The 71,102-nt window shown below is 43.6% G+C and overlaps 5 protein-coding genes across 6 annotated transcripts in view; 2 read left to right on the top strand and 3 right to left on the bottom strand.

Annotated features, from left to right (window-relative positions):
- Positions 1-1,306, bottom strand: part of LOC109424820 (zinc finger protein 62 homolog) — a 7,994-nt gene extending 6,688 nt beyond the window's left edge. The window contains exons 1-3 of the mRNA XM_062847330.1: positions 1,022-1,306; positions 574-947; positions 1-34 (exon numbers count right to left, since the gene is read on the bottom strand). The exon at positions 1-34 is cut by the window's left edge and continues 266 nt beyond it. Of these exons, the coding sequence (XP_062703314.1) occupies positions 1-34; positions 574-947; positions 1,022-1,174 (561 nt within the window). The 5' untranslated portion in view covers positions 1,175-1,306. The remainder of the gene's footprint in view (positions 35-573; positions 948-1,021) is intronic.
- Positions 1,307-1,418: 112 nt separating this feature from the next.
- On the bottom strand, positions 1,419-4,370 carry LOC134285784 (uncharacterized). The gene is made up of 2 exons (XM_062847331.1): positions 4,023-4,370; positions 1,419-3,883 (listed from the first exon to the last, which is right to left on the bottom strand). The coding sequence occupies exon 2, from the start codon at positions 3,880-3,882 to the stop codon at positions 2,512-2,514; it is 1,371 nt and encodes a 456-aa protein (XP_062703315.1). The 5' UTR covers position 3,883; positions 4,023-4,370; the 3' UTR covers positions 1,419-2,511.
- Positions 4,371-10,564: 6,194 nt separating this feature from the next.
- Positions 10,565-19,308, bottom strand: LOC109414624 (TELO2-interacting protein 1 homolog). Its single transcript, XM_019688456.3, has 3 exons — positions 18,204-19,308; positions 11,406-12,652; positions 10,565-11,342 (listed from the first exon to the last, which is right to left on the bottom strand). The coding sequence occupies exons 1-3, from the start codon at positions 19,238-19,240 to the stop codon at positions 10,582-10,584; spliced, it is 3,045 nt and encodes a 1,014-aa protein (XP_019544001.3). The 5' UTR covers positions 19,241-19,308; the 3' UTR covers positions 10,565-10,581.
- A 3,159-nt stretch (positions 19,309-22,467) lies between these two features.
- LOC109414622 (serine/threonine-protein phosphatase 5) lies at positions 22,468-45,424 on the top strand. The gene is made up of 7 exons (XM_019688454.3): positions 22,468-22,865; positions 42,656-43,048; positions 43,113-43,234; positions 43,293-43,563; positions 43,628-44,078; positions 44,143-44,224; positions 44,305-45,424. The coding sequence occupies exons 1-7, from the start codon at positions 22,715-22,717 to the stop codon at positions 44,359-44,361; spliced, it is 1,527 nt and encodes a 508-aa protein (XP_019543999.3). The 5' UTR covers positions 22,468-22,714; the 3' UTR covers positions 44,362-45,424.
- Positions 45,425-64,457: 19,033 nt separating this feature from the next.
- Positions 64,458-71,102, top strand: part of LOC109414621 (uncharacterized protein C14orf119) — a 14,896-nt gene continuing 8,251 nt past the window's right edge. Inside the window, exons 1-2 of one of the 2 annotated variants that reach the window (XM_019688453.3) lie at positions 64,458-64,817; positions 65,038-65,555. In XM_019688453.3, the coding sequence (XP_019543998.3) occupies positions 65,316-65,555 (240 nt within the window). In that variant the 5' untranslated portion in view covers positions 64,458-64,817; positions 65,038-65,315. Of the gene's footprint in view, positions 65,556-71,102 lie in introns of both variants that reach the window. The other variant, XM_019688452.3, reaches the window with a different exon arrangement.

Genomic DNA, 71,102 nt, shown 5'->3' with positions numbered 1-71,102 from the left:
GCTGTGACACTTCATGTGAACAACCAAATAGCGACTGAAAATATTGAGAATTTAAAATCAATTTTCACTACAAATCAAATTTGACTCGTGTCGTTACAATCTTCATTTTGCAACAAACCTTGCACACCTACCTACACACAAGGATGGGAACACTCACTTTCAGAGAGTTACACTCACTTGATGTTTTCTCAGCTCGGAAGCGTGCAATTAAGAAATGATGTATGGACGACTTTTGCCTTGTGGTTTTGTTTAAAAGTTTGCCCAATAGAGTAGGGGTCTCACACGCATACCGAAGTCGTGAAGGAGCTACGAAGGCAACTCTCCACGAGGTGAATGTAAATTACACTCACCTCGTGGAGAGTTGCTTTCACAGCTCAGTCACGACTTTGATATACGTGTGCGACACCTACTATGTTCGGCAAACTTTTAGACAAAACCACGAGGCAAAAGTCGTCCATACATCATTTCTTAATTGCACGCTTCTGAGCTGATAAAACATCAAGTGAGTGTAACTCTCTGCAAGTGAGTGTTCCCATCCCTGCCTACACATACCACAGTATTTGTATTACTCACCGCAACGGATAGGCTTTGCCGCAGTGCTCACATGCGTACTTCTTCGGGCCATGGGTCCGCATGTGATCCTTTATTTTTCGCCGTTCGTCGAACACCTTCCAGCAGGTCCCACAATGGTATTGGTCGCCCATTTCTAGCACCCCTTTGATTGGATCGCCTCGGCGTCTACTTACGATACAGTGCGGAGGGGACACCACTTTTGGAGTCTCCGCCATCTCCTCTTCTTCTTCTTCACCTTCGCCTTCTTCAGTCGAACCCATGGACAGCAATGTGGCTTGCACTTCCTCGCAACGCATCCGAAACTGGTGGAATTCGGCCAGCTGTATCCGGCAAATGGTGCAGATTGTATGGCTCAGTTTATCCGCTGAGGAAATCTGAAATTGAAGAAGTTAATTCAGTAAATAAAACAATGTTTAAAGAATAGCATATCCGATGGGTCACAACATACCAGAATTGATAAATAATCCGAAATCCATTGTCGGAGGCCTTCCACCTCGAACACATCTTCCAGAGATTCTGTGCTCATACAAAGGCGGCATATTTCGTGAGAACTTTCTATTTCTTTTCGTTTCCTTTTGTGTTTGGCCGTTTCTGAAGCCATGATTAATTACACAATAAGAACTTACTAAACAATTCGTACACCACTGAATAATTTATAAGTTTCTGAGTTGAAAGATTTAAAATCTATTTAAATATTTTGTAAGATATAAACTACAACAAATCATTTGTTTGTTTAATTATGTATACATTTGGATGACGTTTATTTGTTTATTTAGGATACACACTAAAGCCAGCTTACCCGAATATGGGTAATAAAATTTCCCATTGCTAACCTTGTTTACCCATAATCGCCAGGGATACGATCCCTGGGTGCTTGACGACCGGCGGTTCTTTTTCTTCTTTATGGCTCGACGTCCCCACTGGGACTTGGCCTGCCTCGCTTCAACTTAGTGTTCTTTGAGCACTCGACGACCGGCGGTTGTTTACCCCCGAAAGCCGGCGCGGCAGTAAAGTTGGTAAGTTGAACCCAGCTAGGCGTTCCGGAAAGACGGGAAGGGTTAGTCTGAAATGTCCGGCCCGTCCCGGATCGAAGGGAACAAAGGGTTGCGACTGAACAATCTAGTAAAGTGGGAGGACAAAGACTTCTGTTCTTACAGACTTTGAATAAAATACGTCTTGTTCGGTTGGTTGTCACAAAACTTCTGATCGTAGTATATTTCTCCTACTCGGTACAATTCTGAATATCTCCTAAATTCCCCTTTCTCTCTTTCTACTATCTCGCTTCTCTGAGCGAGTTCTCAAGCGTTCGCATAGGGTTACCACAACTCCTCCATCCTTTAGTAAAAAACTAATTCATTAAATTTCAAAATATTTACAACACAATTCATTTATCTAAAACTTCAATACTCGAATGCACAATATTTATGCTTAACTATATACAACAGAACTATACATTTATACAATTTGAAAATTCACTAATTAGTTCGATTCTACGAATAGTAGACAAAATCACTTTTCCTTCTTTTCTTATTTCTTCTTTTAGAACGCCTAATCGGAACCACTGGGAGTGGATCTTGTTCTTCTTCATGCTGTAAATCTTCTTGAGTTTCTAAGCTTGAGAAAATGAAAGAATCGGCTGGGTAGCCATAAAATTCGAAATCTTGAGTAGATTGCTCGTCGGATTCGGGATCTTCTTCTTCCCGTCTCCTCTTACTTCTTCTTTGTAATTCACTACTATTTCTTCTTAAAGTCGGTGACAAAACATTCGATGACGTCGACAAAAATGGTGCTTCTATAGATGACGAAACTGGTGCTGCTTCTGGATTTCTTTCTGGTGACAAAATGGGTGCTGGATCAGGCATAAGGATTGCCTCACTCTCATGTGGGAAAATTAGGGTTCCCTTACGACGAGAGTTAAAAGATAGTTTAAGCTGACGCTTATGCGCCAACACTATCCTTCCCCCAAGAGAAATTCTTTACTTCATCAATAACTGTTTGCTCGTCAGCCACGTCAATGTTCCCGACTGTCAAAGGAGGGTTGGTAAAAGTGTTTCGCCATCCGGAATAGAATTCGTCCAACCATTTTCGGCCTACCAGCGGGATGAAATCGTTATTGCAGCGTAAAACAACCATGGTCAGTTGTTTCCGGTTTCCAGCGAGCTGTACATCAACGCAAATTTTTCCAACAACCTTCAGTTTGTTACCGTCAATTACAACAAGTTTCTTGTTGCAACGCTGCAGTTCACAGCTCGCAAAATTTCTCAAATACAGCTCCTCTGAAATTACGCTCTCCGCTGACCCACAATCGATCTCCATGGTTAAACGCTTTCTGTTGATTAAAACCTCCACATAGCAGGGATCACTGATTTTGTTGACTGACGAGATCATGAGGCAAGGCATGCCATCAGAATAGTCTGAATCATTGTCTAAATCTTTCTTCAGTCGCTTAAATAGTCCTGAGTTTTTGGAACTGGAAGATGGTTTTGGAGAATCTATGAATTTTACACTGGCTTTACTCTTACTCGGGCTTTTTCCATGCAAACGATAACAAAATTTCCTCGTATGTCCGGTTTTTCTACAAAAGGAACAAAGGTAAACAGGTTTACCTGATCTTGCGCCTCTTTTGCTTTGGTATCTACTGTCTTGTCTACCGTTGCTTCTACTCCTAGACGAAAAAGATCGGTTTCTATCAAAACTGCGGCTGCGGCCCCGGAATCGGTTTCTGGACCGCGAAACGTCAGATCGGTAACCCAATCTGGCCACTACGCTAACGCGCCTGTCATCGTCGTGGTTTAATTGTTTCGTCCTACTGGCTGATATCTCTGAATTAAGAATCAACCGCTCTGCTTTAGCTGCAGACAAATCCTCTTCATCGCACAACCGTTTCTGTAACTGAGTGTCGTTCACTCCAATGACAAGCATGTCACGAATCGCCCTATCCTTAAACTCTCCAAAATCGCATCTTTCAGCCAAATTCTTGACTGTAATCACAAAATCCTCCAGCGACTCATTCCTACCTTGCCTTTTAGTCCAAAATTTATAACTATGCACAACAGCTGAATCGTTCTTATCGTAACGCTTTTTCAGTTCATCAGTCATTTGTTTGTACGTTAGATCATTAAAATTCTTTCCTGGAAACAGTCTTTTCAGTTCTGTGAAAATTTCCTTTCCACAGACTGCCAGGAATGACGTTTTATAACGCTCTTCCGGAAATTCGTTGTGCTTGAAAATCCATTCCAGCTGTTCTTGGTACTGGCTGAATGGCATAGAGTAAGGGACGAAAGGATCAGCAATCGATGTCAAAGTCATCCTTTCCAAAGAAACGCACAAAATTTTAACACAAAATCAAAATTAAAATTGGACCCAAACAAAACACAAAATCAATAAAAATCAAAAATATAAAACAAATCCTCGCAAAAAAAAATCAAAACAAAAACAAAACCACGTACCTGTTTCAACAAAGCACCAGACGATCCAAAAAATGCACACCAAATGCGGTTGCACACCAAAAAATCCAAAATCGGCACCAAAGCAGCACACAGCAACAAAATCCGTTTGAAATTTTCTCCACCGATGCACTTTTCTTAAAAAATCCTCTCAGCAGCAGCCACTCGTTGTAAATAAACAGGTTTCCTCCGATGCACTCGATGCAATGCGGCAGCAGCAGCAACTCCACAACCCCGATGCACAAAATCACTCGTTCTCCACCGGCACACAACACAATCAGCTAACCGACGGCCGCACACTCGTTCGATACGGTTCGTTGACCTCCTCAGATGCACTTTTCGATGCACTTTTCCTCGACTTCACGGTAAACAATCGCCGACCGACTGGCTCCGATACTCGGGTTGTCGGTAGTGGTGATATCGATGGTCGAGCTCGTTGATCGCCGTACGCACACTCGCGTTGTCGAACTGTCAAATCCGTCACTTTTTCCCTTTTTGCGTTCCCGGTCACTGATGTACTTTCGGCAAACGGTTCACACTGAGAAATTTTATGCTGGTATTCTGCCGTGAATCGCAAGTCAGTCCCATCTGCATTTTGGGCAAAAATGAGTTAATGGCCGTTTTCGAGCTTTCTTAGGATGTTCTTTCAGCTGCGTGCAAAAAAATATATAGTTTGTTCAGTAAAATTGAAAAACAACACCAAGTCAGATTGTCCCATAATGAAATGTAATCGCAAGTCAGTCCCATTACGAACTTGTGCACCCTCCAGTACAAAACCTAACACTATTTTAGCCAGTTTTATATTTTTCACTGTTGCGTTTCCACGTTTGAAACAATATGTGAAAGTTTCATGGTGATCGCAGAAGTTTTCAATTTATGGCGATTTTTTAGAGTTTCGCATAGAAATCGAATTTGAAAACTTCAGAGGCCATTTTCTCAATGCCTACTTTTTACATATGGGACTGACTTGCGATTCACGGCAGTATTGGTTGTGGAATCCTCGCAAAAACGCTGTGAAATGTGGAAAACCAAAAATGTGTGTATGAAAGAAAATGATCGTCGATAAAATTCCAATAATGTTTCTCAAGTTTTCTTCAAAATGGCGTTTCACACAATGGTTCTCAAAAGCTTTCTCTATATGCTTTACAAATCGTAAAAATGTCACCTTCTTAGACTTTCTTCACCACAAAAGAAACAAAGCGGTTATTGTTCTGGCGCAAAAGATGTCACATAAAATAAAATCTCAGAACAATGCCTGACCGCGCGAAAAATGGGTGAGAAGAAAATTCTTTTGTCACTTCACAAGGGATAAAAATGGTTACTTACGCTGAGTCTCCTTGGAAAAAAATGTGAATTTGGTGGTCCTACCAAATCACCAAGAAAATCACAAAATTGCACGCATTCACTCGCGAAACTTAAAACTTTTAGAAAATTTTACTTTACTTTAAAAAAATCTATCCTCGTACGCCACTGAACAATCTAGTAAAGTGGGAGGACAAAGACTTCTGTTCTTACAGACTTTGAATAAAATACGTCTTGTTCGGTTGGTTGTCACAAAACTTCTGATCGTAGTATATTTCTCCTACTCGGTACAATTCTGAATATCTCCTAAATTCCCCTTTCTCTCTTTCTACTATCTCGCTACTCTGAGCGAGTTCTCAAGCGTTCGCATAGGGTTACCACAGCGACCATTGATAGGTCCTCAGCAACTACAAGTTTGGCGAGTCAGGGCGTCCCTCTGCTGTAATCCCTCTGCTGGGTCATAGTTGAGCGGAAGAAGAAGGAACCGCTGGATGTGCAGGAGCGTAGTTACACCAGAATAGTAAGTGTGGCGCGCTCGGCAACAACACTGAAAAGCCTAAGTATTCAGAAGTCTTGAAGGCGATGAGGAGCAACACCAAGGTCGTGGATCTAGGTGCCAACGTATGCAGTATTAGACATATTGTTCGTGCCGTTGAAAATCGGAATTTTTGACACGCGAAAATTGATTTTTCTCTTAAACCGTGCGTCGGACGTACGTCGGGCGAAGTGCGCTGGATAGAGGGCCAGATCCGCTGCCCAGCGCACTACGTCCGACGTTAGGGTTCCTGTATGGATTTGGCGAAAAATCGATTGTCGCGTGTGGGGAAACTTCGGGTTTCGACCGCGACGACAATACTGAAGGAAAACACGTGTGGTTGCAACGGAATGACTAACTGATCAACAATCCCCCTTAACCCAGAATTTGAGAAACCCCAAGTGATTTTCTTGCTTCTCGGAGTTTCGGATACGGAACTGGCTTCGTCAGGACATCCGCCTGTTGACCTTCGGATGGAACGTGTTGAAGGGCAATAGCTTTCTGCTCTAACTGCACTTCTGTTGTCGCAACGCATTTCAGCTGTGCTAGCGAGGCCGCAGAGCTCTGCTCGGAATGAGCGCCACCATAGCTTCCTGGCCCGCGGCTGCGATCGCCATGTACTCTGCCTCTGTCGTGGAGGGAGCAACGGCCGGTTGTCTCCTGCAGCTCCATGCAACTGCACCGCCAGAGTGCTTGAAAACGTAGCCTGTAACATACCGTGTCGTTTCCCCAGTCAGCATCCGGATACCCGTGGAACGATTCGTCATTCTCGCTACTGTAGACTAACTTCATATCCTTCGTTCCTTTTAGGTACCGCAGAATGCGTTTGGCTGCCATCCAGTGAGCTTCTCCCGGATTGCTGTTGAAACTGCTGACTGCATTGACCGTAAATGCTATATCCGGTCTGGTGCACTGAGCCACGAACTGCAATCCACCGACGAGTTCGCGAAAAGGTACATTATTGCCATCCTCTCGACTTCATCGGGCGATTTCGGGCTCATTTCCTTGTTCAGTTTCTGGCTTAAATCGAACGGCGTAGAAACGGAATTGCAGTCATTCATTCCAACCCGTTCGAGCAGTACTTCTCCTGGTCCAATGTGATCCTCACGTCAGCTTGTGTGACCCGCAGGATCTGCTCCGCGTAGCCAAGATCTTTCATCTACAACCTGACCATTAGCCATTGTTTCAACGCGTCGACTATTTCATCACCGTTGGTAAACACCAACATATCGTCTACATATACGGCTACGATGAGTCTTGTCGCCGTCAATTAGGAAATACACGCACGAGCCCATCTTCGATTGCTGCAGACCGATTTCCTTGAGTACATTATTGAGCTTCGTGTTCCATACGCGACTCGCTTGCTTGAGTCCGTAGATCGCTTTCTTCAAACGACACACCTGGCCGCCAAGGATTGTGAAGCCTTCTGGTTGCTTCACGTGGATCTCCTCATTCGTCAAGTCGCCTGAAGAAAGGCCGTCACTGCGTCGAGTTGAAGGATCTTCAATCCTAACCTCACTGCTACTGCCATTAGATACCGGGCCGTAGAGTATCGGACCATTGGTGAACAGGTTTCTCCACAGTCGACTTCTTTGATTTGCGAGTAGCTCTTCGTCACAAATCGCGCTTTGCACCGCTCGATCGAGCCATCCGCTTTCGTCTTCAGTTGAACACCCATTTCAATTTCAGGGCCTTCTGCCTCGCCGGCAGGCCGCACAGCTTCCACGTCCTATTATCGCTGTGGGATTCCATCTCCGCCTTCATTGCTTCATACCATCGGCTACTATCATCACTTTGCATCGCTCCTCTAAACGACTGCGGTTCATCCTGAAGTACCTGAGATGGGGAAATGCTTTAAGGGACGGCACTAAAACTCAACTGAAAATCATCATACTTGCCTGGGATACGGCGCTCCCTGCCACTGCGCCTTACCACACATTGGGGGTCCTCTGATTGTGGAGGGAGCGCAATTTGTGGTGGGGCCGACAGCACTTCGCCACCAGTTTCATTCGCTGGTAAAGGTTCTGCTACGGTAGCTTCTCCGCCTTGCTCGGATTCCGGGTCGGTGTCCACTGATGCCATCCGAAACTGTAGCATCTCTGGTTCGGGAGCTTCCAGTCGTTCATCGCTGCTGCCTTCGTTCAGGAACACAACGTCCCGACTCACATACACCTTTCTGGATTTCGGATTGTAGACTCGATAACCGTTCAATCCCGCTGCGTATCCGACAAAGATGCCTTGCTCCGATTTCGGATCCCATTTCTTCCTTCGTACCTTCGGTATGCGCGTTATCACTCTCGTACCGTAAACGTGCAGATTGAATAGGTCCGGCTTCTTTCCGCTGAACTTTTCTTCCGGAGTCACTTGAAGACCTTTTGTTTTACGGAAGTCGTTTCAATAGGACCACACAGATCACTGTGGACGAGTCCCAACACCTCTGCCTCTCTGGCCCCTTTGAATTTGAACGGTTGTCGTTGATGCTTCCCTTCCAAGCGGAATGCACGTCGGCATATCGGATTCGTCGAATTGCACACCACAGGTCATACCGTCATACTGCGAAGTTGCTTCAAACTGTGTGCATTCAAGTGTGCCATGCGGCGATGCCATAATCCGATGTCCTCCTTGGGCGTCGCGATGCGCGATACATTTCTTCCGGTTTGGCGGAGACGATATAGTCCGCCTTGCTGATCACCAATAGCCACAATCCGACCGGTCTGGTCGAAAACTTCACATACGTCCTTGGAAAACATCACCTGAAGACCACGACTGCAGATCTTGTGCACGGATAAAAGATTCATCGCCAGTTCCGGAATGCACAGCACTTACAAAAACATCGAGCACTTCGGTAGCATCACCCAAGTCGGCTTTGATTACCACGTTGCCATTAAGCAACGACTGATGTCGCCATGTTGTTTGCAACTATGGCACTATCACTCACCTCTTTTGCTTCTTTCAGGATTGCTTATTCGCGACACATGTGGGGCGACGTGCCGGAATCGAAAATCCACTCACCCGGACTTCACGACGATGTTGGACAATGAACGCCGAGTGTCTGTCGAACTTCTTCGGTGCTTGTTGCTCGCCTCTGCGGTGTCTTCGTGGTTCCATTTTGCCTTCTCGTTGGTACTCTGAAGCGTAATGACCCGGCTGGTTACACCGAAAACACTTCACGTTGCTCTTGTTCGGTTTCGCTGATTTTGGCTTCGTTCCGGGTTGGCCATAGAATGCCCGTTCCAGAGTCGTCAGGCCACTACACATCCTGCAGAATCTTCGCACGTGTCGTATCGGCTTGCATATGGATCCCGGACGCTTCCAGGCCCATGATCATGGGCTCATCCACCGATCGTTCACTTCGAAGACCAAACTCCCGAATGTATCCTGTCCTGGAAATCCGCCTACAGACTGTCCCATGCTTTTTTGGCTGTAGCTGCGTTCTGGACGAGACTGTAGTTCGTCGGGTCGATGCTCAGACAAATTGTTGCGAGCGCCCGCTCCGATAGCTCTTCCGACGGATTTGGAGTCTTGATTGCTGCCCATGTTCCTTCCCGGATCATAGCCATCTCTCTCTCTTTCTCCCTCTCTTCTTGGCGTAACGTCCTCATTGGGACAAAGCCTGCTTCTCAGCTTAGTGTTCTATGAGCACTTCCACAGTTATTAACTGAAGATACTCTATGCCCAAGGAAGTCAAGGAAATTTCCTTTACGAAAAGATCCTGGACCGACCGGGAATAGAACCCGTCACCCTCAGCATGGTAATGCTGAATACCCGTGCGTTTACCGCCTCGGCTATATGGGCCCTTACCATAACCATCTTGATGGCGAAGGGCCAGGAGCTGTAGTTTTCCTGCCCTCAAATCGCTCCGCCAATGGTAACGATAGGCATTCTCCCGCTGGTAGGATTCTTGAATTTGTCGCCACCGGTGCTGCTCCAACGGAATCCGCTTGCTGGCTTCCTGCTGTTCCGGCCGGACCTCCGGCGCCTGGAAGTGCTTCTGAGCTGCTACCGTTCATGCTTCGTGTTGGAGTTCTCTGGTGCTACATCAATTTTCTTCTTGTATAAAAATCTTGACATTTTCAGTTCTTCACATCGGCGAAAATGTTTTCTTCAATTGTTTGTCCGTTGTTATGGTGCCACAGGCCCATAACCTGAAGGAAAACACGTTTGGTTGAAACGGAATGGCAAACTAGAATGATTTATTCAAACTTAAATAATTCAAGGGTTACTATGACCAACACTGCCCACGATCGCATAATTGTCCCATATGAATAGGAAACCCAGCAAATATGGGACTGATATGCGATCATGGGCAGAACAGGTGAAATGATCTTCGAACTCAAGCGTGACAAGAAGTCTACTTTACGGCACAGAGGTGGATCGAAAGAGATTTCATTTTACCTCAGAAGTCCCGCATGGTTCCATCCTGGGTCCGGTGTTATTAAATGCCCTGTACGATGAGGTATAATACCTCAATAATTGAGGCTAGGAGGCAAGGAAACCAAACCCTAAGACCCGGAGCCAACTATACTATACTATAGGAAAAAGGAATCCTTTGAGAAAGAATGTTAAATCCGCCAGCAAGCGGAACGACGCGCTTGTCTTCAAGGCTGAGAAGGACACATACACCGAGGTGTTAAGAGCCATCTCGAAATCACCGGGAGGGGCGGACCTGGCGCACAGGATTTTCTCTTGATCAACGTCCGCCGTTACAATCTTTCAACAATAACTTTATTTCCCCGATCCACACCCGAGAAGCTTCACAAACACGGCACCGGGATCATACCGCGCAAGCTGATCGAAAAATTCCCTCGCCAGCTGCTGAAGCTCTCGTCGAGGCGATTTCACAAGATAAAGCTTACCTACGTTCAGCACCTCGTCCAGCTGGCGTTCATTCAGCTTCATCGAACTGACCAGCGACGGGCCATGCGTCAGAATCTTCCGCTGGAGTTTGTACGTCTGCAGGGCGCTGAAATCCGCTTCCACATTGGACACCATAAATGCATTCAGTCGGGGCAGAACGTCATCCAGTGTCCTCTTCCGGATGAAATCCTTCGCCAGTTGACCCAAACTGACGAGCAAGTCGAACGCACAGCTAATGACCACCGGACTGGCATCAGCGAACCGTTCCGCAAAGTTGAACCAAATCTGATGCACCAACGGAAGCAGCTGGTTTTCGTGAGCACCCAGCAGGAAGATGCCTTCGTTCAGCGTCCCGAGGGCGACGACCCGTTCCTCAACCACACTCGACGACAGGTACTTGAAGTTCACCGTCAGGATCTTGACCGTAATGCGGATGTGCGGCGGTAGCTTGTCCTCTTCGCTTTGGTAGGGCCCGTCTGGTTCCATGGGTTCGTCTTCCTGAGGATCCGGTTCGGCAGAACCATCGTCTTCGTTGTCGTTGGGAACTTCTTCGATCGTGGCACCCGAATCTGGTAACTTCTGGTCCATTTCCTTCTTGAGCTGCTCGATTTTTTCGGCCAGTTTGGATTCTGATCAGGAAGAGAGCGAGAAGGTTAACAAATTTACTAACTTTGGCATGATCCAACACTTACCATCAAGTTCCGCGTCATTCTCCATCTTTGTCGATTCATCATCCACCCGATACCGATAACGGATGGCTCGAACGAAAATCTGCAGCACCCTCAAGCAGAGGATCCGTGCCGTCGCCATGCGCTGGTCGTGTCCCTCCAGGATGGCCATCACTATGGGACTTATGGTGGATTCCAGCACATCGGAGGATTCGTACGGAACGAATCGCAGAACCGATTCCAGTATGTGGACCCCCTCCGGGAAGGTGCCCGGTCGCTTCAAACAGCGCGTGATGTACTGCGAAATGTAGTCCAGGTTCTGGTGGATGAGCTCCTGGATGGACGCGAATCCGAGGGTGGTGGCCATCGCGTCCAGGGTCATTTCCGCAGCCTCGTTGACGCAGTTCAGATTGCTTCCGGAGAGAGGGAGAGTGTGCCGCAGAACGTCGTACAGTTGCCACCGGAAATCGTCCCGGAAAAGCCGGCAGAAGCGGGACACCAGTCGAAGGGATAAGCAGATGTGAAGGATGTTGAACTTGAGGTCGGATATCTGGGTGGATTCTTCCAGGTCGACCTGCCAGTGATAGTTCTGGAGGATTTCGGAGAAAGCGTTACGGAAAAGAGATTGAAGCGAAGGGTGGCTGACTTCCGGAGGAATTAACTCCGATAACAGGAAAAGGTAACCGTTGATGTTCACTTTGGTGGTGAAAAGATCCTCGAGGATGTAGCTCAGGATGGTAGATAATGTATCCGGTCGAGTCTGCAAGCTTCGTAGGACTTCTAAGAAGCAGACGCGGCTTCGATCCTGACCGTGGAAGTTCCTCAGGACAATCCAGCGCGATTCGCGCTTCTCCTTATCCAGCCTGGCTTCCACTGGTACATACTCGAAACGATAGGAGACGTACTCCCGCCGAACGAGTTCCTCCGGTTGATCCAACTCGGCACCGGCTGCCAGAATCATGACCAGCTGGTTGAGAATTTCCTGATTAGACATGATGGTGGTGAGCTGGGTATCCGTCAGGAAGCTTAGGTACCCATTCATCAACCGGAAGCAAGCGACCTGTTCCGATTCTTCGCCTCTGTAGATACTTCTAGGGATGGTCTTGAGGGATTCGTAGAAAAGTTCATCGAGACGGGTGTCTCCGAAACAGATACCGGAGCGTAGCGTAGACGAGAGAGCTCCCTGGCAGATGGCGCGAACTTTTTCGGATTCATCCTGGCACAGTGCCAGAAGGGATTGCAGGAAGAATACCGAGCATGTTGGCATATTCCTGGAAAGTGATAGATATTTTGTAAACCAAAGCTTAAATCCTGTATCATTAGGTATACCTAATCAGTCAGTCAGTCAGTCAGTAAGCTTCTCCAAAGAAGCTTAGAATGCTTCTTCAAAGAAGCTTAGAAAGCTTCTAAAGATAAGCTTAGAGAGCTTATAGAAATAAGCTTAGAAAGCTTCTGCTTATCCAAAGAAGCTTATAAAGCTTCCCTAGAGAAGCTTAGCATGCTTCTCCAAAGAAGCTTATAAAGCTTCTCTAAAGAAAAGCATAAGAAGCTTCTTAAAAAAAGTCCAGAAAACTTCTCAAAAGAAACTAAGAAAGTTTCTCCAAAGTAGCCTAGAAAGCTTCTTCAAAGAAGCTTAGAAAGCTTCTAAAGATAAGCTTAGAGAGCTTATAGAAATAAGCTTAGAAAGCTTCTGCTTATCCAAAGAAGCTTATAAAGCTTCTCTAAAGAAGCTTAGCATGCTTCTCCAAAGAAGCTTATAAAGCTTCTCTAAAGAAGCTTAGCATGCTTCTCCAAAGAAGCTATGATACTTTCTTCTAAAATGAAATCCAGAAAGCTTCTGCAAAGAAGCTTAGAAAGCTTCTGCAAAGAAGCTTAGAAAGCTTCTGCAAAGAAGCTTAGAAAGCTTCTAGCAATAAGCATAGAAAGTTTCTAGAAAGAAGCTTTGAAAGCTTCTCCAAAGAAGCTTAGGAAGCTTCTCCAAAGAAGTTCAAAAAGTTCTCCAAAGAAATTCTAAAAGTTCTCCAAAGAAGTTCAGAAAGTTTCTCCAAAGAAGCTTGGAAATCTCTTCTTCTGAGAGGGATTTCTTCGAAATCCTGAGAGGATTTCCTTGGAAATCCTGAGGGGATTTCCTTCGAAATTATGAGAGAATTTCCTTCGAAATCCTGAGAGAATTTCCTTCGAAATCCTAAGAAGATTTCCCTCGCAATCCTGAGAGGATTTCCCACGCAATCCTGAGAGGATTTTCCTCGAAATCCTAAAAGGATTTCCCTCTAAATCCTGAAAGGATTTCCCTCTAAATCCTGAAAGGATTTCCCTCGAAATCCTGAGAGGATTTCCCTCGAAATCCTGAGAGGATTTCCCTCGAAATCCTGAAAGGATTTCCCTCGAAATCCTGAGAGGATTTCCCTCGAAATCCTGAGAGGATTTCCCTCGAAATCCTGAGAGGATTTCCCTCGAAATCCTGAGAGGATTTCCCTCGAAATCTTGAGAGGATTTCCCTCGAAATCCTGAGAGGATTTCCCTCGAAATCCTGAAAGGATTTCCCTCGAAACCCTGAGAGGATTTCTCTCGAAACCCTGAGAGGATTTCCCTCGAAATCCTGGAAGGATTTCCCTCGAAATCCTGGAAGGATTTCCCTCGAAATCCTGTAAGGATTTCCCTCGAAATCCTGTAAGGATTTCCCTCGAAATCCTGTAAGGATTTCCCTCGAAATCCTGTAAGGATTTCCCTCGAAATCCTGTAAGGATTTCCCTCGAAATCTTGTAAGGATTTCCCTCGAAATCCTGTAAGGATTTCCCTCGAAATCCTGTAAGGATTTCCCACGAAATCCTGAGAGGGTTTTCCTCGAAATCCAGAGAGGACTTCCGCCGAAATCCCGAGAGGATTTCCCTCAAAATCCCGAGAGGATTTCCCTCGAAATCCCGAGAGGATTTCCCTCGAAATCCCGAAAGGATTTCCCTCAAAATCCCGAGAGGACTTCCCTCGAAATCCAGAGAGGATTTCCCTCGAAATCTCGAGAGGATTTCCCTCGAAATCCTGGAAGGGTTTCCCTCGAAATCCTGGAAGGGTTTTGTTGCCAACAGTAGCTGCAACTAAATGTTTTGCTCGGGTATCTTGGCGCGGCGACGTCGTCCACGGTTACCATGCCAACGTGCGACTCGCGATCAAAGCATGCGAGCAGAAATTCAAATACATATGTGAAAATTTTCAACCGAACCAGACGCGTGCTTTCTGCTAGTGCTAATTGTAAAAAACTAAATTATAAAGTTAAATTGTTAGATTAAATAAATTAATATTAGAAATTATTATAGAAAAAGTGTTTAATTGGTAGTTTTACTACTGAAAATCTTGGGGTATCGGTTTTGGAGCAGTTCAGGTGAGTGCTGACCGAGGCCCTCCTAAGTGGCCTTTCGGACTGCCGACTGAAATTTATATTGGCCCTTCTTCCCCGGCAGGTGAGTGCTGACCGAGGCCCTCATAAGTGGCCTTTCGGACTGCCGACTGAAATTTATAGGTTTCCCTCGAAATCCTGGAAGGATTTTTCTCGAAATCCTGGAAGGATTTCCCTCGAAATCCTGGAAGGATTTCCCTCGAAATCCTGGAAGGATTTCCCTTGAAATCCTGGAAGGATTTCCCTCGAAATCCTGGAAGGATTTCCCTCGAAATCCTGGAAGGATTTCCCTCGAAATCCTGGAAGGATTTCCCTCGAAATCCTGGAAGGATTTCCCTCGAAATCCTGGAAGGATTTCCCTCGAAATCCTGGAAGGATTTCCCTCGAAATCCTGGAAGGATTTCCCTCGAAATCCTGGAAGGATTTCCCTCGAAATCCTGGAAGGATTTCCCTCGAAATCCTGGAAGGATTTCCCTCGAAATCCTGGAAGGATTTCCCTCGAAATCCTGGAAGGATTTCCCTCGAAATCCTGGAAGGATTTCCCTCGAAATCCTGGAAGGATTTCCCTCGAAATCCTGGAAGGATTTCCCTCGAAATCCTGGAAGGATTTCCCTCGAAATCCTGGAAGGATTTCCCTCGAAATCCTGGAAGGATTTCCCTCGAAATCCTGGAAGGATTTCCCTCGAAATCCTGGAAGGATTTCCCTCGAAATCCTGGAAGGATTTCCCTCGGAATCCTGGAAGGATTTCCCTCGAAATCCTGGAAGGATTTCCCTCGAAATCCTGGAAGGATTTCCCTCGAAATCCTGGAAGGATTTCCCTCGAAATCCTGGAAGGATTTCCCTCGAAATCCTGGAAGGATTTCCCTCGAAATCCTGGAAGGATTTCCCTCGAAATCCTGGAAGGATTTCCCTCGAAATCCTGGAAGGATTTCCCTCGAAATCCTGGAAGGATTTCCCTCGAAATCCTGGAAGGATTTCCCTCGAAATCCTGGAAGGATTTCCCTCGGAATCCTGGAAGGATTTCCCTCGAAATCCTGGAAGGATTTCCCTCGAAATCCTGGAAGGATTTCCCTCGAAATCCTGGAAGGATTTCCCTCGAAATCCTGGAAGGATTTCCCTCGAAATCCTGGAAGGATTTCCCTCGAAATCCTGGAAGGATTTCCCTCGAAATCCTGGAAGGATTTCCCTCGAAATCCTGGAAGGATTTCCCTCGAAATCCTGGAAGGATTTCCCTCGAAATCCTGGAAGGATTTCCCTCGAAATCCTGGAAGGATTCCCTCGAAATCCTGGAAGGATTTCCCTCGTAATCCTGGAAGGATTTCCCTCGAAATCTTGGAAGGATTTCTCTCGAAATCCTGGAAGGATTTCCCTCGAAATCCTGGAAGGATTTCCCTCGAAATCCAGGAAGGATTTCCCTCGAAATCCAGGAAGGATTTCCCTCGAAATCCAGGAAGGATTTCCCTCGAAATCCAGGAAGGATTTCCCTCGAAATCCAGGAAGGATTTCCCTCAAAATTCTGAAAGGATTTCCCTCGAAATCCTGGAAGGATTTCCATTGAAATCCTGAAAGGATTTCCCTCGAAATCCTCGAAATCCTGGAAGGATATCCCTCGAAATCCAGGAAGGATTTCCCTCGAATTCCCTGAAAGGATTTCCTTCGAAATCCTGAAAGGATTTCCTTCGAAATCCTGAGAGGATTTCCTTCGCAATCCTGAGAGGATTTCCTTCGAAATCCTGAGAGGATTTCCTTCGAAATCCTGAGAGGATTTCCTTCGAAATCCTGAGAGGATTTCCTTCGAAATCCTGAGAGGATTTCCTTCGAAATCCTGAGAGGATTTCCTTCGAAATCCTGAGAGGATTTCCTTCGAAATCCTGAGAGGATTTCCTTCGAAATCCTGAGAGGATTTCCTTCGAAATCCTGAGAGGATTTCCTTCGAAATCCTGAGAATCCTTTCAGAAATATTCGCGAAAGAAACATAGTAAGCTTCTTCAAAGAAGCTTAGAAAGCTTTTCCAAGAAGCATGGTCAGTCAGTCAGTCAGTCAGTCAGTCAGTCAGTCAGTCAGTCAGTCAGTCAGTCAGTCAGTCAGTCAGTCAGTCAGTCAGTCAGTCAGTCAGTCAGTCAGTCAGTCAGTCAGTCAGTCAGTCAGTCAGTCAGTCAGTCAGTCAGTCAGTCAGTCAGTCAGTCAGTCAGTCAGTCAGTCAGTCAGTCAGTCAGTCAGTCAGTCAGTCAGTCAGTCAGTCAGTCAGTCAGTCAGTCAGTCAGTCAGTCAGTCAGTCAGTCAGTCAGTCAGTCAGTCAGTCAGTCAGTCAGTCAGTCAGTCAGTCAGTCAGTCAGTCAGTCAGTCAGTCAGTCAGTCAGTCAGTCAGTCAGTCAGTCAGTCAGTCAGTCAGTCAGTCAGTCAGTCAGTCAGTCAGTCAGTCAGTCAGTCAGTCAGTCAGTCAGTCAGTCAGTCAGTCAGTCAGTCAGTCAGTCAGTCAGTCAGTCAGTCAGTCAGTCAGTCAGTCAGTCAGTCAGTCAGTCAGTCAGTCAGTCAGTCAGTCAGTCAGTCAGTCAGTCAGTCAGTCAGTCAGTCAGTCAGTCAGTCAGTCAGTCAGTCAGTCAGTCAGTCAGTCAGTCAGTCAGTCAGTCAGTCAGTCAGTCAGTCAGTCAGTCAGTCAGTCAGTCAGTCAGTCAGTCAGTCAGTCAGTCAGTCAGTCAGTCAGTCAGTCAGTCAGTCAGTCAGTCAGTCAGTCAGTCAGTCAGTCAGTCAGTCAGTCAGTCAGTCAGTCAGTCAGTCAGTCAGTCAGTCAGTCAGTCAGTCAGTCAGTCAGTCAGTCAGTCAGTCAGTCAGTCAGTCAGTCAGTCAGTCAGTCAGTCAGTCAGTCAGTCAGTCAGTCAGTCAGTCAGTCAGTCAGTCAGTCAGTCAGTCAGTCAGTCAGTCAGTCAGTCAGTCAGTCAGTCAGTCAGTCAGTCAGTCAGTCAGTCAGTCAGTCAGTCAGTCAGTCAGTCAGTCAGTCAGTCAGTCAGTCAGTCAGTCAGTCAGTCAGTCAGTCAGTCAGTCAGTCAGTCAGTCAGTCAGTCAGTCAGTCAGTCAGTCAGTCAGTCAGTCAGTCAGTCAGTCAGTCAGTCAGTCAGTCAGTCAGTCAGTCAGTCAGTCAGTCAGTCAGTCAGTCAGTCAGTCAGTCAGTCAGTCAGTCAGTCAGTCAGTCAGTCAGTCAGTCAGTCAGTCAGTCAGTCAGTCAGTCAGTCAGTCAGTCAGTCAGTCAGTCAGTCAGTCAGTCAGTCAGTCAGTCAGTCAGTCAGTCAGTCAGTCAGTCAGTCAGTCAGTCAGTCAGTCAGTCAGTCAGTCAGTCAGTCAGTCAGTCAGTCAGTCAGTCAGTCAGTCAGTCAGTCAGTCAGTCAGTCAGTCAGTCAGTCAGTCAGCGATATTTTTGAAATTCATTACTTACCGACCACACTTTTCCAGCAACGTGGCATTCATCCGGGCGAACTCCTGCCGTATGGTCTCTTCCTCCGCTCCCCTCAAATGCGCCACCGTACCCAAGACCTGGCCAACCTTTTTCTCCGCCTCCAGAAGCCATTGCCTGCTTCGACTGGTATTACTAAAGTAATCCTCTCGGGCTTTTGTATCCTTCAGGCCCATCCCTAGGACGTTCCGACCACCTCCAGCTCCCTCGAATTGGCTCAGCTCCTTCGAAAGCTTGAGAAACTCCTCCGTCCGGATTTCATCTTCTGTGTGGCTTCCATCGTAGTCTTCGAATATCAATCCGAGGACTCGTCCCAAAGCTTTGACGCCCAACCGAGTCAAAGCCTTCCCTTGCTTCTCATCTCCATTCACGACGGACACCAGCGCTACCAGCAACTTCGGAAGCACTATAAACAGCAGTTCCGCAACCTGGCACCGTAGTACCTTATCTGAGAAGTCGAATTCGTCGTGGATCTGCATCGCGGCCAAAATGCACTCCACCGCCTGCATCCGTAACTTCCGGAACCGTTCGCCGGATACGACACTCACACTAACGAACAGAATCTGCGACAGCAGACTCAGGTTGTCCTTCACGTACACCTCCTCCACCAGTTCCGACTGAACGTTCTTACAGGTCAGGGTCAACCCTCGCAAAACTCCCAGCTTGAGTTCCTCCGGAAGATCCGGCACCAACTGACCGGCTTTCACGTCGTACAGCTGTTTCAGCAAAATCACCAACGTCGTCTTCATGGCCACCGCCTGTCTCAGCTTGGTTTTCGCCAAAATTGTACAAACACACTCCATCAGCCCGGCTTTCAGCTCATCCCGCTTCCCGCCCTGGACACTATCCACCAGAATGACTAACTGCTGGAGGAAGACGTTTTGCAGGATCTGCAAACTATCGGCATCGATTTCTCCGAGATACCCATTCAGCAGCCGGATGTCCTCCAGACGAGGCTCGCGAATCACTTTTTCGAACAACGGTTTTAACCGGGCGAACACTTCCGCGAGGGAATTCATACTTTCAATCCGATAAAATCGACCGGAACGACCGGGTTTTAACACTGCACTTTGTTTTGTTTTCCGAAGAGAACTGTCACCAGGGATGCCAGGTGAAATTTTCAAATATCTTCACAAGGCACGTTAAAATGTCTTCACATGTCTTCACACCCCATATTGTGGCTTTAGAATAAAATATTGTTAGAAGTCAAAATTTATGCCATATTCTTCACAGGTTTATATGAAGGAATATACCGTGAGGTCATCCAGCAATAATGCATGTTTCTCTCCAGAATTTCCATGGCAATTTTAAGAGTTTCGCGAAAATTCCTTAACAAGTTCCTCGGATTTATTTTCACGAGTTCCACAAAAAAAAATCCAGGAATTTCTCTAGGAATTCCTTCGGGAATTTTCCCAGGAAGTCCTCGCGAATACCTTCAGAAGATCCCTGGAAATTCATCGTGGAGTTTCTCGGGAATTCTCCCAGATCATCCTCGGAAATTCCTCCATGTGGTCCTCGAGAATTCTCCCAGGAGTTCCTCGTGAATTCCTGCAGAAGATCCTCAGCAAATCCTCATGCTTGTCCTCATGCAGATCCTCGGCAGTTCCTCCAAAAGATCCTCAGGAATTCCTCCAGGAGATCCTCAAAAATTGTGCCAGAAATTCCTCGAAACATCCTCTAGAAGTTCCACCGGAATTCTTTCATAAGTTTCCCAAGAATTTCTTCAGGAGTTGAGTTTCCCGAGAATTCTCCCAGGAATTCTTCTACAAGTTCCTCCAGGAGTTCCTCGGAAAATTCTACAGGAATTCCTCGGCAATTCCTCCAGGACTTCCTCGGGAATTCCTCCAGGAGTTCTTCGGGAATTTCTCAAGGAGCTCTTAGGCAACTTCTTAGGAAATTCCTCCACGAGATCTTCAGGAACTTCTCTAGGAATTCATCGAGGATTCCTCTAGGAGCTCTTAGGAATTCCATCAGGAGATCCTCAGGAACTCCTTCAGAGCATCCTCAAAAAATCCTTCAGGAATTTCTCGAGAATCCATCCAAGAGATCCTCGGAGATCCTCCAGGAAGTGCTCGGCAGTTCTTACAGAAGTTCCTTGGAAATTTCTGTCGGAGTTCCTCAGGATTTTTTCGGAAGTTTATCGGGAATTCCTTGACAATTCTTCCAGGAGTTCCTCGGAAATTTCTACAGGAGTTTCTCGGGAATTCCTCTAGAACTTCATCGGGGATTCCTCTAGGAGGTCGAATCGAATCGAAATTGAATCGAATTAAGAATTCTTCTAGGAGTTTCGGGAATTCCTGCAGGAGAACCTCAGGAGTTCCTCCAGGAGATTCTCGTAAATTCCTCCAGGAGTTGTTCGGGAATTACTCCAGGAGTTTCTCGGAAATTCCTCCCGGAGCTCCTCGGTAATTCTTCCAGGAGTTTTACGAGAATTCCTCCAGGAGATCCTCGAGAACTCCTTCAGACGATCATCGAAAAATCCTCCAGCAGTTTCTCGGAAATTCCCTCAGGAGATCCATGGAGGAAATCTACGAAAATTTCTCCAAAAGATCCTCAACAATTGCTCCAGGAGTTCCTTTAGAATTCATCCAAGGATCCTCAGGAATTCCTTCAAGAGATCCTCCGTAATTTCTACAGGAAATCCTCGGTAAATTCCTTCCAGGAGTTCTTCGGGAATTCTTGCAGGAGTTCCTCGGGAATTTCTCCAGAAATTCATCGACAATTCCTTCAGGAATTCCTCAAAAAGTTTCTCGGAAAAACCTCCAGGAGTTCCTTGGGAATTTCTCTTGGGATTCCTCGGGAATATTCTGAGGAGCTACATGTTTCTCGGGAATCCCTCCAGGAATTCTACGAGCATTTCTTCATAGTTTTTCGAGGTTCTTTTCCGGCAGTTCCTCGAGATTTACTCTTGATCTCTAGAAAACCTACTCCAGGAGTTTCCTGGGAATTTCCGACGATTTCCTGGAGGTATTCATAGGTATATCCAGATGAATTTCTGATAAACTCCAGGAACATTTCCCGAGAATCCTCTGGAAGAATTCCCGAGAAAATGCTAGAGGGATTCTCAATGAACTTCTGGAGGAAATTCCCAAAAAAAATCGAGAAATGAGAAAAAAAAATATTGAGAAAAACCGAGAATTATCGAGAAAATCCTGGAGGAATTTTCGAAACTCCTAGAGGAATTCTCCTAAAGGAATACCCGAGAATCTCTTGAAGAATTTCCGAGCAACTGAAGGAGAAATTCCCGAGCAACTCTGGAATAATTCCCGAGTAACTCCTAGAGAAATCCCCAAAAAACTCCTGGAAAAATTCGACGAACTCCCGGAGGAATGCCTGAGGAACTCCTAGAAGAATTCAGAGGAATACATGGAAAAACTTTCCAAGAAATTTTCTAGCAATTCCTATGGGAGTTCTAGAGGATCTCATAGAGGAATTCTAAAGGAATTCCTGAGGAACTCCCGAAAAGGAACTCCTGGAAAAAATTTCGAGGAGCTCTGTTTAAAATTCAAACGAAGTTCTGGGGAGAATTTCCGAAAAAAGCCTTGGTAATATTCTTGAAGCAACCTCTGTTTTTGGAGATTTTTGAAAAATTAGAATACTCAGTTGAATTTCCAGAGGAATTTTGTTGATGAAAATTTTATTTTCCATAAACAATTGCTGATGAGAAATTAATTCAATAGTTCAGCATGCTTCCTAAAATTTCCATGAAATGGTGGTCATCTAATTTGATTCGTATTTTAACTAAAAACTGCTTCAAAATTTCCGCCAATATGAAGACCGAAAAAATAGGAATTTGTAAGTTTAAAGTTGTAAAAGTTTAAAATTTTATCTACAAAAATTGAAACACATTTCATCCGAAATTGTTCCAAGATTTGAAATATTGGTTTAGAATAACAACATAAATAAATAATTTTTTTCAGCTTTCAAAAGTCTTCAAAAGTCTTCACAAAATTTAAAATGTCTTCTATATGTCTTCACAAAAATAAATGTCTTCACAGAACTTCAAATGTCTTCAATTTGAAGACTTGTCTTCACATCTGGCATCCCTGACTGTCACATTTTTTGTTTGCTGCACGCAAACTCAAATGCACCCAAAAAATGAGTTAATTCGTATAGGCGAGTGTCAGCGTACCTCTTTCTGCTGCACCTTGCTGATCAAAATCGCTGGGCTGTTCTTGCGGGTGACATTTCTCACCTTCAGCTCTCGGTTTTTGCCTTGTTTTTTGTGTTTTTGTTCGTCGTCGCGGTGAATCAATCTGTCAAAAAAGCCACATTCGGTGATTACACAGTGCAAGCGGAGTGCAGAAGCAATTTTTCTTCAATTTTCTGCATTAAAAGTTTATTTCGGCATTACAAACGCGTCTTCTCGTTGCCGTTTAATTCCGTTTCGATTCCGTTGTATCGTTTGCCGGAAGGAAACAGTTCGGAAACACTGCACTTGATAAGAACCTCGGAGCAACTTAGCACGATTTGCTAGTTTCTGGAGAAGGAAGATGTCTACAGCCGTGACGCCGAACGATGGTGTAACCACCGGAGGAAATCCGACCGCAAACGTGGAGATGCCACCGGCAGAGGTGAATAATGTGGACGCGAACAAGGCGAGGGCCGAGGAGCTGAAGAGTCAGGCCAACGAGTACTTTAAAAGTAAGTTTTTCGGGGACCTCTAACGTCTGTCGCGGGATTTTAATCCCTTGTGTGGGTTGTGGGGAAGGGGTGGTGAGATGGGCATTGTGTTCTTCAGAACGCATCTGGAGTGAGTGGGTGTTTTGAGAGACGTTTGGTTGGTCCCGGGGGCCGCGCGATGTTTACATACTCCACATATATAATTTCTTAGTTTTTTGCTTGACGTGATCAATTTTAATCTGGTTTCCATTTGTTAAATTAATACTTCAGAAGTTCTACTAAGAATTGAAATTCCTTGAAAATTAATTCTGGTTTCTACTCAAATTTCTTAAAATTTCTACAGGAGTTCCTTCTTAGATTTACGCAGAAGCTTCTTCTGAAATTCCTCCTGGGGTTTTCTGTAGAAGTTCTCACGGGATTTCTCCAAAGATTTTTTTGCGAGATTCTTCCTGCTGCTCTTAAAGTTCTTCTGGAATCCATAACTAAAGTCCTTCTGGGATTCCATCAGGAGTTTCTTCTGGAAATCTTCAGACTTCTTTCTAGTATTAGTCCTCCTGGGATTCGTCTAGGAATTCATCCAAGAATTATTCTTAGGATTCCTCCCGAAACAGTTTTTTCCTTCTAGAATTCTTTACGAGAATCTTCCAGTGGTTTCATCCAGGAGTTGCTTCTGAAACTCCTGCAGGTATTGCTTCTGGCAATCCTGCTGAGCATCCTCCTGGAGGACTTCCCAAGTAACATTTTCAGCGCTATAAGCTTCAGTCATTTGCTTTCTGTTGTATAACAATCGTATTGAAGCAGTCAAAGCTGAATAAAAGGGAAGCTAGTCAAATATAAAGCATAAGTTAATACACGGCTGCAAAACAAGCACCATACAGCTATGAAACTCGGTTTTCAGAAATCAATCACTTGTCACTGGGGCTGCCTTTACTGCACTCTATTCCAACTCCGGGAGATTCCCCGATGATGTGAAAACTTGAACAAATCGAATAGGAGTCCCCACTAACAAAACAGCTGCTACTATACAGTACAATTCGTAATACTAGCAAATCCACAAACCAGCAGCGCTTTGAAGGCCGTTATGCGATATCATTACAGCTAGAAGCTCTAATAAAGAAACTGTTGGTTTCAAAACGGTTTGTCAGATGTAAACATTATTGTTAAAACAAACTTTGAGCGGGATATATAGCTACTACACAAATACTTTACAGCTTTCCGTCTCTATGCTGTGAAATTATTTGGGTTGCTTTTATTGCACTTTAATCCAACTCCGGAAGATGTGCAAATCGAATAAGAATCCCAGCCAATACAACAGCTGCTTTTATACAGTAGGTTTTGTAATGTTAACAAAGTAACAATTCAAAGTCATAAATAAACATGCATGCTGAATAATTGCTTGTTTACAACAATCTTAGTTGAAGAATAGAAAAATGTATGTGGAATAATATGCTGAAATGATGTTATTTACATTGTTAATAAGTCATAATAGAATATTCGACTCTTACGCGAACAACGATTTTATTATAAGCAGTGAAGAGAATTGTCAGACAAAAGAGGCACAACACAAGCTACAAAGGAGACGCGACGATTACTCTTTATCCCAACTGGTAACAGATAATGACATGATCTCGAAATTTTTTGTTGCAGACAAAGCGGAAGCTGAATTTGTTGCGTACTTTTCAACTCGAGAATAATCAATTATCACCTACCCAAAATCGAAACTTTTTGATGACACATCTTCAGCAGCGTTGCAGTGTTTACCGACTCGAAGTTACCGCTCGAAAATCGCAATGCAAGGCTTAAAAATCTCTAAACTCGTGGTGCACGATCTTTGTCCTATTCTGTTCAAGTTGGGACAAACGTATGTCACATTGGGTAGAATGTCGCAACAAATTCAGGTTGCGACATTGTCGTTATTGTTGCGCGATGGTTGAATTTTGATTCACTGATTATAAGCTTAACAAACGTCGTCAATTGTTGTTTGTTCGATTTGTCTATATAAGCTTTAATTTTAGCTGAATAAGAACTTTTTTCTACATGTTAAAGAACTTATATTCCACAGTATCCCATAGCTGATTATTGTGGTTTATATAAGTCGAACAAATGTTTTTGATTTTTATTACATCAGCTATTATTATGTTTAAAATAATGTTTAAAAACACCACCCCCGGCGAAGACTGGCGCTCGAGTCTAGCTATTTAGCACTGTAGTTGGAGGAAATGCCAATGTAGAACCCGTAGCTTCCGGGAAGGTAAGCCCAGCTCCCTGGGTTAGTGGGTTGGTGTCAGGCCCTGCGAGCCAGCCGTAAAAAAGACTAGCACCGGAAAATCAACAAGAGAAGAATGCGAACCGATACCAATGGCGACGACCACAGCGACGAAAAGGGACTTGCGATTGGAAACTCGGTACGTGGAACTGCAGATCTCTCAACTTCATCAGGAGCACCCGCATACTCGCCGATATACTGAAGGACCGCGGGTTCGGAATCGTAGCGGTGCAGGAGGTGTGTTGGACAGGATCTATGGTGCGAACGTTTAGAGGTAATCATACCATCTACCAGAGTTGCGGCAACACACGTGAGCTGGGAACAGCTTTTATAGTGATGGGCGACATGCAGAGGCGCGTGATCGGTTGGTGGCCGATCGACGAAAGAATGTGCAGGTTGAGGATCAAGGGCCGATTCTTCAACATTAGCATAATAAACGTGCACAGCCCTCACTCCGGAAGCACTGATGATGACAAAGACGCATTTTACGCGCAGCTCGAACGCGAGTACGACCGCTGCCCAACCCACGACGTCAAGATCATCATAGGGGATTTAAACGGTCAGGTAGGCCAGGAGGAGGCATTCAGACCGACGATTGGAAAGTTCAGCGCCCACCAGCTGACGAACGAAAATGGCCTACGCCTCATCGATTTCGCCGCCTCCAAGAATATGGCCATTCGTAGCACCTTCTTCCAGCACAGCCTCCCGTATCGTTACACCTGGAGATCACCACAACAAACGGAATCGCAAATCGACCACGTTCTGATTGATGGACGGCACTTCTCCGACATTACCGACGTCAGGACCTATCGTGGCGCTAATATCGACTCTGATCACTACCTAGTGATGGTTAAACTGCGCCCAAAACTCTCCGTTATTAACAACGTACATTACCGGCGGCCGCCCCGGTACGATCTAGAGCGACTGAAGCAACCGGATGTCGCCACCGCATACGCGCAGAATCTCGAGGCAGCGTTGCCGGACGAGGGTGTGCTCGATGTGGCCCCTCTAGAGGACTGCTGGAGTACAGTCAAAGCAGCCATCAACAACGCAGCCGAGAGCACTATCGGGTACGTAGAACGGAGTCGACGAAACGATTGGTTCGACGAGGAGTGCAGAGCGGTTCTGGAGGAGAAGGATGCAGCGCGGGCGGTAATGCTGCAGCATGGAACCCGACAGAATGTGGAGCGATACAGACAGAAGCGGAAGCAGCAGACCCGTCTCTTCCGGGAGAAAAAGCGCCGCCTGGAAGAAGTGGAGTGCGAGGAAATGGAACTGCTGTGCCGTTCACAGGAAACATGCAAGTTCTACCAGAGGCTCAACGCATCCCGAAAAGGCTACGTGCCGCAAGCCGAAATCTGCAGGGATAAGGACGGGAGCCTCCTGACGGACAAACGTGAGGTGATCGAAAGGTGGAAGCAGCACTTCGACGAGCACCTGAATGGCGAAGAGAATGTAGGCACGGAGGACCAAGGCAGCGGAGGAAATGACTATGTTGGTGCAGCAGAGGACGGGAACGAACCAACACCCACGCTGAGGGAAGTTAAGGATGCCATCCACCAGCTCAAAAACAACAAAGCGGCTGGTAAGGACGGTATCGCAGCAGAACTCATCAAGATGGGCCCGGAAAAGTTGGCCACCTGTCTGCACCAATTAGTAGTCAAGATCTGGGAAACCGAACAGCTACCGGAGGAGTGGAAGGAAGGGATAATCTGTCCCATCCACAAGAAAGGCGACAAGTTAATGTGTGAGAACTTTCGAGCGATCACCATTTTGAATGCCGCCTACAAAGTGCTATCCCAGATCATCTTCCGTCGTCTGTCACCTAAAGTAAATGAGTTCGTGGGAAGTTACCAAGCCGGTTTCATCGACGGCCGGTCGACAATGGACCAGATCTTCACCGTACGGCAAATCCTCCAGAAATGCCGTGAATACCAGGTCCCAACGCATCACCTGTTCATCGACTTCAAAGCGGCATACGACAGTATCGACCGCACAGAGCTATGGAAAATTATGGACGAGAACAGCTTTCCCGGGAAGCTGACTAGACTGATAAGAGCAACGATGGACGGTGTGCAGAACAGCGTAAGGATTTCGGGTGAACTATCCAGTTCATTTGAATCTCGACGGGGACTACGACAAGGTGATGGTCTTTCCTGCCTACTATTCAACATCGCCCTGGAAGGTGTTATGCGACGAGCCGGGCTCAACAGCCGGGGTACGATCTTCACGAAATCCAGCCAATTTGTCTGTTTTGCGGATGACATGGATATTATTGCCAGAACATTTGGAACGGTGGCAGAACAGTACACCCGCCTGAAACGTGAAGCAGCAAAGGTCGGACTGGTGGTGAATGCGGCTAAGACAAAGTACATGCTGGTAGGTGGGACTGAGCGAGACAGGACAAGCCTTGGCAGCAATATTACGATAGACGGGGATACTTTCGAGGTGGTAGAAGAATTCGTCTACCTCGGTTCCTTGCTAACGGCTGACAATAACGTGAGCCGTGAAATACGAAGGCGCATCATCAGTGGAAGTCGTGCCTACTATGGGCTCCAGAAGAAACTGCGGTCAAAAAAGATTCACCTCCGCACCAAATGTACCATGTACAAGACGTTAATAAGACCGGTGGTTCTCTACGGACACGAGACATGGACGATGCTCGAGGAGGACCTGCAAGCACTCGGAGTTTTCGAGCGACGGGTGTTAAGGACGATCTTCGGCGGCGTGCAGGAGAACGGTGTGTGGCGGAGAAGGATGAACCACGAGCTCGCTGCACTTTACGGCGAACCCAGCATCCAGAAAGTGGCCAAAGCCGGAAGGATTCGATGGGCAGGGCATGTTGCAAGAATGCCGGACAACAACCCTGCAAAGCTGGTGTTTGCTAACCATCCGGTTGGTACAAGAAGGCGTGGAGCGCAGAGAGCACGATGGGCGGACCAGGTGGAGCGAGATCTGGCGAGTGTTGGGCGTGACCGACGTTGGAGAGCTGCAGCTGCAAATCGAGTATTATGGCGGCAAATTGTTGATTCAGTATTATTTTGAATTTGATGTTAACTAAATAAATGAATTATTATGTTTCCGGTTCAAAACCGAATTAGCGACATTTTTTCTTTTACTTGCGCTGCTTTTGCCTTGCGTTAAACACAATGTCGGAAGTAGGGCGCTGTAATGTACACTTGGTATTCTATACAGCGCCCTACTTCCGACATAGTGTATAACGCAAGGCAAAAGCAGCGGAAGTAAAAGAAAAACTGTCGCTAATTCGGTTTTGAACTGGAAATACAATATGACTATGTTCAACAACGGTTTAATAGAAAGCTACATAAGCGCATTCATGATTTATTTGTTCGATTATCACCCTTCAATGGAACAACAAACTGAAGTGCTGGTAATAAAGCAGTTTTTTTTTAGTATTTAACCCTAAAAGGGATACCTGGATTCCATTGGACCCCAGGCGCCTTTCAGAGCTCGTCTTTGATGGAACACACTCAGCGAGGTGACGAAACTGAAGCCATGAAGGTATCCATTTTAGGGTTAATATAAGTTGATATTTTTGCATTGCATTTTTGCAATATTTAAATCATTTGCTGATTTTCGTAGCGATTTCAAAGTTTGTAGTCGAATCCATTACATTTTTTTACCTTTTCCAACTATCCAGAAACCCGAATATTAATCATTTACTGGTTTGAGAAGATGTTTCGCTCTGAGCGACCGATTTCCCAATTCCAGTATGGCGTAGACGACAAGGCGTTCGACGAACGATTGAGAGATCATCAGTTCAAATCCCAAATTGAAGAAACTTTTAGAAGAGTCGGTGTGTTATAAATATGTTTAGATGAGAAAAAATGAAACATGATAAGCAGAAATTGTATCCGCATATAATTTTTTTTCTGTTTTCAGAAGTTTATTATAGCTGAATACAAGTTTAATATGGTGCTGATATAACTCAGGTTTCTACAGATAGTATAGCTAGTGTCGCGCTAGCCGATAATTTTGATTCTCCACTTTTGCTTTAATAACGCCTGATTACAAGCTGTTATTAAATTTAGTTAGCTAAATTGTTGTTCAATATAATGTTGAATAAAATGTCGTTGCGATGTTAGTTAAATGAGTGATTGTTCTTTGGGGGTGGCATAGAAGCTGCTCGCACAACATTATACATGTGGATTAGGTTCGCCAGATTTATTGGTATAGGGCTTGCATAGAAGTTTCCGTCCATATGTACAACACAGTAACTCAGCATCAAGCCGTATTGAGGACGCTTTGTTGACGTTTACATTCACAATAAATGTTAATTGGGTTCCCAGCAGGATCTCCTGGAAATCCCCTAAATTAGGTTCTACGTCCTAGGAGGAAAGTCAAAAAGCGTTGGCGTAAAGTCTGTTGATTAACCTTTCGTAACTCGCGCGGTTAGCCACCTCCGTCAGCACCACGCTAATGCTGAGTACAAAAAGCGAGATTTTTTCAACATGTTGTTCAAAATACAACAGCGCGATCACTCGAGGGTTAATATGATAGCCGAACAGAGAGCCTATTTGGTTGAATGACCGATGCATTGACATAACCCCGTCGTTCAAACTGTAATCTGATCGGCGTAAGGATAGCTTGAGCGTATATTGTTGTTTCTCAACGCCAGTGGCTGAACGTAAAGATGGGTCTGCTCAAGGATGTCTCTTTCGCGGATTACTGAAGCTGTCTAGATCCAGAAATCAGACCACTAAGCCATCGAATTCCCGTGCATTGTATTTGAGGGAAATTTTAAGATAGTTCAACCATGGCCGAGAGAAGCTGGTATCGTTTCCAAGTCTTAACGGATCCAACTATGACAATTGGAGCTTTCGGATGAAACTTCTATTGGTCAACGAGGAAATCCGGAACTTGTTACAGAATCGCGGAAGAACACAGACGAACTTGCGTTGGAAACCATCGGATTGGCCCGTTGAAGATAATCAACTTGTTCACGATCAAAAAGGCGAAGTCAGCAGGTGAAGCCTGGAGAAATTCAATGTCAAGCGGATCATGGGTGATGCGAAAGATTTGCCAGCTGTGTCTGGAGAAGCGTGGTAACATGGAAGTCCACACCGCAAAACTTACAATACTTTTTTGGAAAACTGAACGATTTGGCGCCGGACTAAGTCGCTTGTTACGATACTATGCAGCAGTTTACCAGAAGAGTACGAAACGCTGTTGACCGCTTTGGAAGCAATACCGGATTAAGACCTCACACTGAACTTAATCGAAAATAAATTGGTAGATGAATGGCAGAAGCGGAAGAACCGGATCGATGGTGCACGTTCGGAGATGACTCTTCAAACCGGTTCCAAAAAATCAAATCGTGGTACGAGCTACTTCTGCAAGCTACCCGGACATCATAATTCCTGGAAAGCCGAGAAGTCAAAGCAGAATGTTTCAAAAAGGCTGAAGTTCAAAGCTGTTTCGAGCGAAGATCGTGGACCAATGCTCGAGAATTATGCGTTTTTATCCGGAAGTCGGACGAACTATGCATTTGCCTGGTACACGGTTTATATGGGAAAATGTAAAAAAGGGAAAAACTCCAACTCCTGTATACTTTTTGAGTTCCATTTGGGTCCCATATCAACTGTGCAAAATTTCAGATCGATCGAAGAAACTATATTTTAGCGCCCGCCATCCTTAGTTTTTCATACGATTTACTATGGGGAAAATTTACTTCTTCAAAGAAAAATCGCTTGAGGTCACCCATTGATCCCTAAAAATAAGCTGTTGAATGATTTCTGTAGATAACTTCTCGAGGAATTAGACCTTCGAAGACCGCAAAGCGATGCGACATTCGTGGAAAAGTTTATTAAGCCTTACCCGATTGATAAAATGACGAGATTTTATTATTTATTGTTATTCCTTACATGTTGAACAGCGCTGGCATGTCATTCGGTTTTCAGTCAATATCTTTTTTCACATGCCTTAGATCGCTTTGCGGTCTTCAGAGGGTTTGTTCATCGTAAAATTTCCAACAGAAAACATTCATCGTTATATTTTTAAGGGTTGAGGGGCAATCTGTGGCGATTTTTCTTTGAAAAAGTGATTTTCCCCATAGTAAATCGTATGAAAAATTAAAACGGTTGGCGCTAAAATATAGTTTCTCCGATCGAGCTGAAATTTGGCACAGTTGATATGGGGCCAAAATGGAACTCAAAAAGTGTACAGGAGTAAAATGTCTTTTTGTGTCCCACGCTACTATATGCATACTGGATTCTGATCGTGGAAAAGAATTCACTGGAAGGCGTTTCAGTAAATTTCTGGTGCATAATGGCATTACAGGACAGCTGACTGCACCATACGCCTCTCAGCAAAACGGAGTGGCAAAATGGAAAAATCGTTACTTCGTATCATCGATGGGTTGGACAGAAGCCTAATCATATGCGCTCCTTCGGTGTTGACGTTTACTGTCATATTCCAAGCGAAAATCGGACGAAATTGGATGAGAAAGCAGTCAAGCTGAAGTTCGTAGGAATGCAGAAAAAATCTCTCAAGTTTCTTTAGTCGATCAATTCTGGAACCAGATTTGAAGCAAACAAACGGAGAAGCAGTTGTTCCTTTGATGAGTGATAGTACCGATAAATCTGGTGTCATTTATACAGAAGATGATGATGACTCTGATGAAGATGTAATTGATTATAAAGAAAATATCCTTTGCGGAACTGAAGGCATGCTGCAGCCACAAAAATAGTCCAAATGGTGTCGAGACTCGAGAGTGTGAATGCTTTGCGTTAATTAATCAGGACTAACCGTAGACAGCCCCAAAAAAGGTATACGTACACAGCCGAATCAAAAGAACGAGAGCCAAGGAATCTCAAAGAGGCTCTGGATTCCACAAATGAAATCAAGTGGCATACAATACTTGAGATTTAGTTGATTTACTTGCTGAAAAAAGCCCAATTGATTGCAAATAGGTCTAGAAGGTCAAGCGAGCACCCCCTGGCACAAATCCGTAGTTTCGCCCATGTTTTCCGGAGGGTGAAAATGTTGAACAGGAGCTCAGTCCATATATCAGTGGCAGCCTGTTGCACTTCCTCCAGTGCAGTGAGAAAGAGCGCGTATCCCGCGTATGCAAGAATCTAAACGTTATCATGAGTTGCAGTGCCACACCTACAAATCCGTCACAGTTTCCAGAAACGAACCCAGAGTGAAATGATCTCATACTACCATTCCGGTGGTGTTCGATGAGCCGAATACGTTTCAAGAGGCGATTTCGAGTGACGAAAGCGACCGATGGAAGCAGGTCATGCAATCGGAATCCAGCTTTCCACGCTCGCCATAATGGCGGATGCTATAAATAAATTTGACAATGTCTGTGCCCCATCCACCCTCCCCCTGGATATTCAATCTTGACGCGATGGGAGGGCTTAACCCATTAGCACTTTAGTGCCAGTTTATTCACTACCGCTTGGACTTTGAGCTAGATATATCTGGTTTACGAGTTGAGCGCAAGTGAAGGAATCGGCCGTAAGTGCTAATGGGAACCAAAGGAGTATCCGTTGTGCATTTATCACAAGTTCAAGACAAGTTATAATTCAGCTTGCATAGACCTACTCTTTGTATTCATTGAATTTTCTCCAATTTAACAATAATTGTTAAATTATTCATTACTTGAAATCGAAAGTACACAGGACAGGGGACGCTAGGATAAGTTGACTTACAGCCTTACAGATTAAATTCATTACAATTAGAAAATTATGGACTGATTAGGTAAAGATAAAACTGTTGATTATAGGAGTTTATATTTGTATTTCTTATTTTTATGGGTTTTGTGAATTTATAAAAGTTGACAAATAATCATTATCATTTTTCAGTTGACTGAACTTTTTTGTTTTTATATCTTAGACGGTATTATTTCACTGATCAAAAAAAGCAGGAATTTAGTTAGGACTTAGGACGGTTGACAATGTAAAGGGTTACGATGGATATAATATTACTTTGGACTGAGATGATCACAGATATGCAGAAGACGACTAGCGAAATTAGGAACACAATTTGATACATTATTGACTATATTTTGACAAATAGAGTTTGACAAATTTCTTTACAATATCGAATGGAAGCTCAAAAAGTGTTATCCAACACTAATATGAGAGTTATTTGGGGATGATGCTGGTGCTGTCAATGACTAACATCGGTTATTGACACTATTGGTAATCAGCTTGAAATAATTTTCAGAATGTATTATAAAGTAATTGAGGATATTATCTGAATATTGTTTGGGGAAGCTGTCAGAAAAACTAGTTGCCCATATCGGCTAAAAACGCTAGCTCTGGTAGCTGTCTTCGAATAATTTTCAGAAATTTGATTGATTGATTTATCTTTATTTGAGAGACTTTCAGCCCTTGGCTGGTTCGTCTCTAATTTTCAGAAATATCAAGTGTTTAAAAATTAGCTACGACACATTTTTTTTTCTTTTTGCTCTTTGTATATTTCGTAAGAATAGTACTCTGAAGGCGTTAACATAGACATAGACACCCTTTTTTATCTCTGAATGTTGTCCAGTGACCTCGGAGATTTTCGATTATTGAAATATTGTTCAATTATCAAATCATCTTTGGAGCTTCCATTCGATCAAAACACTAGTGCGATGGGAAAAGTTGAAAACAGTATTTTTAAAAACTACTACGACCCAATGCTAATTACTACACACTTTGCTCAAGTTGACGACATCGTCTAGTCCATCGTGAGTATTGGTCCTAGTAGGGGGAAAGTTGGGAAAGGGTCCAGGCTTTGCTATCAGCTGTCCTGCAGCTCCACCTGGTCACTCTTCAAAAAAAAAAAAAAAAGACAATGTCTGTGCCCCATCCATTGAACTGAAATTATTGAAAAGAAATCTTAGCAAACCTTGACCTCCGAAAAAAAAAAATGTTTATCTGTCATCAATCAAAAATGGTTTTGCAAGGATTTTCTGCTTAATTTGTTATTAGCAAAACTGATTATATTACTTTTTTCTAGGCTAATGGCGTTGGGACTTTCATTTACGCAAGGACAGAAGTGCATATTATCCCCGTTTTTTATTATTAGCTGGCAGAGTACGAGGAAAAATCCTGCCAGAAATATCTCGTGTCTATCGCCCATCTGTCCGGTGTGCACTCTTAGTCAACTTGTGGCCAGAACCTTTCTTCTAGCCTCTCTAAACATGTTTTTGGATCAGCTCACGAATGATCACCAGTCACCACGCTTGATTTACAAGGCGGGGGAATCAATTGCCACACTGCCTTCGTGACCTACCAACTGGAGTACGTTCCCGGAAGGAAACTGCCTTTGTTTAGTGATCCTAGCTTGATAGCTGTATTCTATTTATTCTTAAGACATTGAAACAAGAGGATTTACTTAATCTTTTCATTGATTATATAAAAAGTGTATGGAACACATTGAACAAAAATACTACAAAAAAGTATTGCCGCACGTTTAGCAAAAACATTTTTATATGGCTTGAGTTTCCAATGAACAAGTACCGAGATGGAGATTTACGAATTCCAAATTGATGATGTCTGCTTCGTCGTGGGTAGTAAGGCAGTGTTAAATTCGTTCCTTAAACTTTTATCCTCTACGGATACTTCTCAAGCCCGTGAGCAAGAGGGTAAGGGGGAGGGGATTGAGGATTAACTCAATTTTATGCCAAAAACCCCTCCATATCCGCCTTTTCTGTGCACGGCCCTGCTTCTCCTGATGGCTCAGTGCCAATTCCAAAGTAGTTCACCTTGAGAGACCCACTACAGGTTACACGAGGCTCGAAATCGGCAAACCTGGTGGAAGTGGCTTAAGAAAATCCGGATTCCGGAGAAGGAATTTTTAAGGAAAAATGACTAAGGAATTGAAATGGCTTCCTAGTTGGGGATAGAAATAGGTATTTTGACAATAATCTGATACTGTGTCGGTGGACATTCTACCAGGATTTTTACAGGAATCTTTGCAGATTCTAACGGAATTCAAGGGCTAGTGTGATATGGCTAGCTTTAGATAGATCCTGGGGTCAAATCAATGATTGATGATGTAGTTTTGTAATCCAATGACATCAAGCTTGCGAAACACGGTGATTTTCGGTGACTTTCTATTTTCCCTTGATTTAATCTCTTGTTATATCCTAAAAGCATTCACCAAATGGTATCTAAAACAGAAAGGGAACTCATTAGAAACAGAAAATTGAAATTGAATATGATAATTAGATGTTTTTTGATTCATTGCAAAATTTTGCAGTTGACAGATAACAAACTTTTTTTCCAAAGTCAAGGTTTGCTAAGAATATTTTTCAATAATTTCAGTTCAACTTGGGGCACAGATGCTGTCAAATTATTTTATGGCATCCGCCATTATGGCGAGCGTGGAAAGCTGGATACGACGCTCTGTAGCAAACTGAACGTGGGAGCTGACGAAGTGAAGTTACCTGCTGTAGAGTACATAAACACTATTGATGTACCCTGCGGTAATTAGATTTATGTTATATTTGTCATTTGTATGTCTATTGTCTGTGACGCTTTGGTTCAAGCTTTGGTCGTCTATTTGTCTATGGAAATGTCATTATTGAGAAGCTCAAAAATAAACAATAATAGTAGAAGTGTAACCACATCGGAAAGCGGAGTGACTAACAAATCGCTGTTCGTAACTTGAGTGAGGTATGCGGAATTTCTGTGTGGTATCCGAAACTGCACGTAATCCGGAGCGACTCGACAATTTGGCGCAGCCGGTACGATTTGTTTGCTACAGTAAGTTTCCTTTAAACTGCGGTTCCGATTTTTGAGAGGGGACTTGAAAGTTGAACGATAATAAATGGATGTTTTGAGTTCTTGATGCTACATGTTCGATCAGTGATCATTGTGTGTATGCTTGAGAGGATTGTGTACGATGTAGATTATTGATTGCGGGGACGATTTGAAAAATTCCATGGCATCGTGAGGGATGTCGCAAGTTCTAAAGTGAAAATCGATTCTCTAGAAGTTGGAAGCTTAAAAGTGAAATCGAAGTGAAGAAAAGAAAAAAGAAAAGATGCGAGTCCGGTTGATGACCGAAGCGCACACCGAGGATGAAGTGAAAAAAAGATGCGAGTCCGGTTGGCGACCGTAGCGCACAACTGAAGAAGAAATGAAAAGATGCGAGTCCGGCTGAAGACCGTAGCGCACACCGAGAGTGTAACGACATTGAAAAGATGCGAGACCGGTTGAAGACCGTAGCGCCAAGAATAGAGGGTTTCAATGCGATTGACAGTATACAGCGTATGCTTCTCAGGAACCCTTGCGGGTTTTGGCCATTTTTAAAGCTTGGATAGCGATTCATGATACAAAGCCCAAGAATTATGCGGATTTCTTTTATGATTGAAGGGGCACAACGATGTCTGCTTAGCAAAGAGACGACTGAGGATCTCACGGTGTTGAAAGAAGGGTTAGAGGTATAAATACAGTGTTGTCCAAAAGAGGGTTGCGTTTCAAAGATTTCCGAACGTCCAGGTGGAGCTGTTGATTGATTACACCATGCTTCCAAAGAAGTTGGCTTACCTCAGAGTCCCTGTGGCAATGGAGGCTAGGGTCAATCAGGGGCTTCAGGAAGTGCTCCATGCCGATATGATTGAACCAGTTATTGGGCCATCTGACTGAATTTCTCCAATGGTAGTGGTCCCCAAGGGGACTGATGATATGCGGCTATGTATTGATGTGCGATATCCCAATCAAGCGATACAACATGAGCACTATCCACTTCCAATTTTCGATACTTTTCTTAATAAGCTCAAAGGAGCGGTTGTTTTCCCAAAGCTTGATGTTTCCTCTGCCTACTACCACGTGGAACTACATCCTGAATCGCGAGAGGTAACAACCTTCATGACGAGCGGGGGTCTGATACGTTTCAGGCGCCTAATGTTTGACATAAATTGCGCGCCAGAGATTTTTCAACGAATGAGCGAGATGTTGGCGGGCATTGATGGGGTAATAGTTTGTATCGATGATGTTGTGGTGTGGAGAGCGACTAACCGAGCACAATGAATGGTTACAAAAGGTGTTGGCTGTAATTAAGAGGAATCACGCTTTGCTGAACAAGGATGGATGCTTGTTTGAGGTGGAGGAGCTGGAGATACTTGGTTTCAAGATCAGCGGTCATGGTATAAGTCCTGCCGACGACAAAGTGGCAGCAATCAGAAGCTCTAGGGTGCCGGAGACAAGGGGAGAGGTTAGAAGCTTTGCGTTGTTTCGTTAGGGGTGAGGTGGATTTGTTTGGTACTGAGCAGAGGACAGCATTTGACGACCTGTGCAGCGAGCTAGCCGGCACTGTTTATCGTCTGGGATTCTTTGACCCTAATGACCCAACCGAACTGTATGTGGATGCGTCAGCAGTGGGTCTTGGTGCTGTGTTGACGCAGTTGTGTATGTTCCTGGAGCCGATAATATCTCGGACATCTTCTCGAGGCTGTGTCAGCGGACAGATCCACCTTTCGATGAGACTTCGGAGCACTATGTTTGTCGGTGACGGCCGATGGATGAGCTTAGAAAGAAAGCCAGTAATGAAGACGTACCCACAGAGGTTGCGAAGGCTATTGAATCTCAAGTGTGGCCATCACAGATGATTTCATATCAGTTTTATCCGAAGGAACTGGGGGTCATAGATAATCTAATGGTGAGAAATGGTGGAGTCATTTTTCCATCGGGGCTTCAGCAGGGTACGTTGGATATCGCACATAGGGGTCATCCTGGAGTTGTTTCAATGAGAATATGGCCGTATATGGACCGTTCCGTGGAAAATCGTGTGCAAGAGTGTGCAGAGTGTGCATCAGTAAGCCAATAAGGAAATCCTGAGCCGGTGCTACGTAAAGAAATGCCTGATCGTGCGTGGCGGGATTTGGCATTGGATTTTTTTTTTCTGCAAAGGAGTGTGTGACACTTTTGGTTATAGTTGATTGCTGCAGCCGATTTTTGACTGTGATTGAGATGAGGACAGCATGTGCGCACAAGAGTGTCGAGGCACTGGGGCGAGTGTTCGCGGAGCACACTTGTCCTGAAGCGGTTCGAACGGATGATGGACCTCCATTTGCCAGCGAGGAGTTTTCGAGCTGCTGTACCAGCGGGAAGCATCCAACTAGTCCGTGCCATCCTTGGTGTCATCCCCTACTGGCCCCAAATGAGTGAGTTGGTCGAACGACGGAACCAGGGGATGCTCCGAGCGTTGCGAGTTGGGAGGTCATTATGGGATGCCTGGAGGAGGGCGCTTGAGGATTGTGTGTATTCTTGCAGCACCGCTCCGCATTCTGTTGCCGGGGGGTCTCCGATGGAGCTGCTTACTGGAGGACCTGTAAGGGACCTGCTGCCTTCATTAGCACTTCACTGCGGGGGAGGCTGTGCCCCGATAAGCGACAGCACGCCAAAAGGGCAGATGTAACAATTGGAGACGCCGTCATGATCAAGGGTTATGAGACGGGAGAATTGGAGCCCAGCTTTCGACCGGAGTGTTCGGTGATTCAGAGAGGCGAAAGTGACGTTGTTGTTCTTGTTGGCAGTGGAGTTGGATATCGTCGGCCTGTAGCGCACCTCAGGGGGATGGCCCATTCCGCATGATGCAACGACCGATCCAGATCCTACAGATCCAGCTACGACAGATCCCGCTGTGACAGGTGCAGCTACGGCAGATGCAAAAACAGCTACCGAGAATGAGATGACTCGGAGCCCGATTTCTAAAGAAACGCCACCACCCAAGCGCTCCAGAAGAATTTCAAAAATGCCAGCACGTTATAACGAATGATTGGGTCAATTTTATTTTTCAACACTATGTCGGTATCAATAAAATTCTTTGTTTTTATGCATATTTCAATCCTCGGACCAGGTGTGGAATGTAGAGTACATAAACACTATTGATGTACCCTGCGGTAATTAGATTTATGTTATATTTCGGCACCAACATTTCAAAAGGGCGTAACTGCATTTGGAAGTAATATCTTCTTTCAATGCTGTAGGTCGTACTGCCTCCCTTACACTCAAACCACCGTGGTTGTCGGAAAGAGGAGAGTTTTTCCCATCTGGTACTTGTTGTGAAAAACATGGAAATCATAACACATGATCCACAGCTTTAAAAGAAGGTGATGATTCCAAAAGCAGTTACGCCCTTTTGAAATGTTGGTGTCGATTTGTCATTTGTATGTCTATTGTCTGTGACGCTTTGGTTCAAGCTTTGGTCGTCTATTTGTCTATGGAAATGTCATTATTGAGAAGCTCAAAAATAAACAATAATAGTAGAAGTGTAACCACATCGGAAAGCGGAGTGACTAACAAATCGCTGTTCGTAACTTGAGTGAGGTATGCGGAATTTCTGTGTGGTATCCGAAACTGCACGTAATCCGGAGCGACTCGACACCTGCCAGACGAAAAGCTTTGCAATCGAAGTGGGTGCATAAGATGAAAACCAATTCCGATGGCTCAGTGGAGAGATTCAAAGCCCGATTGGTAATCAATAGCTTTTCTCAAGTCAAGGGAGTAAACTACAACTACAACGAGACTTTCACATCTGTAGTCCGATACGCCACCGATTGTTACCTCAAGTGCCTGGCGGCCAGATGGAATTTAAAGATACAGCAGATGGATGCCGTGATGGCGTTCTTGTAGAGCGATCTAGAGTCGGAGGAAATTTTGATGGAGCAACTAGAAGGTTTCGGGGACCAGCAGTGAAGGACCTGGTTGTCTTCTCGAACAACGAGCGCCGGGAGGAGAATATGAAAAAGCAACTTAGGAACAAGTTTATTGATTTATTTATGCATAATGCCAACAGGTAAAATGTTTACCCCCAATAACACAAAATACGAAAGATACGTTATTACAACCGAATTCAACAGAAAATACGCTTGAAACTACACTTATTTACTAATCGTGACACATTAAAATCAAATACAAAATAACAAGTATTAAACAAACGGAACATATCGCAAACCGGTTCATGTGGGCTGTAATTGGTGTTTGCTGGTGGAAGATTGAGGAACGGTTGAGATCTTAGACTACGGCGGCGTGTGTTTATATGCAGCATTCCAAGAAGAGCAGGACAGTCAATGTTGCCTTGCAGAAGATCTCCTACAAAGCAGACTTTGGCCACATTGCGTCTCGCACTGAGAGGTTCCAAACTAATAAGCTGACAGCAGCTTTCATAGCTTGGCAAAGTTAGCGGATTCGTCCACCTGAGATGGCGTAATGCAAAACAAATGAATTTACGCTGTACTCTTTCGATGCGGTGAATTTCATTGTTGTAGAAGTAAAGATCCCAGACAACTGCCGAGTACTCTAGGACGGGGCGAACAATTGTACAGTATAGCGACTTCAAGCAGTAGATGTCTTTAAATTTCTTGGCAAAGCGAAAGAGAATGCCTTGGCGACGACGTAAGCGACATGGTCTTCAAATATCAGTTTAGAGTCAAGCGGAGCTCCGAGATCCTTGATTATCGATTCGTGCTTCCTGAACACCTTCCAAAGCGTAGTCCAAAGTGTAGAATGGACTTCATACGGCAGAATGATATGATAGAACATTTAGATACATTTAGGTTTACGGAGGTACATACGGAGGTTTCAAGCTGGTGTTGTAGAAACTTTGCATCGATACATTGCTTAATCGTGCAATACAGCTTCAGGTCTTCAACATATGAAAGTTTCATGCATTTAAAGATAATGTTGACGTCTTCCATATACAACAGGAAAAGAAACGATCCAAGATCGTTGACATGCCGCCAAAAACTCTTGGGATTAGTTTTCAGGCGGCTTTGTAATTGGCTTAAATGGGCGCTGTAGAGACTATCGTTGAGGTGCTTGTAGGCTGTATTCGCTTCCAGATAACTTGCTCTCGTGGTGTCCGTACGGTATTTACTGTGACGTCTCGGAGCTGCCTGTTTTGTTCTTTAGAGGGCGGCATTTGACCAAGAACCTCGTCCCAGTTCACGCGCTCCTCGAAATCATTCATTACACCGACATTGGCCCGACTGAAATCATAAGAGACACTTTCTGACGTATCATGAAAGCTACGAGACGGACTCACTTCCAGACTCATCAGCAAAGCTGGGTGTTCAGGGTGAAGAACTTGGGATAGACCAACAAACTTTCGGAATCCGTGTAACTACCGAGGATGGCGTAGTAGGTTTGGACCAAGAGCAGTAGTACATCAACGATCTTCTGGGACGATTCGGAGCAACTTACTGGCGCACTATCAACAGAGGAGCGGAAACAGATGGGAAAGGTTCCCTTCTAGGAGCTGGTCCGTGGTCTACAATATTTAGCACAAGGAACTCGTCCAGATATTAGCTTTGCTATCAATGCTGTGAACAATTTCTGCAACGATCCAGGGAAAACTCATTGGACTGCGACGATGCAAATTCTTCGCTACCTGTAAGGCATGAAGAACATGATGCTGACGTACAACGGGCGGTATGACGGATGCTTCGTAGTCTATTGCGATGGGAAAAGACACTGACAATTTGGTAATACATACCCAATAAGAATGTCTCGGAGGAACGACAGTCATGCCGAATTCGAAACAGGAGCATAGGTAGGAGAATCCCACCTCGTGATTTCACCTTCGACGACGTTGTGGCCTCTGATCAGCTGTCAACTCTCGAAGAAACTGTTGAGCCATTAGATATTCTTCCCGAAGATACTCTGTCCTCCCAGGAGGTCCTTACGGGAATCCTCTAGGAGTTCTTTCTGGGATTCCATCAGGAGCTCCTTGAACCTCAACGGACTCCTTCAGGAGTTTCTTCTGAGAATTTCCCTCCTCCAGGACTGCTTTCAGATTTTCGTTTTGTTATGGTTTGGTATGTGAATATTGATTTTTGTCTGGATATCAAAAAACTTCTGAGCCCTTCTAGGATTTCTACAGGAGTGCTTCCTGGGAATTCTGCTAGAGTTTCTTCTGGGAACACTGAAGGCGCTCCTTCTAGGAATTCTCAGGATTTTGCTTCTGGAATTCTTTCAGCATTTTCTCCTAGGAATCCTCTTAAAGCTGCTTCTAGAGATATTTCAGGATTTTTTACTATAAATTCACAAGCATTTTCATTTGAAAATTCTCCAGAAACAAAAGATCCTTGTAAAACTGTTCAGATGTTCCTCTTGGGAATCTTCCAGGAGTTCTTTCTAGGAATCCTTCTTGAGTTCCTTTTAGGAATACTTCAGGAGCTCTCTGGGATTCCTCCCGGAGTTTTTTTTCCGATGATCCTAAAGGAAATTTTCCATGAGATTGTTCTTGTATTCTTCAGGATTCCTTCTGGGAGCTCTCCTTGAATTTCTTGAGAAACCCCTATAAACATTTCTCGGAGGAATTGCATACTACACTCCTTTAGGAATCCCCCCTTGTGAAGAAATTCCTGGAATCTTGAAGAAATTCTTCGAGAAATCCAAGAAGATTTCCAGAAGATCCAGAAAGATTTCCGTTTAGAAGGTCGGATTATGCGAAGCACTTCGTCTGAGATTTGTTTTTTGTTTACTTCTTGCGAGTCAGAAGCGGTACCATAAAGACTGCCATTGTTGGACTGCATTCACCTAAGCATTTCTATTCTCTAACATTCCACACCTCACAGACAAGGACAACGAGAAGGCCATCAAGCTGTACACGGAAGCGATCGAGCTGGACGGTGCCAATGCGATTCTGTACGCGAACCGGAGCTTCGCCTACCTCCGCCAGGAAGCGTTCGGATACGCCCTGAACGATGCCGTCCAGGCGATCAAGTGCAACCCAAACTACCTGAAGGGCTACTACCGGCGGGCCGGAGCCCACATGGCCCTCGGCAAGTTCAAGCTGGCCCTGCAGGACATGGAACTGGTGGCCAAGCGGTGCCCCAACGACAAGGACGCCCAGCTCAAGTACACCGAGTGCAACAAAATTGTGAAAAAGATGGCCTTCGAGCGGGCAATCGCCGTCGACAAGCAGGAGAAGAGCCTGATGGAGATGTGCCGGGACCTGGAGTCAGCGAGTGAGTATGATTTGGGGAATGAGTTGCGTGGTTGATTTCTAAAGCGAGAGGTTTTTCCTTGCAGCCATCGAATCAGACTACGAAGGACCCAAACTGGAGGAGGGTAAAGTTACGTTGGAGTTCATGAAGCACCTAATGGAATGGTACAAAAATGAGAAGAAACTTCACAAAAACTTTGCTTATAGGGTAAGGAGTTTGTTACAACGGTATTCGGATACTTGATTTACTAAATGTTCTCTTGCAGATCCTGTGCGATGTGGAAGCCCTGTTCAAGAAGCAGCCTTCACTGGTGGACATCACAGTGCCGGACGAGTGTAAATTTACCGTTTGTGGCGACATCCACGGACAGTTCTACGATTTGCTCAATATTTTCGAAATCAACGGACTGCCCTCGGAGACCAATCCATATCTGTTCAATGGGGACTTTGTCGATCGGGGTTCGTTCTCGGTGGAGTGTATATTCACTCTGTTTGGGTTCAAGCTGTTGTATCCGAATCACTTCTTCCTGTCACGAGGTAGGTGGACTCGTCACTATACTGGAATTGTGAATCTTCAAAGACTGGTCGCTTATTGTTCTAGGTAACCACGAGAGTGTCAATATGAACCAAATGTACGGCTTCACCGGCGAGGTGGTGGCCAAGTACTCACAAACCATGTCGGAGATGTTCACAATCGTGTACAACTGGCTTCCACTGTGCCACTGCATCAATCAGAAGGTGCTGGTCATGCACGGCGGTCTATTCTCGAAGGACGGAGTATCGTTGGATGATCTCCGGGCGATTGACCGGAACCGGCAACCGCCGGAGGAGGGTCTCATGTGCGAGCTGCTCTGGTCCGATCCGCAACCGCAGAATGGGCGGGCCCCATCGAAGCGCGGCGTCGGCATCCAGTTCGGACCGGACGTGACGAAGGCCTTCCTGGCCCATAACAAGCTGGACTACGTTATCCGGAGCCACGAGGTCAAGGACGACGGGTACGAGGTGGCCCACGACGGCAAATGCATCACGGTGTTCTCGGCACCCAACTATTGGTGAGTGTTTACAACTTGAAATACGATCGAGCGAACAGCTCAAGTAATTCATCTTCTCTTTCAGCGACGCCATGGGCAATTTAGGAGCGTTCATCAACATGAAAGGCAACGATTTGACGCCCCAGTACAAAACCTATGCCGCTGTTGTAAGTATCCCTTGATCTTTCAACGCACAACCCAATTAACAAACCGTTGATCTAATTCCTCTTCTCTTCAATACCTCCAGCCACATCCCAAAGTCAAACCCATGGCCTACGCCAGCTCGTTAAGTCTTCTGGCGTAGTACCTAGGACCGATGGATACTGCCAACAACAACAACACACTGTTTCCTAGTAGTAAGCAGCGGAAGCGATCGCAGCATGAACCAACAACGTCATTTCCCAGTCACGGAATGAACGCTGCCGGAAGCGTTCCTGTTCTGGTGTTTTCTATCGGAACGGTCATACTAAGCTATTTCGTTGTTTAGACAACTCTGTTAGAAATTGTAGAGGTAGGTATCACTTTTTAAAATTGTATTTTTTTTATCTCTTTTAACTGATCCCAACGCAGGAAGTTCGAAACATCATTGTGTTTGATGAAATTATACTAAATTTCTTACTACCTATCGTGTCGAGGTTTTTAGAACAATGGTGGCCGTAGTTTGGCTTCCGGGAATTGATTTTTATTTAAAACTACAGAAATGTTCTCAAACATACAAAATAAAAACAAACGAAGCAGTTGTTAAATTCTAGACTGTTAGGTTATAAACAGCATCTTGCAGATGGTAATTGGAAGATATATAGGAAACAAAATGAATACAAATAGTAGGTAAATTAAAACAAAAACACATATGTTCAAATCGTGATCAAAGCAGAACATAAGACCAACACAAACAAAAACTTCACTGTTGAACAAACACTACTACAAGTAGCAAGTAGTAAATGAACACACAATCACACTTCACACATTCGTACGCAAAGAAAAAAGAAAAAAAAAAAATACTAGCAACTAGTAGTCAAAAACCAAAAATTCACAATACAATTTAAACCGTTATGGTTGGAGAGAAACTTCGCTTTTTTTACTAAGCGGGGGACAAAACTATTGACCCAAACTCTTTAGTGAAACAATGTCGAGTGAGTTGCACCGAAAAAGAACAACGCTTACAACCAACTACTACTACTGCATACAACAACGGAAGGCTTTTCAGGAAAGTCGAATGCGTGTGTGTGCGTCTGCGTATGTGTGTGTGTCAGTGGATATGGATCAAGCAAAATTGTGTACCCCGTGTAAGTTTTAGGAAAAACAGAATACTGAAATTGTACAGATAATAAAGCTGCAACCCATTGTTTCAGAAAATGGAAAATTCATCGGTTGAACCCTTTTTTTTTGATGACATTGCATGCCCTTGTTCTGTGAGGTGTAGCTGTAGGTCGCAGATATTCAGGAGCGCGTTCCTGAAGTTCTATTTTCCTCTTCTCTGACAGGTAGTCCACCAAATGTTGAGGTCAGCAGTATTTCCTCTCTGGAGCCACCATATTTTGGCAGCCGTTCATCCTCTCTGGAGCCACCAAGTGTAAATTATTTAACTTTTCTTAACTGGCTATTTATTGCTAGAAATAGACGCTACTTTGAATGCTTCCTAGATCTACTCTTAGTGTGGATCATATCGCTTTTCGCAAGAGTATAAGAAGTCTCGAAAATATTTCAATCGAAACCATCCAGCTGGGTTTTCAATGGTAGGAATAGATGTGCCAGCAGCCTCTATTTCAGCAGTTATAGCGATGTCATATTACATCGTTGATGTGTTCGACTGTAGTTGGAAACTAATGTTTTGTGGCTTCTCAGTCTTGACAAAATCAAAACGCTGTTACAGGGGATAGACAAAATGATCGGGACAGGCAAAATGTTGCCTTCTCAAAAAATATTCAAATAGCTGTAGCTTTTCGAAAAGTGCATCAAATATTCTCAAATTTTTACTGGAAGCGGATCAACTAGTTGTGTATCAGTGGACAAAATTTGAAAAAGATCGGGCTATTCTGCACGAAGTTATAAAGATTCTAGAAAAAGGTATATTTATCCGATAGCCTACTTTGAGCTGTTATATCTCCGGATTAAATGAACCGAATGCAATGAAATTTTGACCATTTACGACTCATATAATTAGCTCTGAAAAACGTTTGACTTAACTTGAAATTATTCACAGGAGAAAAAGTTATAGCGATTTCATTTGTTTTATGATTTTTTAGTAAATTGGTCCATTTTTAATATGCATCCCATTACTTTTTCAATGAATTGCCGACTATGTTGTTACTTTCTTTCAAAACATATTTATATTCAAGACAATTAGAGGAAATATAAATGAACTATAATTAGCATCTTGAATTTTGAAACGTTGTTGAAATTTAAGAAAATTTGATGATTTATTAGAAAAATAATCTAATCGTTATAATTTTCTTCCGTGTTAAGAATTTTAAGTTAAGTCAAAAGTTTTTCAAAGCTCATTATATAAGTCATATATGGTAAAAATTTCATTGCATTCAGTTCATTGAATCCGGAGATATAACAGCTCAAAGTTGGCTATCGGATAAATATACCTTTTTTCTAGAATCTTTATAACTTCGTGCAGAATAGCCCGAACTTTGCCAAATTTTGTCCACTGATACACAACTAGTTGATCCACTTTCAGTAAAAATTTGAGAATATTTGATGCACTTTTCGAAAAGTTACAGCTATTTGAATATTTTTTGAGAAGGGAAAATTTTACCTGTCCCGATCATTTTGTCTATCCCCTGTATGTTATTTTGTCCAAAATAATATAACAGCGTTTTGATTTTTTCAAGACTGAGAAGCCACAAAACACTAGATATTACAGACCATTTGCGCGGATAGCTTAGGCGTAGTCTTGAGCATTTCTGCTGATATGCGGTTGACCCCAGGAGCCTTTTTGAACTTCATGCTTCGGGTGGCTGTTTCAATCTCCTGCAGCGATAGGTCCTGAGACTTGACGTGGGTGATGCATCGAAATCTAGGCGGATCATATGTCTACTAGACGATGATGATTGCTTGGTCAAAACTTGAAGTACTAGAACTTACGTTTTAGCTGGTTAGTTGGGTAATGATTAAATGCCCAGTAGCGTCTTACACTGACATCTTCGGATTCGACTTATCCTTGCTTTACTCAAGCGTCCTGATATATCGTAAAGAATGCGTATATTGCCGGTTCTGGCGGCTAGCTCCCCTTCACCAGCCAGGGACTCTACCCACGCCCGCTTGTGTCGTCTGCAGCAGCAGATGGCTTCCTTTTCTAGAGTCAAATACCGTTGACAGGGCTCGTATTAGACTGCTTTGGTTCTTGCCCGCGTTATCGCGGCCTTTGCTTCCCTTCTATCCTCAATTTTTCGCCAGGCTGCATCAGTGATCCACTCCACTTTCGCAGCTCACCCAGTTTGTTTTAGATGATTTAAATAAAAGCATTCTTGAAGACCGTTCACTGCACATCTACGCTGCCACCTTCCGGAACATTCGCTGCTCGAGTTACAAAACTCGTCAACGAGCGATCTCTTCTCAGCTGGATCCGGCATTTGTTGAATCGTTACTATCTGTTTTGTAGTGCGCGAGTGCCAACTGTCTCGAACTCATCCAGTCATCCACTTTGACCATCTATGACACTATGTCGGTGTCATATATTAGCACCCTATTCTGAAAGTAGCTCTCCAATATCCGTCATAGGGTGACCGGGACTCCTAGGTGGTGTATGGCGCATACGATGGCGACCCAGCTGACGCGTTCTTTACGTCCAGCATGATGATTCCCGCGCAATAGCGGATTCCCGTTCGCTTCTTTTGGAGCGCTATATCGGCCGTTTCGATAACAGTCCTAACGTCCACCGTTGATCGACCCTCCCGGAAACCGAACTGGTTATCTGAGAAGCCAGAGACATCGGGTGTCTCGGTATATACCATCAGCCTCGACAGAATGATCCGTTCCAACAGTTTTCCGGCGGTGTCCAGAAGCAGATATGTATGTATGTCGACGGGTCGGCAGGTGGCTTCCCTGGTTTAGGCAGTAGTTCCAATCTTTGCCTTTTCCAACTCTTCGGAAATTCACCTCTGTCTAGGCACATCTGCATAGCCATTCTGAACATGTCAGCCTCGATGGCCGTCTTGATGGCTACTGTAGAGATACCGTCCGGACCCGGAGCCTTGTTCAACTTAAGTGACTTTGCTATTGGCCGGTTTGGCCATAGGAGGCGGGGGACCCATGGTCTTGTATATTGGAGCGAGAACAATGTTTCTACGATCTTCTACAGCATCTAGGGGGAGCGTTCTGGGGGTGCTGACGCGCCCTTCGTTTTGGCCATGACTTAATTCTGTAGACATCAGGCAGCCAACACCTGGCAGAGATTTTCAAAGCGCGCTCGCTTACGCATCTTAATCTTTTTGTTCAGTGCTAGTTTAGCCGCCCTGTAGGCTTCGTTTCGCTCCATTTTACTCTCATCGGTGCGAGCTCTTTACATCCTCCTTCTAGCTCTTAGGCAGGATGCGCGGAGTTCTGCGATTTCTGGACACCACCAGCATACCGGTTTGCGTCTATTTCTGGGTAGGGATCGCCTTGGCATTCGGTGTCACAGCACGGCTTAGGGTTCCGACTAGTTCATCGCTGGATAGATCATCGGTGTTACCCTCCCTAAGCAATTGCTCCGCAAATGCCGGCTTATTGAAGCGTGCTGGGGCCGTTTTACTCCATGTTTCGTAATACCGTCTACCCACGTTGGTTTGGCCGCATCTTATCTGAACACTTTTTAATTTGACCCCCGCTAAGCTGCACATCGTGCAAACTAAAAATGATTCAAACGTCATTCTGCTCATGGAACGAGGTGAAACGGAACACAATCAAAACAAAACAGCAAAAAGGGGTAACCATCAGTGTGTTTTTTGATACCCACAGGGTTACTAGAAGTTCGAATTAAAAATGACCCCCGTTAGTTTGCATGAGGTGTCGTTCAAACCAACGGGGGTAGACGGTATGGTCACTGTGCTTATATCCATCGTTGACCCTCCAGTCCGAGTTAGGGTTTCGGCCCGGGCTCCAGAAGGTCATATTAATGATGAACTCTGCATCGTTCCTACTGTAGGTGTTTTTGTCGATTACGTTCGCGACATCCACGTTCAGTTCAACCATAGCTTTGAGTCTAGCCTCTCGTGTTATTCGAGCGACTACCCCACTCAATCGCCCAGGCGTTGAAGTCTACACCAATGACCATGGGATTTAATATCATTGATGCGCGTATAGCGTATCCAGCATAGACGATAACTGGTTTATCGGTCAAGGTTTGTGTAGTTATTTCCTGGACCAGAAAAGGACCGGTTGTAGAGTTCGTCGCTAGCTTGGCCTTATCCGCTACCCAGTTTCAGTTATCTGGAGGGATACGGTATGGGTGCGGTGTCTGTACTCGACTCCGAGACTGACTACCACAGCAACTGTTGTGCGACTTCACAGTGGTTCAGGTTTAGCTGTGTAACCTGCATTATCGTCGGTTGGTTCGACCATCTCGCATGCCTGGACATTTAGGCCCGTCCGTCATGTGATCCTTGTTCGCCGTGCAAATCAGACATTTTGGCGCAGTGCCGAGTGTGGTAAGGGACGTTATACAATACAACAAAATGATAACCGATTTGAAGATTATGCTCATTTCATTTATTCGGCTTGTTTTGGGCTGCGTTCTGCGAATGAACAATATTTCAATTTGTGTAGACATCTTAAATGAACGAACCCAACTGTCATTCGCTTGAGAAAGAGAAGAGCGAAAGAGAATGTGAGTGAAGAGCCCCCGACGCCGGTCGAGTGGTAGATTCGGCATCCGACATGCGATGCGGCATGCGATCGGTGAAAGAAAGAAGAAATGAGATCAGTTAATCGGACATAGCAGATTGCAACGGACGTGTTGCCGTAATCCAGTTGAAAACGCTTCACGTTTTCAACTGGTTATTTACGACACCGAGTAGCACTCCCTGACCATGTGGTCTTCCATTCCGCACTTCTTGCAGAGTTTGCTTCTTTCGTGGCATTTACACGCCCACGACTCGTGTCCTTGCTCGCAGCACTTGAAACACGCCTCTGGCGGCGCGTACATGCCGAGCGGGCACACTGACCAGCCCACTTGGATCTTGCCGACTGTAGTCGCCTTGTTCACCTTCCATACCTACTAATACCTCGTGAGTTAATGCCTCGTAGGAGGTTCCTTTCTTGACCGCCTCATTGTTCATCACTAGCGTCATTTCTCCAGTCCTGGTGCGTCGGATGCTCTTTAAATCCACGCCCAGCGTTGAGAGACGATTTTCGCCTCGCATGACCCACAGCACCTCGGCGTATGTATCTGCCTCAATTTTGAAGACCAGCGCGTCGCTCCGTTTGCGCTTGTGGAGTGGTTTCACTTTTCTCAACTCTTTCTTTTTTCCAACCCTAAGTAATCCAAGGGCTCTCCTTCCCTTGGTCTGGTTGGCCCCCGTTTATCTTAGGGTTGGCCTCCTGGCACTGAATCAACCATCGTGCAACAATAACGACAACGTCGCAACCTGAATTTGTTTCGACATTTTACCCAAAGCGGAATAGGTTTGTCCCAACTTAAACAGAAGATGATTAAGACCGTGCACCACGAGTCTAGATATTTTTAAGCATTGTATTGTGAATTTCGAGTCGATAAACACTGCAACGCTGTTTCGATTTTGAGTTGGTAATTGTGTGGCATGGGCTGCTTTATGATTCATCCACATTTGATGTGTAACGCGATCTGCGTGTTATCACCGAACTGACAGACGGATGTACACACACTCATGCAGTCGCACGATGCGGCAGTCACCGTGCAGCAGCAACACCGTTCCACGTCCTCTTTGTTCGTGTGTCCATCAGCCGGTACGGACGCATCGGAAGTTACGGAAGTAATCCGCGTTGCAGCCATGCTGGGTGGTTCTCACTAGCGAGCGGTATTCCAGACTCCCACAATGGCGATCCTGCCAGGTTTTGTTGTTCCGTAGAGCAGCAAAACAAACTCGCGAAAGTTAAATCTGGTGAGAGCCACCCGGTAGATTCAAAATTCGCGATGGTGCCGAAACAAAGTTTTCATTTTGAGCAGGAAAGTGGAAAGTGGAGAAATTAAAGTAGGCCGCCTTTATGAGTGCTGTGTGTGTGTGTGTTTTCTTTTGTACCGTGGCCTTGATGATTGACGGAAACGACGGAAATGTTGGGTAAGTTGATGTTTGTTTTGGTTGTTTCTGGAACAGTGATCCGGCATTGAAGTTTGTTGACAAAAGGAGAGGAATGTGTTACTCGGTTTAAGTTCGCCGATTTTGGGAACATGATGATTTTGGACGAGATTTTGGTGTCCGAGCCACTAGTCTAAGTGGGATCAGTGCAATTAGAAATTACTAATTTTATGAGAGCAGTGGATGAGAATTTTCAATGTGTTGCGCAGCTTGCAACCAAGGTTTGGGGATGGCTGTCAAATAAGAACGAGCAGCCGTCTTGTTTTGAAAATTTGGTCTGTTTGCTGCATGTATAGGGTTTTCGACCCCATTTCCGGCACCACAGGTAAACAAAATTGTTTATTAGCTAAATTCACAACTAAACGACCGTTTTCGTTCACCTCTTTCATCTGAATCAAATATCTTATTGCGTGAACTTATTAACAGTGATTGTTGCGAAGATTTTCTGCCGGAAAGTTGAGCGAGTTTACTGCACCTTTTCCAGTACCAATTCTCGGCACCAGTGCCGAACTTCCAGCAAAATCAAATGGGAAATCACTTCGGCACCCATCTTTGTGCTGACGAAGTGCAGTCGCCTGCGTGTGATGATTGTTTTAAGCACTTGTGCGGCTTCAGAGTGAACGTGTAGCTAATTGACTGTGGATCCCGTTGCGAAAATGTTGCGGGAGACGATAACCCACGGAAGTGGTTTTAGAAAATATGCGGTAAGAAATATTTTGATTTGTTTTTCTATGAGGTGCCGTGAATTGACGCGGGTGCCCAAGTAGTTCGAAACCATAGATGTACGATACATAATTGAAGAGGGCCGCTTTGTTCTTAGTTGTGAAGTTTGTATTTTCGACTAAGCTGATTTCTCCATGAGCGTTGTTTAGATCTACAAATGCTTCGTGGCATCGTAAGAACAACCCTGCTCACAGCAGAATGAACTGCAATGGTATTATTGTGTTTGTCTGATTATAGTCTGTTTAACGAAACGACAGCAGTGTTGATATTGATATTGACATTCACGGGCTATTAAGTTGTCAAAAAAATGTCTCACGAAAGCTGATGCAGGCCTATCCAAAAAAAAACCTGACTGTACGGGAGAATTTTGAACACAAATCACTACCACACAGACATTTGGATTGGCTTATGTCGCGGCCTCCTGTCTAGTTTTTGTTCATAAAATAAGCGATCAGGTGATACGAAACGTCTCGGAAAATGACTCTTTGAAACATAGATGAATTTTGAAAATATACATGAAGCCTGTCGAGACTTCGAAGCAGAATGCAGTGGTGTGTTTGCAGTTCTTTATAACTTGAATGCACCCTAGTTTACACTGTGAACTTGACGATTTAGCAAAGGTGAATCCTGACATTCATTTTCAGTGTCGCATGTTCGGTACCATGTAATATGTATAAATCACCTTAATCGTTGATCTTTTAAATTTTTGAGTGTTGCGGTGGCATTGAGGCTGTAACAGAAGGCACAGAGGGATACATAATTAAAGATGGCATTGTGTGTTTACTCTCTTTATGGACACGGCCAGTTCGTTCGGCATGTAGTCGTTTTTTTATGACTATCAACTGAATTGTCAAAGCATTAATGTTATTGAATAGTCAATAGAGATAAGTGACATTTCAACACACGAACACTAGCGCGAGTTTTTCCTCACACAAAAGTGCACGCAAATTTAAAGGCTATTCAAATTGCATATGAAAATATTACCCAATCAAATTGGGTAAAAACTGTTTTCCTCGCAGTTTCACAACTACATCTACAAAAAAGGCACGCATACATTTGAACGTGATTACCACTATAGTGGGTTGCCACGAGTTATCCTGTATTTATTAAAAATACGTTTTGGGTTGAGTACATTTACTACTAATGAATACTTTTGGATTGCCTTTTGAGGAAGATATTCGAATAGGATTGATCATTACAGTGACTTGCATAAAACGCGATAGAGTCGCGATAAACGCAATAAAACTCCGATTTTCAACTAAATTGAGAATATGATCTTTAGGGTGAGCTGACGAATTTAAATTTGAATTTGCGAAATTGGAAATGACTTCGTGGTTTTAGGATTGCAGATGTTGAAATTTTGCTTCTTATCAATGCATTGTGTTTGTTTCGGTTGCGTGGCGTGCAGTATCTGTAATGATTATTGTTTTTGAATTGGACATAACAGTTGAAATTGAACGTGTCGCCTTTGAACATCAGTACGTGATTGAAGTTCAGCAGTCAGTGATGTAGTAAGGTTTTCATCGTATGAGTTTCAGAGAGTGACGCTTGGGTTATAGAAACAATTACAAAGCAACGATGCTGGAGCCACTAAGCGTAGGTAGAGATGATTGTAATTTGATAAATGCAGGCACTGTTGTGAATACACTTCGGTAATAACTTTTTAATGCATGAGGTGCCTAAGTTTGTGAAATTTCAATCTCTGTGATATATGCCGCCATTCCTGAGCTCTATTCGGAGTTATTTGTTCTATGGAGAATGAGATGCTGTACAGGCTGACAATGCATAGGTAGATATGGTTGTCGCGAAGATCCCAGTTTAGCGATTAGTGTGGCTTGTTTGTTACCATTTTGGCATATGTTTTGTAATGATAGTGCCGCCAGCTGACAGAGTGCACACTCCGATGGCTGTTTGGTATATTTCAGGAAAGGTTTGATGCGAATGCATGATGGGATGTTGCATGTTATTCGGAATGACAATGCGTGCAGAGTATTCTGTCTAGGCGACCACGTATGAAGAGATTCTGCATATTGTTCGGGATTATCATGTTTCGAACATATTATGATCCTAAGAAATACGGATTCGCTTGCTGATCGAGATGACCAAGCATGAGTGACTGTTGCATGTTGTTCGGGATGACCATGCATTGAAGGTGTTCTGTCTCAAAGGAAGCATTTCGTGTGTTGATCGGGATGACCACGCACGAAAGAGTATTGCATGTTGCTCGGGATGACCATGCATTCAAAGAATTCTGCCTATGAGTCAGCGGAAGTCGAATTTGCGTGTTGATCGGGATGACCACGCATGAAAGGGTGTTGCATGTTGTTCGGGATGACCGTGCATTGAAGGTATTCTGTCTCAAAGGAAGCATTTCGTGTGTTGATCGGGATGACCACGCATGAAAGAGTATTGCATGTTGCTCGGGATGACCATGCATTCAAAGAATTCTGCCTATGAGTCAGCGGAAGTCGAATTTGCGTGTTGATCGGGATGACCACGCATGAAAAGCTTAGCAAGTTGTTTTGCATTGAAGGTGTTCTGTTACAGATGAATACAAATTTGCGTGTTGATCGGGATGACCACGCATAAAAGGCTGTTGTTTATTGTTCGGGATGGCCATGCATCGCAGGAGTTATGCTTCAGAAGAGGACGGTTTCACGTGTTGATCGGGACGACCACGCATAAAATGAGAAAGACGAATTTACGTGTTGAGCATGTTGCATGTTTGGAAAGGCCATGAACTGAAGATGATCTACCTCCGAAGATTGTTCAGACCATGCATGAAATGATGTCCCGAGTGGCTGTGCATGAGAGGTATTCTGTTCGAGACGGCCACGCAAGAGAAGATCTAGCATGTTTGAAATAATTGCTTTGGAATGGCCAATCTTTTATCTAAGACCAAGTTTTGAATTTTGAAAGCTTTTAAGTTCTATGTTGTTAAATACATAATGAATGCCGAATGATGTTCATTTCATTTCAAGAGGTTTCATAACATATCACATTTCATCTGGACATGCGAAACGTTATCCTATGGGCATGTTTCAAGTGCAACAATACTGACAAGTTGAAACGTTCGTTGTATAAACATCGACAATGACAGGAATGTGATTGTCGCGAAGGAAAATTCAGATTTTTACGAGCTTAGTTTATATGTTTATTTATCAATTACTATCAAAAGGCTTAATCAATTTAAAATTATTCCTAATTACTGCTCTTGACAAGTGAAAGTCGAAGCTAAGTCTAAGAAGACCACTAAGGGATTCGTAAGCGGCATGGTTCGTGCGACGGATAGAAATTTGCAGAAACCTGTGGTTTCGTAGAGCTCTACTCTGCACATGCAGTTGGATATTGTTCAGCAAAACCGGACAATCGCTCCTTGATGTCAACACATCTGAGATGTACAGGGCACGGGCACACATTTCATACCGGCGAACAACACTCTGACTTGAGCGCACCAGAGAGCAATACAGCTGCTTTAGGAAATAGATGTAGGTGAATTCTTTCCAGACAGAAAGCAGAGGACGCTTTTTCGATAGCATACGATGTGTGCTGCTGAAGGGACGGCTTACTGTCCAGCTGAACGCCTAGATCTTAATACAGTTGCTTCTTTCAATGGAAGTCCCAAAGAGATAACGTAATTGAACAAAAAAAATATAGACAAATGCCGCATAGCGGTGAAGTCCAGCAGAGTTTTTTTTTTCGATAGGGTTGTAGCGGCACACGTATTGGGGGTTGCCTTCATCCGGTTCTTGGCGCGCCACTCTGCAAAGTTGATAAGCTAATACTGGAGAAAGCGGCTTAGCAATCTAACTAATTTGAAAATAGGATAAGCGAGGAGCCTTCAATTTCTTATTAGCATCATTGAATTGTGTAGGAGTGATCAGTGGACCATGGTGGCTACCTTGAGGAGTCTCAGAACGAGCAGCAAAATGTGAGGTCACATCTCCTATTCTTACAGTGAGCTAACAGCCGCGAACTCAAGAGAGTTTGAAAATACTCATATTTAGGTGAGTTTCTCAGGGTGTAGCCGCAGAATCTGCGTTTTTATTGTAGGATTCTTTTTTTGTTTACTTGAAAACTCCAAAATTTGGATTTCGGCTTAGTTTGGTGTACGTATTTAAGGACAGACTTGTTAGAATCCCAAAATGGCCGCCACAATGACCGACTTTGGGACCTACTCACGATTTCAAGGGCACAAATCTCTTCATAAACAAAACCAGCGTACCTGATATTTTTATTTGAAGCTTATTACAAGTGAGCAAGAACAGAATAATGAAATTCACTGTTGTTTGAAGCTTGCTTCTTGAGATTTGTGCGTCTGAAGTTCCTATGCACTATTGAAACGGAATTTCAAGACGTTTGTCCTTAAAATAAGAAATTGTCTTGAAACTGCTGTAAATCTATACTGGCCGTCCGACGGTATTGTGTAGTTGCTTGTTTTCTGTGTGTAGAATAACTGGGTACTGAATGTTCTATGCATAGGCAACGACTTCTTATGCATACTTAAGTATGTACCAGACATAGACATGTTGATTACAAAAGGGCGATTTCAAGATAAGTGTACAGCAGCGGATTTTTTTTTTCAATTTTTTTTATTGAGTAGAAGTGGGATGTGTGGCATGGGCTGCTTTATGATTCATCCACATTTGATGTGTAACGCGATCTGCGTGTTATCACCGAACTGACAGACGGATGTACACACACTCATGCAGTCGCACGATGCGGCAGTCACCGTGCAGCAGCAACACCGTTCCACGTCCTCTTTGTTCGTGTGTCCATCAGCCGGTACGGACGCATCGGAAGTTACGGAAGTAATCCGCGTTGCAGCCATGCTGGGTGGTTCTCACTAGCGAGCGGTATTCCAGACTCCCACAGTAATAATTGATTATTCACGAGTTGAAAAGTACGCAACAAATCCAGCTTCCGTTTTGTCTGCAACAAAAAAAATCAAGATCATGTCATTATCTGTTATCCGTTGGAATAAAGAGTAATCGCCGCGCCATCTTTGCTGCTTGTTTTGTGCCTTTTTTTGTTTTGTCAGACAATTCTTTTCATTGCCTCCTAGGACTTGGTTCCCGTGCCCGTTTGCCCGTGCGCGTTTTGAAACCAACTTCGGTGCCTGGTTGCTCGCTCTGGGCGTCCCTTTCTTCCTCCCGCCTCTGTAGAACGCTTCTTGCCCGTGGGCCGCGTCTTCTCGGCCAGGTTTCAGCCATCCAGCTCGAGTCGTAGGGTGGTTTGAACTCTCCGCTATGGTCCCGGGAGCTCCATGGTTTCATGCCCCATCGACGCGGTGCCAGCAAACAAGAAGCTGTCAATTTGGGTGGACCGCTGTTCCCAGCTCGCGTCAGCCGTCCTCCGTTCTTCAACCAGGAGATCGTACTCCTTCTTGGCCAGAGCTAGCGATTTGCGGAGCTTCAGCAGGCCCTGTTTCAGGTCCTTGTTGATGTTAGTCCACCCGCTTGTGAAACCGATCAGCTCCTCCAGCTGTTCGGCAACTACCAATATCTTTGGTAGCCCGCTCCTGTTGCGGTTCAGCGCCCGCGGAAGGTCCGTGCCGGTCATCTGCGTTTCCCCGACCGGCGCTGCACCGCCTCGTGCTCCTCGTGTTGAATCTCCTGCAGTTTGCTTGCTGGTGATTACACCTATTAAAGACCAACCTCTGGCAACCAGGCCTGTACGAATAACCCGCTGTCACTGTATGTTCATTTTTATAAGACTTGATTGTGAAGTCAAATGATAACCCTTTATAAGGCAGTGGAAACTATATTGCCACCTACTGTTTGTATTTTTTTCTGTTTTATAACATTTTTTTCGAACTTTTTTTTGGTTTACGCAAAATTGGGATTACTAACAACGCCTGGATTTGTTTGGTACTAAACAGCTTTAACAACAATTTAGGAGCCATTTGTAGTCTCAAAAATTGCTAAATTTGACCGCGTGAAGAAAATTAGCTCAAACTTATTGTAAAATTATAGATTTGGTAAATATTTTAAGAAATAATCAAATTATGGGTTGACATGAGCTGAACTACACAGTTTATATTATGGGTTAAGCCCTAATCCACTCTAAAATCTCTTTTCCGGCTTTTTGTCGAAGTCAAAAGAAGAAAAGTACCCTAAACGGGCAGTGGCAACTGTATTGCCACCTCAAAAGCTCGTTTTTTGGGCTTAACGGGCAGTGGCAGCTATATTGCCACCTAGATTTTTGAGAGTTTCTTTTAAACAAAAATTGTTTTGTACATGTAATCATGTATATAATAATTTCCATAATAGTATGCGTTGACAACTCTTCTAGTTTTCTCGGCCTTATAAAGGGTTAACCGTGTTTACCTTTGTTCTTTAGTTATAAATATAAAGACTATTGTCGAATTCGTTTTTGAACCTGGGTTGGAATTGGATCGGCGGAAAATGTGTAAACAAACAACGTCAAACAAGCTTTAGTACAAGCGAAACCGAAGTCGGGTTGGGGTTGAAACTGTGATCTGATCCAGTTTCAACCCAGGTTGGAACTGAATCAAAAACGAAAACGACATATGTTATCACTCGAAGTAATGTCCGTAATTTATGGAATTTCTCTGTCCGCCTGAAATTCCACTTTAGGTTTTGGGACCCCATAAACGCGGCGCGTTGTGAAAATTGTTTTCGGTGTTATAATGGAAGAGGAGAAATCGGAACGACTTTTCTTGCCACTCTACGACGGCACAAACTTCGCCGCTTATGGAAGTTCCGTATGTTGATCCTGTTAGAGGAGCATGAGCTGGTGGAATGCGTGGAGTTGCAGCAGATTTTCCGGAGCTGCAGGACGTGAATATGGATACCGCAGAAGTGAAAGCTAGAAAGCTCGTGAATCTACAAAAGCGCAATAAAAAGGACAAAAAGAGCAAGCCATTACTTGTATCGTGAATACATGATTATCAGCTCGAGTATTGTCGTCGCGGTTGAAACCCGAAGTTTCCTTACACCCGACAATCGATTTTCCTCAAAATCCATACGTGAAACCCAACGTCGGACGTAGTGCGCTGGACAGCGGACTTGGCCCTCTATCCAGCGCACTGAGGGAAAAATCGATTTTCGCGTGTCAAAAATTCCGATTTTCAACTGCACGAACAATACATACACGACAAGCGATATCCGAAAGACATTTGGGATGCATTACACCGTGTATTCGTGCATCGAAGCATCGTAGGGTGCATCTGAAGCAGTCGACGCTTACTATGCGATTTAGTGGAGGATCATTACAGCAGTATTTCCTGCAATTCGAGAAACTAGCGCGGGAATATCGAGCAACAGATGCGGTGTTAGAGGAGATTGATGTTGTTTGTCCCTTGCTTCTCACGCTGGGAAATTCATTTTCAACCGTTGTGATCGCATTAGAGACTATGCTGGAGCAGGAGCCTGTGAAGAAGTTGCGAGATGAGGATGCAGATCCTTATATGGTTTGAAGCAGGCATCGCGGGCATGGAATGATCATTTCCATTCTTTCGTGTCCGATCGATTGAAGTTTCAATGCAGTGAGAATGACCAGCGCCTCTATACGCGGAGAATGGGTTTCGAGAAGGCCGTTCAGATGATCAAGAGACTCTTGGCCCGAGAGTTCGATATGATGCATATAGGAGGGAATAGAAGCTTTCTACCACGATCTGATTGACGGATGGCACTTCTCCGACATGATCGACGTCAGGACATATCGTAGGACTAACATCGACTCTATACACTACCCGGTGATGATCAAACTATGCTCAAAACTCTCCGTCATCAACACTGCACGGTACGGGGACCTCCATGGTACAACCTTGAGCGACTGATACAACCAGGTGTCGCCTTTCTAGGAATACGTGTTGATTACAGCGTGAACAAAGGAGTTTTGCGTATTAGTCAGAAGCAGTATCTTCTTGACGTTCTGAAGCGTTTTCAAATGAGCGATTGTAACCGATTTCGACACCGTTAGAGAATCGTTTGTAGCTACAAAATAAAGGAAAGAAGTTAGATGGTGGCGTCACCTTCGTTTTGGAGTAATTAATTTTGTTCCGCTAGATTACGATTCTGGCCCTTATAGTGCATCTACGAAGAATCCTGTGTTAAATCAAAGGGACGATCGACGTTGGCTTGGTGAACACGAGAACCATGGAATCATCGATGATTGAAGCGTTTTCTAACGCCGATTGGGATAACAACTTTTCTGCTAGGTGTTCAATGAGTGGCTGCTTGTTTAAGGCTTTCGGAAATACCATCTGCTGGATCACTTGGAAGCAACAAACCGTTGCGCTCTCATCCATCGAAGCGAAACCTGCCGCGTTGTGTGTTGCTGTCTGCTATGTAATGTGGCTCACCCTTTTGCTATGAGACATGTGGTTTGGATCGAAAGAAGTCTACAGTAGTGTATGAAGATAATCAGTCTGCTATGAAGATCTCTGGAGAATCCAAGAACTATGGAAAGCTCAAACATGTGGACGTGAAGTTTCACTTCTTGCGGGGCTTAATCAAGAAAAAACAGATTCGTCTAGAGTTTATTGCATCGTCCGATCATCCTGCTGACATCATGACGAAAGGGCTACCCGCGGGTACTTTAAAGCGACATCGTGCGAGCATTGGCTTAACTAATTGTGTGATTTAGCAGGGGTATTGAGGACCAACCTCTGGCAACCAGGCCTGTAGCCGGCAATGATCCTAGTGATTATTTATGAAGGGGGCTGAGCTCAGAGCTGGATCAGCGCTAATCAGAAGTGTTCATCTGAATCTACTTCCACCCAGTTAGTTGCCTAAGTTCGTGAAGTCCCTGGACTCCTGACCCTGCTGCCTATATGTGTATATCGAGTGGCAAACATGAAGATACTCTATGCCCAAGGAAGTCAAGGAAATTTCTTTAACGAAAAGTTCCTGGCCCGATTGGGAATCAAACACGCCACCCTCAGCATGGTAGGTGTGGCTTCGTTATATCTTCATCGTAAAACCATGTAAAACTAAGATATCAAATTTTAATGTTATCACTCCACCTGAAATTAACTCACATATTATCAGCATTTTCAAGTGTGTATAGCACTCTAAAATCACGTTCTTCGTCATGGCTTACTATGGTGTGCGTGAAATAGCGAGCGAGTGCAAAAAGTAAACACAACACACCTGGACAATACCTAGATGATTGTTATGATGATATACACAACCTTATACAGATGATAGGGAGAGCGAGAGAAAATTGGTCCAACACTGATGTGTGCTGATTTGGGCTGGATGCTGCAAAAGTGTTATCTCCGCACTCGTAAGCCTATCGTTTGCAATCGCACCGCACCACAGCTCTGCACTTCAGTTGAGAATTTGTCGCTTATAATTGTGAAGTGCATTGCATAGACAGATGAGGGAGAAAACAAGAGCTACGTGATGATATACGTGAGCCTTGCCTTGCCCACATAAATATATTAGACGCAATCATTCGTACAGGAAAATCCATAGAAAACAGCAGAGGGGAATCAGAGGTGGAATGCGCAGTCCAATTTAACTGAAAATTCCTGTATAAACATTTCTTAGCTTTATGTAATGCAATGTATGGGATTACTTAACATATTTGTCTTCTTAAGGACAGACTTGTTAGAAACCCAAAATGGCCGCCACAATGCCCGACTTTGGCACCTACTCACGATTTCGAGAGCACAAATCTCTTTGTAAACAAAAGCAGCGCACCTGATATTCTTATTTTAAGCTTATTACCAAGGATGGAAGAAAATCACTTCAAGCGATAAATGATACAGGATACGGACAATCCAAGATAGCCTTTTTCTTGCGATAGCATGATGCCGACGCCTCACACCGTGCTCGTATCACCGTGCAATCAAAGCATCTGATGCACGCTTTATCGCGTGATGACCCGTTATCGGATCATGTTACAAGTCGTGATAAATTCATCACAATTTAGGCAACTTGTGCACCCGTTAACCGCATTCATTATTAGAAATAATGCATTCATAAGCATATCTTAAAGTAAAATAAGTAAGAATGCTCAAAAAGTGAATTAAATCGCGAATTTATCATTTCGACTTCATGATAGCGATCGCATCGCGCCCCCACATGCCGAGCGAATCATTCTTCTCGGACCGTAGTTTGTTATGATGCTTGACGACAAAATGTTATCGTTGTTGCTATGATCGCGCGATGCCCTTCAACCGCGACACATTCGAAATCTGATCATGATCACTAGATTTCCATCCTTGCTTATTACAAGTGAAGCAGTACAGAATAATAAAATGCACCATTGTGTGAAGCTTGCTTCTTAAGATTTATGCGTTTGAAGTTTTGATGCACTGTTAAAGCGGGATGTCAAAACGTTTGTCCTTAATATAGGATGACTTCAGTTAAATTCGGCAATTTAGTTTAAAGACCCTTGACAAAGCGAACAAAGCTACCTAAAATAGCAATAAAACACAAGTGCACGTGAAAAGGCAACACCACAAATCAATAAGTTACGATACAAAACATGCATTGTGCCCAGTAACCCAAATAGATATCTAAGTCTGATCCCAGAATGACTGCTTTCTTATCTCTTAATAAAAACTCTTGTAGTCTACATTTTGACACAGTAAAACCGCTCAGCACTAAAATGTGTAAGCCCTACTCATAAGTGCATAATTTCCAGACCACACAAAAATGTGTTACAGTTACACATTCTTAAAAACAGCTCGTACACTCGTCTAGATGCGAAATGTCGATATTTTTTTCGTTCCCCAAGGTCACTAGTAAACCTAGCTAGATAACTGTACAAAAATTTTTGCGAATTTAACGATTTTGCGGACACAGGAGCTGATTTTGTGAATGTGCAAGGGTTACACATTTTTGGTGTAGTCTGGAAATTATGCACTTTAGTGCTGAGCGGCGTTAGCGTGGATGTTCGTGTCGTGTAAGCGATCGATATACATGTCTTTCGTTGGCCGAAATGACCTGAAAGTTGGAAATTCGATTGAGGCTATGTATGCATTTCATGAGCCTGTCTTACTTCTGTTCGTATTCAGATATCAAGGATATATTTGCATAATTAAGTATACCATAAAACACACAAGAAGTTCTGACATATTTTTTTACTTCCATAAAGATACAAATGAAAAACATATGCTATACTTATTCTTAAAGTGCAATTGCAGCAGCTTATACATTTTTGGAGAATATCGGTACGAACTTCGTGTTTATAGTGGTCAAAGTCGACGATCTACAAAATGTTTGGACAGACGTCTCCGAGGCCCTCGCCTAATAATCATTTTATTTCAGGAGGATTCAGTTATCATACTATACAAATAGGGTATTGGTTCCCTTCTTAAGCATGTGGCTCCCATTTTCATCCTACGAAAAACAAAAGATTGAAGCGCTGTTTGTTTTGTTTCTTATTTTTGTATTTTATGCTAGAAGTGAGCACCCATGAAAACAAAAAGAACGGAATCAATCGGTGCCGTAATCGCTTGTTTTTGAAAAGGATGAATATGGGAGCGTGAGATTAATTATGGAACACATACCCTATATTGTTAAGGTTGAAGGATTCGTCATTGATATAATCGTCATCATTGAAAATTCAAAAGCAGTTTTCTCGTTCAAAACTGAAAATTTCGCTTTGAAAATGTATTCACTGTACTCCATTCTCCACTAACAATACAGTGAATACATTTTCACCGGGAAATTTTCGGTTTTGGACGCGAAAACTGCTTTGGAATTTTTAATGATGACGATTATATCAATGACGAATCCTTCAACCTTAAATCTATATAACTGTCCTGAGCGTATCACTAATAACTTTTTCAAGGGAAGATGTTAATACCATTTTCTATTTCAGATATTTAAAATAAAAGAAAATCGGGTTAAGTACGGTTCCTTTGAATTCCACTAAGAATTTGCATCCTTTGACAGATACGTATTTCGACCTCAACTGTAAGGTCGTCTTCAGTGTCTTGTACTTGACTCGACTTCAAGTACATACATACTTGACTCGAGTCAAGTACAAGACACTGAAGACGACCTTACAGTTGAGGTCGAAATACGTATCTGTCAAAGGATGCAAATTCTTAGTGGAATTCAAAGGAACCGTACTTAACCCGATTTTCTTTTATTTACAGATATTCCCCTAACAAGCCCAGGTTAATCATCATCAGATTTTTAACCAAAGAGTGCAACCCATACGAAACACCCTTCCACTAACCACAACCAATTTCTCGTGATACCAGGTGATACCTAGGCCTGTGAGAACAGTGTTAGGTGCCCAACTAAACTTCTTTTCCTATCCTTCAGATGTTGCAAGGACGTGGCCAGGAACGATTATTTGAGAATCGTCGCCGTCTTGTCTAAAAGTCAGAAATTATTCCCAAATCTTTAACTTTGGTAACGGGTGGACATGATGCAACTCTCAAATCAACGTTCTAGGACTGCACCACCTACGAATAGCGACTTGTTCAGTGCTAAATACTAAAAAGTTTGATAAGCTGATGCAACGAATTTTTGGCTCAGAAAATGCATCCGGCCACGTCCTCCCCATGCACATTCACACACAGATCCCGCCGCGAGTCGTGTGCTGTGCGACCTACACAACTTTCAATTCGTCCGTCAGGGGTTGTTGGTTCGGTCGCCTACCCTGTTTGTATTTGGTGCTGTGAAAATAATAAACGCAAAGGAACGGAGAAATAATAAGTGCACCCATAAATAGTATACATAGTACCACCAGAGTGCATTACACACGGGACAGCTTGTGGAGTCAAAACAAAGACCCCGAAGAAATTACAATAAAAATGAATATGATAATCCAGAACCAGGTAGGACGATTGTTTCGCTAGAAACCTGTATTCGATCGGGTCGAGTTGACGAGGCATTAGAAAGAGTGCGTATATCTTCGTTCCGCGTCGCAGTAGGTCGGTGCGCCTGTACAGATGAAAATCAAGGGCAGCATTGATACCAATTCGAAACTCGGTCACCACCATCGCAGCAGCCCACCACGCACAGAGCTTCTAATCAATTATCAATTTTACGGTGCAGCTCGCGACCCTCTGACGTAAGCAAGCATATCACAACATAGTGTTGTTGAGGCAGTACAGTTACTTTCCTATCCGGAGCGCTTCGAAGCTCCATATCCACGCAGAGAGAGAGAGAGAGAAGCGACAAAAAGTCCAAAAGTGACAAAACCGGACTGATCGGTTCCGATTGGTGTCGTCTGCGTGGCGACAACCGCAACGTTCCGCAGGGAAGTGGTGCGTGGCAACCATCCGCCGCCAATAGAGAAGATAACAATAACACACACGCAAAATCTAGTCGACATGTCATCGGGGGGAGGAGCGCTGGGAAGCGGACACAATCTGACGGCGGATCGGGAGTTCCGATACGTGGTGCAGTGGTTCACCGAGTGGAGCGATTTCCAGCGGGAGGACTTTGTGCCGGTGCTGGCCACATATTTGGCGCAGGGAAATCCCGGAGGACCGGTGTACGTGAATGGGATCATCAGCGGAATGGCCAACGTCAGCGGACAGGACAAACCGATGAGCTTGTTCCAGTGTAGGGTGAGTAGTTCAATTTTACTTTATTTATTAGAAAAGTTGTTTGATACTTTAATTATCAAAGTAGACTGTCACAATTGGGTTCAAATTTTTATATTGATGCCTAAAATGCATTTCAAAGAGATTTTTTAATAGCACCCTCTGACATCTCCGCCCAGTACAAAATCCGATGTGGAGAGATTCAACAAATCGCTTCCATACGAATTTTAAATTTATTTTTAAATAGGTTCCCGGATACTAAAATTCATGACTAAGTTTGGTGTGCAGATTCAGAATATGGAATATGTAATGTATCTCAACACTGCTAAAGAAATCAACTAAAGAGTTTTCGAATTTACGTTAGAAGTTATATAAAACAAGGTTAATCATCTGAGACATGAATTCTATGTTCAATTTGACTCTACCAACGGAATTGTGGAACCGAATTTTTTATCAGAATACGGGGGCGGTTTAATTTTATATCCCCTGAGAAAGGCCCACTCCAATGACCGAAACATCAGAATAAAACAAGTGGCAACTTGTCGTGATTCACCGCTATGCTGAAAGGCGACCTGGGTGGAATTTACAGTCGATCCTGAGCCCATAATTATTCGGAAAATGTTTTCCCATGCTCATTCTTGATAGAACGTTTAAAATATTTTGGAGCATTTTGGAGACATTTTTAAGGAGTTGTCCCAGCAAACATCGTACTACCCGCCTACTTTTAAAAAGTACTACAGAATAATGTCTGAGACCACCATTTTTCAATCATTAGGATACTTGTCCACAAATGTCAGTTGAGACACCATTAGTCTCTATGTCTGCAGAACCACTATCATAGAGCACATGAGTGATATTCTATTTTATTCTTGCGCTTGCAGAGCCAGTATTAAAAAGCATCCAGAATTTCTTCTGATATTTTCTTGTCAGCATTAAGATTTGCAGCATATTACTTATAATATGATACAAACATTAAAATGACCAGGCCCGTGCAGAATAATGTGTTTGAAGACAATTCAAAAATTTACGGCAATTGGATTATTCTCTCATGAATAACATAATCGACGCAATTTTTTGAATATGATGAAGGAAGAAACGGGGACAATCGTACCAACCGTTGCTTTTTAGGGGGTTTTGAATTGGGTATAGATTCGTTTGAAGTTGCGTAGTTAATGCGCACTCCATGGTAGTACTATTCCCTGGGAAGAGACACAGATATTTACTTCGAGTGCCCTGGCCCTAATGCCTATAGGCCTTATAAGGCTTAAGCGCCTATACTCGCTCTCTGAAATGAAAGAAAAAGAAGTAAACCCCCCAGACTGATCTCATCAAATTTCAACCAGAAAAACAAAATCCAGATCCTTTAACGGAAACACAGTGAAAACCTTTTATTTTTGAAACAATTCGAAATGTTGCAATACATGTTAAAAACTTGCCGACCCTCGAAAACCACGAAATCTGACCACTGGGGTCACATGTCAACCCAACATTGTAGGTAGAGCAGTTAGTTTACACTCACGGCAATAATTCCCATCCTTTCCACTAGATTACAGTTTTGTGTTCGATAACTCATTCTTGCAGCGGATACAAAACACTTTCCGCTGACATTTTTGTTGAAAAGCAGACATGCACTTGAATTAACTAAATCATAGAGCACATGAGTGATATTTGTCAAAAGTCCGAATCGATTTCAGACGCCTCGGATAATATAATCTACTTTGAAGATAAACAAAATTCCAACACGTAATCAAATGATATGCGCCTGAATATCTTGAGTGCGCTATATCGCAAAACTTCCATCGGAGAGGTTGAAGCTGTTATCAATAATTGATGATCAATGTTTTTATCGTTACTTTCTATTCCATTATGGTATTGTCAACCAAATAACACATATATTTCCTAGACCCCCAAAGGCTGTTTTGCACATATTTTATCGACTAAATTCAAAAAATAACAAAATCCTGGGTATCAGACCCCCAAAAGTTCATGAAAAGCCTTCCATCAGAATTAAGAACATACAGAATTCCATTGAATCTGAAGAAGTTCAAAATATTGGAAAATATAAGAAAATTGCAAAACTAAAATCGTTCCATTCTCTGATCCATAAATTGTTTTAAACCTGTTTTTACCCACATTTTATTGAATATATATTTTGTTCAGTAGTTCTAGGTAAAGTCACCATAACACAGCACACTTCCTCCATAAACAAGCAGATTTTGCATATTACCATATTACAGTTGTCTCTTGGTTTTTTTTTTTTCACAAAAAGCTGTTCAGAAACGCCTGAAACGTCAGTTTTGACTAAGCGACAACACGCATGTGCCTTACAGAAACAACTAAAAGCGGTAACATTATCAGTATAAAAAATCACGCCTACATATTTCATTGATGGCGGAAGCAAAAGCGAACTCCTGACTATAACAGTCATTATGATGTTCAATACACGTTTTGCCAAGTGTGCACATGTTTCTCCGAATTTAAACCATCAAGCCACCATCGTTCTCAACATTGACATAACATCTGATCTGATCTGACCCTCTGATAAATCCCATCCAGCACCGATATAACAGTCTATTCAAAAACTTGATAGTTGGCCAACTGACCACCCGTGGCGCTCATATTGTTTTTATTCGAGTTTGACGTTTGCTGACTACTGTCACCTGATTGATCGTTGGTCACATTCAACCTTTTTAGCATTGAGCGAATATGTTTCTGTGAGTATGATTTCTTATTGTCGCGCTTATCTTTTATTAGAGTCCTGCGACGGTCGTACGCTCGTAAGGCATACCGCCGCATGACAGTCGCAAGGCAAAACAAAAGAAAAAGTGTTCGCGCCAAAAAGAAAAGCACGTGGGTTTCGCAAAGTGACAGATGTCTTTGAATGTATTTGTGACGAACGGCAAGAGTAGCTCAGTGGAATGAGTGTTCTTGCTGTCAAACCCCATATAGTGGAATTATATACTTTTAAATCTGGTGACGCTGTTATGATTAGTGACTGTCGCGCTAATATCAGAAGCCAGAGGCAGATAATCGCCATATTCTGATTTTTCTTGAAAGGCATAATAAGTGTTGCGTTTGTTTGTCTGTGTTTTGGCTGTTGGTTTATGCATGTGGAAAAATATGCACAATTTGCAAAGTGTGGTAACTTTAGAAACCATTCTTGAATTGGGGCTCAGTGCGAACCGCATACTCCGCACCCCGCTAGCTACGCCACTGGAATTCTGACTGAGATGCAGAGGATTCTTCGATGGTCCCAACGATACTGGGTCATTAGGCCGAATGATCATCAGGACGATTTGCAATTTAACAGTTATAAATCTAAAAACGGATCTGCTCTTTATTACCTTTTTCAACAATTATTGCCAATAACTATTTTAACAATGAAACTAGAAAGAATAGTCTATCTTTAAAAGAAGGAAAAAAATATGATTTAAATATCAACATTTTCAACGCCAACAACTGTTTTAGCAATGATACTAGAAAGAATAGAAAGATACTGAGAAGCAAGCTTTGTCTCAGTGGGGACGTAATGGCAAGTAGAGTACCCCATGACCATTCGGCCTAATGACTTTCGGCCGAAAGGCCTGACACCGTTCTCAACTAACTTTAATTTACTGGTTTCTTAAACTTGAGCTTGATTGACCACCCGTAGATGCTTCTCCAGTATCACCAGACCAGCTACACTCACACAAGGAACCAATGAGATATCTGCCGATACATTAATGTTTCGATTTTATCACGTCTTCCGCTCGGCAGTCTTTCATTTTTTATTCATTTGCTGTTACATTTAAGAACAAGTGTCACCCCTCTTTTTCAAAATGAATGTTGGAGGCGCGTTTTGCAACGTTAAAAATATTGAAAATATTTACAGATTTAGTAGAATTATTTAAAACATTTTTTAAAAGAAGCGTGATAAAACCGAAACAATACTGTATTACGGGTATAAATATTTGTTACAATAATAAGACAGAATAATTGTTTAATATGTTTAAAGTTTAATATACGTGCGTTCTTTGTGTTACATGTTGAATTCTAACTTGTAAATATTCCCCTTGTAATAATTAACATTTATAGGGTTCTGGCAGAATAGAGGCCCTTGAAGTGCCATTCTATTTCGATTGCCAACATTTAGGCCATTTCGGGCCGCGAAGACCTTTCCCTGGCACAGACTTCAAGTCATAAAACTCTAGGTATGAAACCCGAAACGGGATGCCCGATTAGGATTAGTTTTCCTAGACAAAACCAAGCTATGAACACAGTAGCAACTACTGTGAACTAAAAGGCATACGGCCAACTAAAATACAATTGACACATTCTACGGGCCCCGTATCATCAATACCAATTTTTCAAAGTTGAGTTTTGGCATATTTGACATTTTTATCACACTCTACATTACTTTTGCCTAGAGGGTCTTGCCCGGGATTTCCCGGGACAAAAATCCCGGGAAATCCCGGGATCTAAAAAATCCCGAATCCCGGGATATATTTCCGAGATTCCCGGGATTTCCCGAAAATTTGAAAATGACAAGACATCCGATTATTTTTTGCACGGATGTGATTTCTGCTATTACTCAGTCAATTTTGAATGGATTCTCATAAGATTATGTGCACATGTAGGCACCAGTGTATGAAAAATCAAGTCATTTGGTTCAAAATTGACTGAGTTATAGCAAAAAAATGACTCGTGCGAAAAAAAAATCGGGTGACTGCTCACTCTAAATCTTTTCATCAATATTTCCATTTTTGCATTCGATTTAACACTATCTGTCAGGTCCAATGGCCATATTTTTCAAAGGTGTTTTCGGTAGAATATCAAAAGGTGGATTCTGAGGATTTATTCAGTCTATTTTTAGGTTGTCCATAGCACAGCCACTACTGGCCTGATTTCTTTAGAAAATCTGATGCTAGATGAAACAAGAGTCCTGAAGCACAACATACATTTTTTTAAGAAGTGTCTAGAGAAATCAATTAAGGATTACATATTGCTGTTTGTAGGATATGAGGAATTACTTGACGCATTTTCTACAGGACTATAAGGAAAAGTTGACCAAATAAATCTTGGTGGGACTTTTTGGAGGCTTATAGTCAAGAAAATTGGTTGTAATCTCTCGAATATTTTTTGTGCGATGTCGTGAAGTTATTTTCGTTGGAATTCCTTAAGAAAAGAGTCCTCAAAAGTCTTATCATTAATCAATCCAGAAATTTTAAGAGCAGGTTTATAAGAAACTTCTAGTTTTTTTTTCAAACTTCTAGATCAAAATACCAAGTACAAATGGTTTATTTGCGAAGAAAGTATTCAATTAAGTCGTTTAGAACTACTATTATATATTTATAAAAAAGTATTTTCGAAGGATATTTTACAATTTTTTTAAAGAACATCGGTGAAAAGACCGTTTTTGTTGTAAAAAATGTTTTAGAATTTTTTGCCTTATTTTTTTTTGGTTTTTGGTAAGTTTGAATTTTTCCCGGGATCCCGGGAAATCCCGGGATTTGAAAAATAAAAATCCCGAATCCCGGGATTTTTTTCGGTCCGGGAAACAAGACCCTCTACTTTTGCCATCCAAAAATGTAT

This window comes from Aedes albopictus, chromosome 1 (genome assembly GCF_035046485.1).
Source record: "Aedes albopictus strain Foshan chromosome 1, AalbF5, whole genome shotgun sequence".
Classification (NCBI taxonomy): Eukaryota; Metazoa; Arthropoda; class Insecta; order Diptera; family Culicidae; genus Aedes; species Aedes albopictus.
This window is presented reverse-complemented; position numbering and strand designations above follow the sequence as displayed.

Bases quoted from the DNA above. Each gene is read 5' to 3' on its own strand.
- LOC134285784 (XM_062847331.1), bottom strand. From the start codon at position 3,882: ATGACTTTGACATCGATTGCTGATCCTTTCGTCCCTTACTCTATGCCA.
- LOC109414624 (XM_019688456.3), bottom strand. From the start codon at position 19,240: ATGAATTCCCTCGCGGAAGTGTTCGCCCGGTTAAAACCGTTGTTCGAA. The intron at 12,653-18,203 runs GTAAGTAATGAA...ATCACTTTCCAG, and splicing joins TTGCTGGAAAAGTGTGGTCG to GAATATGCCAACATGCTCGG. The intron at 11,343-11,405 runs GTAAGTGTTGGA...CTTCCTGATCAG, and splicing joins GAATGACGCGGAACTTGATG to AATCCAAACTGGCCGAAAAA.
- LOC109414622 (XM_019688454.3), top strand. From the start codon at position 22,715: ATGTCTACAGCCGTGACGCCGAACGATGGTGTAACCACCGGAGGAAAT. The intron at 43,049-43,112 runs GTGAGTATGATT...TTTTCCTTGCAG, and splicing joins CCGGGACCTGGAGTCAGCGA to CCATCGAATCAGACTACGAA. The intron at 44,079-44,142 runs GTGAGTGTTTAC...CTTCTCTTTCAG, and splicing joins TTCTCGGCACCCAACTATTG to CGACGCCATGGGCAATTTAG.